Genomic DNA, 72,089 nt, shown 5'->3' on the forward strand with positions numbered 1-72,089 from the left:
AACTCAAGAAAAATCTCATGAGGTTCTTAGTGAACCAACAAAACAAGAACATACTCTTCCCCTACAACTTCAAGTGAGTGTTAAATAATTAATGTCGATCATATGAAGATTTGTTCAATTATTTGCTTACTAGCTAATGTCGATCATATGTGTATAAAAACATATGCAGCAATCACTGGATATTGATGGTCATCGATATGGTCAATAGTCGCTTGAGCATCTTAGACTCGTTAAGAAAAGAGCAAACAGAGTACCAAGACATGATAGATATTATTCAAGGGTAATTTGATCTCTCTAGCAACTATATATGTCCCGATCTCTTAACTGCAACAATTATTAAAGGCTAAATTAATTTTTTATTTTATTGGGCGTAGTGTTTGGAAAAGTTTCATTGAGGAACACCACATGAAACATTGCAAAGCGCCACTGGATGTAATCGCACACAAAGTAAGTACTAGCTATATATATATATATATATATATATATATATATATATATATATATATATATATATATATATATATATATATATATATAATTCAATTAACACCATGCATGCTTTCAATTCACCGGATCTTTTTTCTCGTAAAATGGGTTCTGAGGCAAGAACAGGGGAACAACTACTGCGGATACTATGTTTGCAAGTTCATCATGGCGTACGCAAAAAGAACTCCTGAAGAGATCCTCAAAGTATATAAATATATTCATATATTCACAATTTCTTTTATTGCTCATATATATAAGTAATCACGTGACCAACACACACACACACATATATATATATATATATATATTAATACTTTTTCTTTAACTTTTATTGAAGACTCTATGGTTGAAGGAAAAAGTCATACGACGTGACCAACTGAAAGCAATTCAAGAGACCATAGCAGGATTTCTTAATGACCAGGTCCTCAACCCCGTCGGCGAGTTCTACAATGACGTCAACGAAACATGGAAGCCAAACCAGATGGAGTGAATTTGTTATCCCAGGATATAATAGAATATACAATGCAAGCTTTATTTGTAATATATATATATATATATATATATATATATATATATATATATATATATATATATATATATATATATATATTATATGTACATAAAATAACGTACAATATATGTATATGCATGTAATATATACGTTAGTTTCATACTTTAGTTTGTACAAAATGTTTAAACGTGTAGAATACGTATATTACTAGCAGCGTAGAATGCGTATTCGAAAACCTATTCGAAAACAAAAAAGAATCATCAATTGAAAATAGAAACAAAAAGAAAAAAAAAGGAAACCTTTAGTCCCGGTTGGTATCTTTAGTCCCGGTTGGTCTTACCAACCGCCTTTAGTCCCGGGCGAGAAGCCGGGACTAAAGGAGGGGCCCTTTAGTCCCGGATTTGTGCTTCCGTTGGGAAACCGGGACTGAAGGGGTTTTTCAACCAGGAATAAAGCCCGTTTCTGTACTAGTGTATATAACAATAATTGAAAGTACTCGTGCTACATTGTGGACCAAATCTTGTAATCAGATGCATAATGCCTGACAGGTACGGTCGCGAGATATATATCTATTGCACGCCTCAAAGTGTTTCTCTTCTCTTAATAACATGATCATGCATGTAAATATGCTATCACACACCCACATATTTGGAGGTAGCATTCATTACATTTTAGTTGACACTCAATGTGAGCTGAACCTTGAAGTATTTATTACAATGGTCTTTCCTCAACATATATAGAACAATATTGAAGTTTCTAAACGATCAAAGCATTTCTTATGGTATTCTGATAGATGAAAAGCAAAGCTACAAGTTATGGCTCTAGAAGTTGTATATATATGCCTGTGATTTGTAAATTTTACTACTTGAGATTGCCAAAAATATATTTATGGCTTATATTTTGTAGAGAAAGTTATATATAGATCTTCGCTTTAAGTTGGTTATTATGTACACGTTCTTGTCTTGGGGAAGATCTTGGTATATTCTAAATTGATGCTTGAACTTAATCTGTCCTATAATTATTAATCAGTTCCTGGCCAATAGGGAGGGACACAAGGGCAGTGATATGGTCCTTCACTGTCGGTTTTAGCCCAGCCCCAATCATTTTTTTCATTTTCAAGCTCATAACCGACAGTGAAGGTACATCACTGCCGGTTCTCACAAATCCGACAGTAATGATGCCGGCAGTGATGTGCAAATCTGGCGTAGTGAAGTACTCCACGTCTACAACTTAATTAACTACTCTTTCTAAAAGAATAGAGTGCATGTACAGTCAATACACAGAGTGTACATTTTCAAAAAGAATACAGAATGTACAGTCCACTTGCACCGTTGCACAGCTAGCTAGCTAACTGAGAAATATTACGCGCATGCACGTGACTATCTATCCTTGCTTATACACGCTAATTTGATTTGTGAAGTGCAACATCTATTGTATATTCCCTTTTTTTGGCAAAAAAAAACATATGATCATTAATCTTCCTCTAGTTGAAAATAAACCGAGCTGCTATTATAGCACGCAAACTACGACAACATGAATGATGCTAGCATAAATATAGTTAAACCAAGTTTCCGCAAAAAAAAAAAAGATAGTTAAACCAAGATCAAGGAACTGTGGATTAACTAATATCTAACACCTCCTGAACGCATCACCGTGCATGAAAGGGTTAAACAATAGAAACAACACTGTAGCATGAAAAGGACATTGCAGATATACTGAATACTGAAAGTCTGAAACCAAAGATATGCATGAGAGCAGCCGCAGTGTGAGACATGTATTCACTTCAACGCTTTCGAGTTTTTCTGCAGCGTACAAGCCTTCATGTAGATCCCATAAAACCGATAGAAGGGCCACGTTTAGTTCCAAAAAGTTTTTTTAAAAAGTGTTATAGTATCTATCACATCGAATCTTGCGATACGTGTATGGAGCATTAAATATAGACGAAAAAAAACTAATTGCACAGTTTGGTTGAAAATCGCGAGACGAACATTTTAAACCTAATTAGTCCATGATTGAATACTAATTGCCAAATAAAAACGAAAGTGCTACAGTAGCCAAATTTCTAAATTTCGTCCAACTAAACATGGCCTAGAAAGGACACAACTATTGCACAACTGGTCGCACTTCCACGTGAGCGCATGACTCCACCCGCCGCCGTCTCCCTCCACCACCTGCGGTCGTCGGCGACACGCCTCCTCGCTGCACCACCTACCATCCGCCCCTGCCCTCCTCGTCAATCAGTCGCTCTCCACTCAAACCGCCGCTTCCACCACTGCGGCCACCGACGCTCCGCCGTCTTGCTGCTCCACCCACCCACCGCCGGGCCAGCCTGCTGGCAGGGATCTAGAGTCCAGGAGAAGCAACGAACCCTAACCCACCCCTGACACGGTGTCGCGCGGTCATGCGAGTTCGTGACAGTCGCCTTTAGAGTGGCATATGCTTCAAGCATCGATGCATCTGCAAACATTGGGGCTGGAATATTTTCTTCGAGCATCGCACCATGCAATGCAAAAATCGATGCCTGGTGCGGTTGCTCTGATGCTATACTGGGGCTGCTACTGAATTGTAAAGAAATCAATCAAAGCTACACATAAGAGATTAATATTCACAGGCAAATAATAATTGCTTTACTGTAGCATGGAATGATATTTCCTATAAATTGAATCCGCGCTAAGCTGCCACTGTGAAACAAACTGCACATTCCAATCCTTGGAAAACTGACTTCAGCTGCATTACTGTACTGCCGAACAGCTGTCGGTGTTGTTGTCCTAGAACAGAGAAGAAACAGTACGTGCAAAAGAACGGAGTAAACACCAGTCAAGCTACTGCCCATGCTCAAAAAAAAAAGCTACTGCCGATCTGAAAGCAAAAACAACGGGTGGACTCATAAATTAGGATTCAGGGGCAGACAAGCCAGGCTTCACTGATGAAACACCAAGCTGTTGTGCTACTGGTGCAGATCAGAGTCAAAAGCACTAGCTACTGCACTTATGTAGGCTGCATTAATTCAATCTCAAATACAATTGTGTTAGAGTGCGCAGCGGATTTTGGCCCAGCTCGCTATACCCACGAGCCGGTGCCCTACGGGCTTAGGTCCACCGGAGCCCACAACGTACTAAGGTATTGGGCATAACTCAACTAAAAAGACAGCCTTATAGGTGAGGGCTGCCCCGCATAATATGTTGTGCTCCCCCACTATCCAATTCCAATGTGGGACTAAATGTAACAAATTATACAAATGACAAAAAAACATGACTGAACATGTAAAACGATTTCAGACAGACAATGAATTCTGGGGCAAAACAAACGGCAACGAAACACACTTTCTGCTCCACTGCAATGCAGTTGTCAACTTGCAGAGAACCGAAGAACGGAGCAGCAAGACAAAAAAATCATAACTTCTCCATATGAAGTTGGATGAAGACAACCTTTATATAAAAATTTTAGAGCTTAACAAGATCTTACAACTTTGTAGTTAACAAGTTTTTTATTTGAAATTATTTAGAGTAGAGTGAAAAGCATATTGTGGGTCCTTAAACTTTTCTTGGATTCTCATCTAGGTCCATGAATTCTCAAATAAAGTGATCATATGTACTCCTACTTTTCGAGTGGTTCATTCGAAGAGTGAATTGAGGTCCATGATTGAGCTTAGAGTGGATTTAGAATGAACAACTCAGAAAAGTTGAAGGACCCACATAATCACTTTGAGGGATCATGGACCTAAATAAGAATGAAAATTTAAAGGACCCACGGGTATCTCACTTAGTATAAAACTTTTATTTAAGTTGCCAAATTTTGAAATTAAAAAATTAGAATTTAAGAATGACCTAGATGTTGACATGGTCTAGACTAAAGTTGTAGCTTCCAGTGCAATCTACAAATTTATAGTTGACAAGTTTTTGATTTGAAGTCATTTAAAGTCCCAAATATGTATTTTAATTTCTTAGTTAAAACTGAAATTTTATATTTTCGAACGACCTTGGATGTTGACATAATCAATACCGAAGTTGCAGTGATCGACCTGATCTACAACTTTGTATTTGACAAAATTTTGATTTGAAATTGTTTAGAATATTAAATATTTATTTTAAGTTCTCATATTAGGAGATTTAGATTTCCAAACAATCTTGGATGGAGACATGCCCTATACCAAGTTGCATTGCTTGACAAGATCTAAAACTTTTAGTTAAAACTTTATTAATTTAGATTATTTACCGGAGAAAATATTCAATATAATATTACTAAATGTTAATACAAAATGCTCACAAGTGTGTAATATAGTGGTAGGGATAGGCCACATGAGGCTAGAGGTCTTGGGTTTAAATCCTACGAATTGTTGTTTTTAGTTTTCTAAAAATCAATCAACAAAGACTGGTTGCCCCGTTGGCATTGCCAAAAAGGTTAAGAATAAAAATAAGGTTCGGTTGGGTTATTTTTAAAATCGTGTGTATATATACATACTCCCTCCGTCCATAAAAGAATACAATTCTCGCTTTTTGAGAAGTCAAACGGTTTAAACTTTGAATAAATTTATATAAAGAATTACTAACATTTAGGATACAAAAGAAGGATCATTAGATTAGTTATAGAATATATTTTTATAATAAACTTATTTTAAGACATAAATGCTAAAAATATTTAATATAAAATTGGTCAAACTTGAGTCAATTTGACTGACACGTATCCCATAATTACATTCTTTTGTAGACGGAGGGAGTACATAGAGAATGTCCATATTCCATGCATGAATCGCGAAAAAGAATCTTGCTATGAAACACATGGAATCTCTTCCCAAGTTGGAGGCTTAATTAAGGGGAATCTTGGAGATTCTCTTTAGTTTACGAGGACAGGCAGTTGTACTTTTTCTGACAATTAATTTTTATAGGATCTTTATATATAATAACAGACCTATGCGTCTAAAGTTCTGTCAGCCTTCGTGTTCACCAAGTGCCACTATTGTAGTATTATTTAGGGCTCAATTAAGAAAGGTAATGGGCTATTGGCGGCTAAAGTGGCTCTTCAATTGTACTTTGGGCCATCATTTGGAGCAGACAAGGCTGCAAGGCAAAATGGCAGAGATGGTGGCTCGATGCATGCTGTCGTTAGAGCTGAATGCCTGCGTCCACAACTACAAAGGGAATATACGTACAGATCAAATGGCTGCGCCAGTCAAATTGTTAGTACTAGTACACAAGCAAGTGTGGCGGCTGATTCCTTACATGTGAAAAAGCTTTTGTCATCATGCTAGCTACTCTCTTCGGTTCTAAATTATAAGTTACTTTGAGTTTTCTGTTTTATCCATTTTGTTATGTATCTAGATATATTATTATTTTTAGATGTATAGCAAAACGGATGTACCAAAAAAGTCAAAACAACTTATAATTTGGAATGGATGGAGTACTACTTAGGACTGTGTACTTTAACCGGTTAAATTAGATTAGTTTTGTGGCGGAGATGTCATTGCCATTTTAGTTTGATTAAAAAATATACTCTCTCCACTCCAAATTATATGATGTTTTGACTTTTTTAGATACATTGTTTTTAATACATATATAGAAACATTATATATTCAAGTGCATAACAAAAATTATGTATCTAAAAAGCCAAAACGTCTTATAATTTAGAATCGTGTATTTATCATCATATAATAATTAATGTTGATTCAACTGTGTGATAACCGATGAATACCTCTACTTTCAGCCTGTTCGCTTGGTCGTATTTGGCTTATAAGCCATGACTTATCAGCCAACGAACAGTACTTTTCTCTCACATCAAACCAGTCAATAGTACTTTCAGCCATATCTTATAAGCCAAACAAGCCCAAACGAACAGGGCGTTTATCAGTGACCATTGTATATTAGAATGTCATTGCTCTTCATCTAACTTGTGATGTGACTTTATGTCGTCACCGACCTCACCAATGGTGAGAGTTACCATGCTCAAACAGTAAGCAACAGAGAGAGAACAGGAAAATAAACGCAGAATATGCCATGGTAAGGTTGGTGATTGAACTTGGAATTGCATCTCTCTGCACACCAGTCACTTTGGAAAATTGCATGCATGCATGTGAGTGCATGGTCTTGTGGCACGATTCTCGAGATGAAATATTCCTACCTGCCTAGCTACCATGTGCTACATGCGCTTGTGCACTTATGCAAGGTAGATTCCTCATACAGGCAGCGGTGCTAGTGACGTTATGTCCCCCTCCTGATTCTCTCAACTTGCACCAGACAATGTCAAATGCATCCATATTTGTATTTTGTTGTGTCCAGCTAGCTATAGATGGCTTCTTCCTTGTACGATTTGTTAACTGTTGTTCTGTAATTTGGACGGTGAGGTTACAATATATAATTAAGTACAGAACTTGCATTGGCGTCAGTTTAAAAGGACCTCAAAGTAGTAGGGAATCAAACTTGGAATATTCAAGATAATTAGTATATGCAACGAACAACCTTTTCTACTTTGTGGTACAAATAATGTATAAATTAATGAGTTCAGTAAGGTACAGTAGTATGGTCAAATTGGTCAAGCATCTGTAGTGTACTACTTGACTCTACATGTACAACATGTAACCTATTGTCCTGCGCTGTTTTAATTTAATTTTGTGACGACCAATTTGGTTAGTATTTGGTTTCAGTTTCAGGCTTCAACAAATAGTTGGCATCCACATGTAGCCAAGATGCCCAATGGCACAACCTAAAGGTTAGAAAAGAGCAAAGCTGGCATATCAGCTTCCAAGAGTGTGCTACCAGGCCATTTGCCATGAGCAATGCTGCTGGCACGTACGAAGTGCGAATGGAGCACACACCTCAATCACGGCGAACAGCAAAGCTTAAGAGATTTGGTAATCCCTCCAAAAGACAAAAACCAAAGATTCATATCAAGAGAAGAAACTACAGAGTATGCAAGGAGAAGAGCGAAGGGAGCACACCCCCCTGCCCCCTGCCCTGAATCCACAAGAAAGACGATGATGAAGAGTGCCAGGCTACACAGAAGAGATTAACAACTTAACTTGCTCAAGTACATGCAGCACATTAGCCAAGAGATCATTGCAATGAAACGCACATTAATTAAGGTACAGCTGCAATGCTTGTAATCCATCTGGCCTTTTCTGGGACACATTAATATATCTACCAGGCGGGGGATCCCGCCGCCCCCCCCCCCCCCCCCCCCCCCCCCCCCCCCCAGCGTCGAATTATCAAAAAAAAACACTGAAAGCAAGAGATCCAGCATGCACGAAGCAGAATCAACAATAAAGAGACTTACAAGCGAAGTCCAAGACCAAAAGAAAACTAGAGACTAATGTCCATACGACAATACGTTGCTGCGAAACAATGATCTACGAGAATATTGTCCATGTGTTGTAAACAAATCCACTATAAATAATATGCCCATATGCAGTTAGAAGGAGCATGATTGAGTGAACATTATTTACGATCATTGTTTGTCCTCGCTACTTTATTTTCCACTCTTATTGCTGAAGTCCTCAGGCTCGGACAATATATTTTGTTTTGGTTAGAGTCAGATCAGCACACCTATAGATATGCATGAACCTCGAATACTTATATCTTCGTGATTGACGGTTAATTCAAACTGCACTATTCACTATGGGAATCAGTGGCTTTGCTGAGTGCCAGGGGCACTCGGCAAAGTCCAATTTGCACTCGGCAAAGAACACTCGGCAAAGAACCCGTCGGCAAAGGCGTCTTTGCCGAGTGTCTTTTGTCGGGCACTCGGCAAAGTTGAAACCGAAAAAAGCCCGAAAAAATGGGAATTTTTACCAAAAAAAATAAAATTTTTTTATCGATGGAGGCCCCCACCGGCCAGCGCCCACCCATCTCCGACATTTTTCGCGTGAATTTCATGGCTACGTGGCCGACGTGATTCGAACCCGAGACCTCCCGCTGTGCACGTACCTCCTCTACCACTACACCACACTCTCCCTTGTGTCTGGATTCCGTTTTAGTTTCTAATATATTATACTAAACCGAGTGTAAATTGCATGTTTGAGGCCCTAAACGAATTCAAATAAAAAAGTTATAAACTACAAAGTTTCATAACTTTTCGAGATCTACATTTTTAGTTTAGGAAGTTTTTCCATCCGAGGTCGTTTATAAAATTTGAATTTTAAAATTTTGAAATTCAAACACAGTTTTGCATGACAAGATGTTTTCAAATCAAAAAGTTGTCAACTACAATGTTTCATAACTTTTTGAGATCTACAGAGTTTATTTTGGTTGTTTTTTCATCCGAGGTCGTTTGAAAAGTTCGAATTTTAAAATTTTGAAATTCAAATGCAGTTTTGCATGACAAGATGTTTTCAAATCAAAAAGTTGCCAACTACAATGTTTCATAACTTTTCGATATCTACAGAGTTTATTTTAGTTGTTTTTTCATCCGAGGTCATTTGAAAAGTTCAAATTTTAAATTTTTAAAATTCAAACACAATTTTGCATGACAAGATGATTTCAAATCAAAAAGTTGCCAATTACAAAGTTTCATAACTTTTCGAGATCTACAAAGTTTATTTTGGTTGTTTGATCATCTGTTCATCCGACATGGTCGTTCTAATATTGTTCACAAATCTTATATATCTCTCTTGTAGTTTCATAAACTACAAGAGAGATATGTTAGATTTGTGAACAAATTTATTTTTACTTTGTCGTATGAAGAAAATACCAAAACAAACATTGTACATCTTGATGAGTTATACAACTTTGTAGTTGAAAACTTTTTCATTTGAATTAATTTACTGTTTCAAAATGTGCTTTGAAATTTTCTTTGCCGAGTGTCAAAAGAAAAACACTCGGCAAAGAAGCTCTTTGCCGAGTGTAAAAAAAACACTCGGCAAAGAAGCTTTTTTGCCAAGTGTAAATTGCATGTTTGAGGCCCTAAACGAATTCAAATAAAAAAGTTGTAAACTACAAAGTTTCATAACTTTTCGAGATCTACACTTTTAGTTTAGGATGTTTTCCCATCCGAGGTCGTTTACAAAATTTGAATTTTAAAATTTTGAAATTCAAACGCAGTTTTGCATGACAAGATGTTTTCAAATCAAAAAGTTACCAACTACAAAGTTTCATAACTTTTCGAGATCTACAGAGTTTATTTTGGTTGTTTGGTCATCTGTTCATCCGACATGGTCGTTCTAATATTGTTCACAAATCTTATATATCTCTCTTGTAGTTTCATAAACTACAAGAGAGAGATGTTAGATTTGTGAACAAATTTACTTTCACTTTGTCATATGAAGAAAAGACCAAAACAAACATTGTACATCTTGATGAGTTATACAACTTTGTAGTTGAAATTTTTTTCATTTGAATTAATTTACTGCTTCAAAATATGCTTTGAAATTTTCTTTGCCGAGTGTCAAAAAAAAATAACACTTGGCAAAGAAGCTCTTTGCCGAGTGTCAAAAAAAAACACTCGACAAAGAGCCTCTTTGCCGAGTGTCAAAAAAAACACTCGGCAAAGGCATCTTTGCCGAGTGCCCGAAAAACAACACTCGGCAAACCACCTGGCACTCGGCAAAGAGCCAGTCTCTGGTAGTGATTTCTGATCATGAACATGTCAATTTGATCTATTCAAATGTTTTATTAATATTAGCAGTTGATTATTTACTGAAAATTTTAGATATATGAAGACAATCTTGTAAACTCATCTTAAAGTATAAATAAAATGACTGATAATACTGTAATGATGATAGATGCATAATTTTGATGTTGGGTTCTAGTACTATTTCGGTGACACAAAACCATGCACATTGGAATAATTGTTCAGTGTTTCAAAAATTTAAAAGCATGTAATTTAGGAAAACAAAATGATTTTCATTAGAGAGTATTTTTCCTACCTAGCTATTTGAAAAATCTTTAGATACTACAAGACTCTACTCTAAGAAGCAGTACAGTTACTAACTTAATTACTGTACTAAGGTTGCATGAAGCAGAATGGCCCATGCATACATGTCCGTGTACTAAGGTTACTAACTTAATTACTGTACTAAGGTTATATTACAGGACTACAAAATGGTGGATCAATCTTTTATTCTCCTTCCATGTGCAAGACAAATCTGTAATGTAACTTTAATAATGTAATGCTCCATCGATGCTTGCCTTCAGTCTATAAATAGCTAGGAGCGTAGGAGGTTGTAGACATCGACCAAGCTAAGCTAGAGGCAAAGGTAACTTGAAGTAAAAACCCATATCTGATTAGTTCTTTATCGATTCTTGAGCTAGTTAGTTTCATCACCTCTCCTTCGAGCTAGCAATGGCCATAAAGCCATACAACAACAATATGAGCACAGTGGCTCTAATGGTAGTAGTCCTAGTTCTAGCCTGTCAAATCACTACTGGAAAACTGTACTTTGCCGAGTGCTTTTTATCGGAGCACTGGACAAAGCAATATTTTGCCGAGTGCCGCACTCGGCAAAATAAAGCACTCGGCAAAGGTGGTTTTGCCGAGTGCCAGGCACTCGGCAAAGCCTGGCTCTCAGCAAAGTTGGGCTTTGCCGAGTGCCGCGGCACTCGGCAAAAGTCCCACTCAGCAAAAGGTGGCCGGCCCGTGACGGCGGCCACCTGCCGTCAGATTTTGCCGAGTGCCTAATGGATGGCACTCGGCAATTTTTTTTATTTATAAAAACTTATTTTGCCGAGTGCCAGCGCTAGGCACTCGGCAAATTTTTTTTATTTTTTAAAAACTTATTTTGCCGAGTGCCAGCCTTGGGCACTCGGCAAATTTTTTTTTATTTTTTTAAAACTTATTTTGCCGAGTGCCAGCGCCAGGCACTCGGCAATTTTTTTTTTATTTTTGAAAATCAACTTTGCCGAGTGCCCCCTGGGCCGGCACTCGGCAAAGCCCACTTTGCCAAGTGCCCCCCATGGCACTCGGCAATTTTTTTTTTTGATTTTGGGCCCAAATGTTTTTCTGTGGCCTTGCGACAGTATTTCAAACTCTATTTTAAAATTTGGGGCAATTTTGACAATTTTTGATATATTTCATTAGTTTATTTCGTTTTGTCGAATTTTTTGGGATATTTCAAATTTGAACTGCAGATACATGGAATAATGGACTTTGGTCATCCAAAAATTGATACTCATGATATTTAGGGTATGTTTAGGCCGTATTCAGGAACTCACATGAAATCTCGAGTATCTTGTTGACGTAACATGTCGAGGTACTTGCTGGAAATGTGATTTTAAATTATATAAAATGCAAACGAAGTCCAAAAATCATAAAACTTGTCGAGGCGTCGTGTTATCGCATGTGGAGGCTGTGGTAAAAATTGTGAATGTTTCGAGCAAGTTGTGACGTCGGATGCCAAAAACCCAGACATCTGACATGTGGAGATGTCTGGGTTTTTGGTATCCGACGTCACAACTTGCTCGAAACCTTCACAAATTTTTACCACAGCCTCCACATGCGATAACACGATGCCTTGACAAGTTTCGTGATTTTTGGACTTCGTTTGCATTTTATATAATTTAAAATCATATTTTCGGCAAGTACCTCGACATTTTACGTCAACGAGATGCTCGAGATTTCATATGAGTTCCTGGATACGGCCTAAACATACCCTAAATATCATGAGTATCAATTTTTGGATGACCAAAGTTCATTATTCCATGTACCTGCAGTTCAAATTTGAAATATCCCAAAAAATTCGACGAAACAAAATAAACTAATGAAATATATCAAAAAATGTCAAAATTGCCCCAAATTTTAAAATAGAGTTTGAAATACTGTCACAAGGCCACAGAAAAAAATTTGGGCCCAAAATCAAAAAAAAATTGCCGAGTGCCATGGGGGGCACTCGGCAAAGTTGATTTTCAAAAATAAAAAAATTTTGCCGAGTGCCCAAGGCTGGCACTCGGCAAAATATGTTTTTAAAAAATATTTTTTTTTGCCGAGTGCCCATTTCTGGAGCACTCGGCAAAGGCCCAATAGAAGATGGGCCGCCGGCCCAAAATCCCCCGCCCCACCCACCCCAGAACCCTATCCGCCCGCCCGCTCTGCTCGGTCCCGACGCCCGCCGCGCCTCCCCGGCCCGCCGGCGCCACCACCCCCGCTCCGCCACGCCCACACCGGCGAGCCCCCACCACCGCGCGCCCCCGCCCCTGCATCACCCGCCCCCGAGCACCCCCAGCCCGCCCACGCCGCCCGGCCATGCGGCTCCCCGGCGTGCCCACGCCGGTGCGCCCCCGAGCACCCCCAGCCCGGCCGCGTGGCTCCCCGGCGTGCCCACGCCGGCGAGCCCCCGCCACCACGGGCCCCCAAGCACCCCTAGCCCGGCCGCGCCGCCCAGCCGCATGGCTCCCCGGCGCGCCCACACCGGAGAGTCCCCACCACCATGCGCCCCCGCCCCTACATCACCCGCCCCCGAGCACCCCCCCCCAGCCCAGCCGCGCGGCTCCCCGGCACGCCCACACCGGCGAGTCCCAGCCACCGCGTGCCCCTGCCCCTGCATCGCCCGCCCCCGCGCACCCCCCAGCCTGGCCACGCTACCCAGCCACACACGCGCCGCCACCGTCAGTGTGGCCTGCCGCCACCGTCCACGCGTGCTGCCACCACCGATGCGCTTGGCCGTCCTCCCCTACACGCGCTGGCCCCGCGTGCCCCCATGCTCCCCTGCTCTTGCCGCCGGCTTGGAAGAAGGAGGAGGAAGCAGCAGTAAGAAGAAGAAGGGAGGAGAAGAAGGAAGAAAAAAGAGGAGAAAGAAAGAGAAGGAAAAGGAAGAAGAAGGAGAAGGAAAAAAGAGAAGAAAAAGGAAGAAGGAGGAGGAGGAGAGGAAGGAGGAGGTGCCTCGGCTGTCTTCTTCGCGTGCCCATCCCATCGACGCCCCTACCGTCACTGAACCGCCTACAAGCATGGGCAAGGTATATCCACCCTTTCTCCGCTTGTCAGCCTTCGTGCCGCTGTGCTTATCGGCCTTCGTGCCATTTGTGATTGTCGACCTTCGTGCCGTTGTTTTTTGCAGGTTTTGGAAACCTCCCCATGTAGGAGAGGTGCTACCAAAATTTTGAACTTATAGTGTCGTGTTTCTTCTTTTGCAGAGCAGGACCTATCGGGGGTGACCCAGAGGTCCCCGATCATCTTTGTCGGCGTCGCGAGTCTGCCTGCACTGCGTCGCCTCGCCACTGCGTCGACTCGCCATTGTCTCGCTAGCCTAACTTCACCGACACCCTAGGTATAAATCATCTCTTTTTCTACTTGTCTATCATCGTAGATCGGTGTAGCCTAGTTAGGCATCTCCCGTCCAAAAGAGATATCTTTGGAGGTATGCAGATCTTTGCATATCTGCGAGCATTTCTATTTTAGATTGTCCACATTTTTTGGACAGCCCATGGATGCGTAGATGGGTTAGTTTCCATGGTCCGCTCTGGTCCGAGATGGTGTTTTGGCATCACCCCCTGTTGTTCTCCGGATACACACTCTCCCTTGCAGGATGTGTATCAGGAGAACAGCAGGGAGGTGCTGCCGAAATTCCATCTCGGATAGGAGCAGAGCATAGAAACTAACCTCATCTACGGATCCGTGGGTGGGATTAGGACCTATCCTCACCTATTAGAGAGTAGGGACACCGCGTAGATGCAATTGATGGTGACTCATATGTGCTGATATGTCTCTTAAAGGATGGAGGACCGTGAGTGGATGTAGACGCTCCAGAGAGACGAGCACGATTATGACTTGCTGTTTATAGTCAAGGTCGAAGAATTCTTACAGCATGCATTTGGTGAGAGTGCTAGAGGCCATTCTCTAGTGGTTTGTCCGTGCAGCGGTTGTGACAACAGAAGAAGGAAAGATAGGTTAACCATGGGTAAACATATTGTGAAGTTTGGATTTACTCTGGGCTACCACCGGTGGATCCACCATGGTGAAGCTGATCGTATCAGGGAGGAGGTGGTGAGACCACGGCTCAAGGCTTTCGATGATGATGCCGGGGTAGCAGACATGCTGGATGACACGTACCAAGCTCAGTTCGCTGAAGGACGTGATAAGGAGGAGATGGAGGCTGCCGTAGATGCCTTCTACCTGATGTTGGACTCAGCATAGAGACCCCTTCACGATCATACTAATGTTTCTCAGCTGGATGCCATTGGTCGCATAATGGGGTTGAAGGCTGAGTTAAACCTAAGTCGAGAAGGCTTCGACAAGATGGTGGCCGTGTGGAGCGATATGCTATCAAAGACACACATTATGCCGAAGAACTTGTATGAGTCAGAGAAGCTCCTTCTTGCACTTAAGATGTCGTATGACAAGATACATGTGTGTTCGAAGGGGTGCATCCTATTTAGGAAAGAACACGCGGATATAAAGTACTGCCCGAAGTGTAAATCCTCTAGGTACATGGAGGTAGACTCAGGTGATGGCTAGAAGAGGCGGCTTAAGATCCCCATGAGAGTCCTATGACACCTTTCGTTCCTACTAAGGCTCCAACGGCTATTCATGACCGAGGAATCCATGAAACAGATGACATGGCACAAAAACGGCACATGATACAATCCTGAAAAGATGGTACATCCATCCGATGCTGATGCATGGAAATACTTCAATTTGCGGCATCCTCTCAAAGCAGAGAAGGCTCATAATGTACGTGTCACGCTGGCAACAGATGGGTTCAATCCATATGGCATGATGGCTGCACCATACACAAGTTGGCCCATGTTCGTCATCCCCCTGAATCTCCCCCCCCCCCCTGGCATCTCCTTTCAACGACATACTGTGTTTCTATCATTGATAATCCCTAGACACCCGGGGAGTAATATGGGTGTCTTCATGGAGCCTGTGATAGATGAGTTGATCGATGCTTGGGTCAAAGGGGTGTGGACATATGACCGAGCTACAAAGATTAGCTTCAAAATGCACGTCTGGTACCACTACTCCCTGCACGACTTCCTGCCGTACGGGTTAATGTGCGCCTGGTGTGTTTAGGGGAAGTTCCCATGCCTAATATGCAAGGAAGCTGTGAGGTTCATATGGTTGAAGAAGGGTGGCAAGTATTCATCGTTCGACAAATATCGTCAATTCCTCCCACTTGACCATCCATTCAGAGAAGACGTCAAGAGCTTTACAAAAGGTGTCAAAGTGACGGACCCTAGACCGCACTTGAGGACTGGGGTAGAGGTTCATGCTCAGATAGATGCTCTCGTGCCCAACGAAGATGGTGGTTTCGTGGGATATGGTGAGCAACATATGTGGACTCATAAGTCTGGCTTGACAAGGCTCCCCTATTTCGATGACCTCCTACTGCCCCATACATTGATGTCATGCACACTAAAAAGAATATCGTTGAGGCACTTTGGGCAACGCTCATGGACACTAACAAGTCTAAGGACAACCCTAAGGCTAGAGTGGACCTAGCGACGTTGTGCGATAGGCCAAACCTAGAGATGCGGCCTCCTGCAACAGGAAAGCAGTGGAGAAGGCCTAGGGCCCCCTATGTCTTGAAAATCGATCAAAGGAGGGTAGTACTTCGATGGATCAAGAATTTAATATACCCTGATGGGTATGCAATGAATCTGAGCAGGGGAGTGGACTTAGAGACTATGCGAGTCAATAGGATGAAGAGTCATGACTACCACATATGGATTGAGCGCATACTTCCATCGATGGTTTGAGGCTATGTCCCTGAGCATGTCTGGCTAGTGCTGGCAAAGTTGAGCTACTTCTTTCGCCAGCTTTGTGCCAAGGAGCTATCTTCGATCATCATTACAGAATTGGAAACTATGGCACCTGAGTTGGTCTATGAGCTTGAGAAGATCTTTCCACCCGGCTTCTTCTTTCTAATGCAGCATCTGATTGTGCACCTCCCAACCGAGGCACGGTTGGGGGGCCCATGCAGGCCCGTTGGTGCTATCCAATCGAGCGATGTCTAAAGACTCTTCGCAAGAAATATACAAATAAATCCAGAATTGAGGCTTCCATTGTAGAGGTAAGCATTTGGGAGGAGGTTGCAAACTTCATGACATCCTACTACAAGCTAAACCTTCCTAGCAAGCATAATCAACCCCCTCATTACAATGCTGGCAAAGTTGAATCGACCCTCAGCCTTTTCAAATGCCAACTAGGCAGTGCAAGTGGATCAACCCCCAAGAGATTGGATTCAGAAGAGTGGCGCAGAATCACGCTATATGTGTTCACCAACCTTGTCGAGGTTGCGCCATTCATTAAGTAAGTTCTCAATGAACTTGTTTCAATACGACGTCACTATTTTGTATCGAACCCCATTGATTCTCTTTGGTATAGGGAATTTGTTCATCAAGAGTGGCATCAATTAAGGGATCCTACCCCGCACGAACATGATACCCTTCTTTCAGAGGGTGCAGGAGCTAGGAGGCCTGATTTCATTTCTTGGTTCAAACAAAAGGTCATATGTTCGTCGATATTCCTTATTAGCTCGTACGTTCCAATAGTATAACGATGTATCATGCTTGAGCTTGTAGGCGCAAACCAATGCGTCCATGAGTGACGAGTTGAGACCAGTTGCAAATGGCTTCAAGTTAAGGGTGATGTCATATACTGGTTATGACATGAATAGATATTGCTTCCACATGTCAAGACACGAGCAGACTCGGCCCGGTCGGAAAATCACCAACAGCCAAGTTTTTACGCCAGGCACTAATGGCGTCGAATACTACGAAATAATTGAGGAGATCTATGAACTTGAATATGAGGGCCGGGTACCTATTACTCCTGTCATATTCAAGTGCCACTGGTTTGATCCTGCGCAAACGAGACGTACCCCTCATCTTAGGCTAGTCGAGATTAGGCATGATTCTGTCTATAAAGGAAAAGATGTCTATATTGTGGCTCAATAGGGCGTGTAGGTGTATCATATGCCATACGCATGCCAAGACAAAGACCATCTTAAGGGTTGGTCTATTGTGCACCAGGTATCTTCGCACGGTAAACTACCTGTTCCAAACGATGAAGATTACATCTTTGACACAAACACATATGATGGAGAGTTCTATCAAGCAGATGGGCTACAAGGGAGCTTTGAGATAGTCTTACCTGGTGTGATGACCGCCATGGAAGTAGACAATGAAACGGTTGATGATGAGGACCTTAGAGATGTAGTGCTCAATCTGAAGGACATTCAAATGCTTGAGCGATTCTATTTATGCAAAGACAATGAAGAAGACACAGAACCTTCGAATAGTGTTGCCCATTTGGACAATTTTGACAGTGATGATGAGACCTATGACCCCAATCATGAAGATTATTCCTAAACCATGTAATACTATGTTTTTCATTAAATTTGTTATGTTTATTCATTTTGAAATATTTTACATGTATGTACTAACGCTTGTTGTTCATTCTTTGTACATTGCAGGTGACAGAACAAAGATGGTGGGCAACCATTCATCGAGGCAGGTGCTCTCGGTGTACCAGAGGCTACGCCCTCCTGATGGAGGCGAGGGGATGTTTTCGCCCCTAGCGGCGAGAGCAGGCCCGGGTTGCCCTAGCACGGGGAGGGGGAGGGGGAGGGGGAGGGGCTAGGGTCACCCTAGGAGGGACTTGCCTCCTCCCCCGGCTCTTGACTAGCCAGAGGACCTGTCTCCTACCCCGGAGGACCACGTGGTGGCCACGGGCACGACCACAGACACTCCATCGGGGGACGAGGGGACTCAGCAGATGGAGGATAGTTCTACTCAGTCGGCTCCCTACCTGCGAGGTCCCACAAGCCTTCCTCCGGTTCTGCTTCCTGACCGACGCCCACTGGTTCATCCTATGGGAAGAAGGTAAGTAACTATAGATGTTATCACTAGTACTTCATATGATACGTTGAAAATCAAAAGAGAAACTGATAATTTTTCATAATCACTTATGCAGGGGCTGGCTAGTTCTGTCGGGTGCTCTTGACCCCCCACGCACCCCCGCTACCTTCCTGGGATGTCTATGTAGGAAACACTTCCCTGGCCTTGTGGACTTGAAAGAGGGGAGGTGGGAGCGGGCCTGGTCATGGGACAGGTACAAGCTCGGCTCGAATGACGAGCAAGACAACAAGCAGGAGCGGGTTTTGGCGGACTTTTGGGTAAGTGTCTCACAACATAGCTCAATACATCTCCTCCATTGCTTAAGTCTTTTATTGAAATAATGAACAGATACATCGTGTTTGTATGCAGAGGTACTTCAAGGCCAAAGAAGGTAGAGAGACCCTGGTGGATCAGACGGCACACAGAGCCTATAAAAAGTACGTTGGTGACATGATTCACGAGGCACGACTCTAGGCCCACGTCGACTACTACAGGTCCATCAAGAAAGAGCCCCTCAACAAAACTGGCGCAAGAAATGTGGCGCTGACCAAGGAGCAGTACCTTCAGGTAGGTGAATAATATTGATTCGTTTTGAGATTTAGTAGGTCCAGAATTGATCTTCTTATATGTCAAACACTTGATGATGTGTAGGTGCCGGCCTCGTGGTGCATGTCGCATAGATCGGCATGGTCGAGGATCGTGGACAAGTACCTTGACCCAGCGTACATCGCAAAGCACGAGCAAGGCAAGCGGAAGTGGGCACTAAGGACCGCTCCAACTCACCATCAAGGCAGCCGCAACCTCCCCACATTCAAGCGGGCACTTGTACGAGATGTCATTTATCTATTCTAACGCTCAATTTTGCCTAATTTCTAATCATCTTGCCGTCTTTCTCGCAGGAGGTGGCACACCCGAACGTGCCAGTGTCGGAGTTTGGGGCATGGGCTGTGTCCCACATGGGCCCAGTGAAATCCGGTGTCGTCTTCAACCAGGATGCCCCTACCTAGGCTTACTCTGACTCGAGCGTCCACGCTAAGGTCAGAGACTACACGGAGGCGGTTAGGGCGCTCCGTGGCTCAGATCACAATCTGAGCACTGAACCCCTTGAGACAGAGGTGATCGTGAGGCTGGGGCAAGGTAGGAAGCACGGGCGGTTGTGGATTGCAGACGGCGCCGACTCCTCGAGCTCTGCACCCTCTCTCTCCGACATGAGGGCACGGAGCACGGCCAGAAGCCTTCCCATACGTGCACGGCCTACTCCAACACTGTCGCGGGTCAACGAACTTCAGGTAATTCCAGTTTCACTCATCGTACATTGAACGTTACACACATTGATTAGATTTGTAATACTGAAACATGTGATTGAAACACTGCAGCCCGAGCTAGCAGAGACAAGGGAGACGCAAGTGCACCTGACCGTAGAGCTGGAGGCCACGAAGAAGCAGATGGCGGACATGTATCAGATCATGCAAACCATCGGGCAAGCATCGGGTGTCCAAGTGCAGTTGCCAGCTCTAGCTCCGGTTCGACACTTCACTCCTGTGAGTATGAAAGTTTAATGCGTTCGTGCCGTTGGGATTGTCGGCCTTCGTGCCGTTGTGATTTTCGGCCTTCGTGCCGTTGGGATTGTCGGCCTTCGTGCCGTTGTGATTGTTGGCCTTCGTGCCGTTGTTTCTTGCAGGTTGGAAACTTCTCCGTGCAGGGGAGGTGCTGCCGAAATTTTCAATTTTGAGTCTAACATATGCAATCTCTTCTCTTTTGTGCAGCCTCCATCGGTGGGTTCAAACAATCCTGCTAGCGTGTCACCGGCGGCTGATCACGTCAACCCTTCGCTGCAGTCCGGTCCTTCACCGCTGTCCAGGGGGCCACACCTGCAGTTTCCATCGCCGCAGTAGGGATGTTGAACTTTGTGATGTTGAACTTGTAATAACAAACTTGTGATGTTGAACTTTGGTGCATTTGTGATGGATTTTCGATGGATTTATTAAATATGCGTGTGCTTGCAATATATAATGCATGTTGGTGATATAGATGTGATGATTGATCTATATATATATATATATATATATATATATATATATATATATATATATATATATATATATATATATATATATATATATATATATATATATATATATATATATATATATAGAACTACTACCCTATAGCTGGCTATAAAATAACTTATTCTGTAGCCACTTTGAGTTACGATAATTACTATGTTAATTTACAAGATTATAGTAACTCCTTACTAAGTGGTTTACTATAACGTTATGAAAAATATCCCCATATGTTATAGTAACCCAACTACGTAAATATATATTGACATTATCGTAAATTAGTATATAAAATTATCGTAAATGAAGGTGGCTACAGAATAACTTATTTTGTAGCTGGCTACTGAATATATATATATATATATATATATATATATATATATATTGTCTGTTACAATGGAATGTAAAAAAAATTGCAATTCTCAGGGTGTTTGCCGAGTGCCATGGGCAAGGCACTCGGTAAAGTTTTTTTCAAAAAAAAATTCTTTGCCGAGTGCCTCGCCGCGGCACTCGGCAAAGTATTTTTTCAAAAAAAATCTAGAAATTCTTTGCCGAGTGCCTAAACAGGGACACTCGGCAAAGAAATTATTTAAAGAAAATAAAAAAAACTTTGCCGAGTGCCTGGACGGGGGCACTCGGCAAAGTAATTTTTAAAACAAAAATAAAAAAAAACTTTGCCGAGTGCCTGGGCAGGGGCACTCGGCAAAGTACTTTTTAAAAAAATTAAAAAACTTTGCCGAATGCCTGGGCTGGGGCACTCGGCAAAGTAATTAAAAAAATTGCCGAGTGCTGGGTCGGGCACTCGGCAAAATAACCGTTAACGGCCGGCGCGCAACGGCCAAAAATATTTTGCCGAGTGCCACCCCAAGCACTCGGCAAAATTATTTTTTATTTTGTCGAGTGCACCGATAAAAAGCACTCGGCAAAGACCCTTTGCCGAGAAAAATTTTGCCAAGCGGACTTTGCCGAGTACTACACTCGGCAAAGCCTTTGCCAAGTGCAAAGGGCTCTTTGCCGAGTGTAAAAACACTCGGCAAAGCCGCGGCCTCCAGTAGTGAATCATGTCATCTCATTGCACTCCTACTATGATACTAGCAAGTACTCCTAGAAGATACCTGCAGTCGTCAGCTACCACTGCTTCCTCCACAAAAGCAGGGATGATGGAGGGCACAATCACTCCCACAGAAGGTGGTGTTCCTGGTGCCGCAGAGGACGTCCGCCCTACCAACCCAAACCACAGCCCGGGGATCGGTCATGCATTCACCCACAACAAGACTGGGAGGAAGCTGCTTACTACGATCAGTCAATGATCGATGATTCAACAAGCAGTCTGCAGTAGCAAGTAGCTTTATTTTGTTCGTTCCCCGGCCCTTTGGTCTTGTTGTACTACCTTAATTTTCTTTTTAGTTGCCCTTTGTAATGGTAATTTGGTATATCTATATGATTATATGAGTTTGTCATTTTCTGTCCTTCTCTTTGCAAATTCTCACTACTATAGAATGGACTTGTTGTCCCGGGCGGTAACGGCCTTTAGTCCCGGTTACCGCGCCGGGACAACGATCCCGGGACTAAAGGTGGAACCTTCAGTCCCGGATCATCGAGCCGGGACTAAAGAGGGACCTTTAGTCCCGATTGGTGTTACCAACCGGGACTAAAGTCCCTCGAGCCGAGCAAACCTGGCGCACCCTTTAGTCCCGGTTGGTAACCCCAACCGAGACTAAAGGTTCACCCTTTACTCCCAGTTGGTAACCCCAACCGGGACTAAAGGTTCCTTTTCTTTTTCTTTTTTTTTGTTTAATTTGTTTTCAGTTCAGTTACACATATTTGTTTAATATATAATATGTTTTTATGTACGTATTCTACGCTGCTAATATAAATACACGCACGCATATAATTACATCTAATTCTCATCTCGAGCATTATTATATTCGAATAAAGTATGAAACTATATATATTATAGATATATATATATGTATATATACAACACTTTCATAATCTTGTTCTCGAAAATAACGATATCAATAAACATTTAATTTACATCATTAGTTCCTTAGATCAAAGTAGAACTCGCCGTTGGGATTTAGCACTTTTTCTAGAAGATATCCTACTATTGACTCTTGAACTGCTTTCAGATGGTCTTTTTGCATGACCCTTCGTTTCAACCATTCAGTCTTGCATTTGAAATAAAAGGAAAAGTATTAATACATACATATATATATATATTCATTTAAAAATAAATAAAAAATTGATATATACGTACTCTGAGGACATCTTCAGGAGTTCTTCTTATGTATGCAGTGATAAATTCACAAACGTAGTATCTACACAAGTTATTACCTGGTTTCTGTCGCAAACACCACTGTACGAGAAGAAGATTATTCTCATCATCTCACACGTAAATTGAAGTACGATATAGTAATTAAACAAGTGGGGAAGTATATATAGTACTACTTACTGGTATTTCAACTACATTAAGTGGTGCCTTGCAATCCTTGCGGTGTTGCCGAATAAACTCTTTCCAAACCATGTGCGACCAATAATGTACGATCATTAATAAATTATGGCAAAGTCTATTCAATAATAGTTGTGCGCGAGAGATCGAAATTACCCCTGGATAATGTCTATCATATCTTGGTATTGTGCTCGCTCTTTTCTCAATGAGTCCAAGATTACTAACTGACTTGAGTTTAACTCAATGACAATGAGTATCCAGTGAAACCTGCATTGGTTTATACACACACGTACATGCATATAAGTTGTATTGATATTACATAAAATGTGTAGACTACATTATTATTAACACTTACTCAAAGTTGTACGGGAAAAGTATTGTTGTTTTGTCGTGCTGCTTCACGAAGAACTTCATGATATTCGTCTGTGCTTCAGATACCCAGTGGTCCTTGACAATAATATCGGTTTTGAATACGATATAAGGATCAATGAAGCCAACACTGGTGTCTTGTATTCTTTGGAGCTCTGACATCTGGAATCTGTATATAAATATAAGTTACATGTGAGGATAATTATATACACGTACGCATGGAAGTGAGTTTATTAAATAAAAGTAAGAATCACTTACAAACAAAAGGAGCTAATGATTGATTTGTCCAGAGCGTCCAAGTGGAATAGTTGATGCAATTCTTTGAAACTAATATGTAAGATGTCATCGCCATGGAAGTAATGATGATCTCTAAATCTGACAAAGATCCACTGCTCACCCCTGCCACACGCCTGCATGTACCACTTGTTGAGCAAGTACATTTGCGTACCCAATTCATTCAGAGCCGCAGGGTTATACAGACTTTTGCCATATTTATAAGTCTTCGAGGTATCAACTTCTAGGTTTTGGATTGGAGCTTTGCCCGTCAATTGATCCAAGGTTAAACCAGTATCTTTAAAAAAAGCATTAAGGGCTTGAACCGACACTTCTCCAAAGTTGTCTGGTCGATAGACTTCTATGTTGAAACCATATTCATTAGCAACAACAAGATTTTGCATTGGTTGCTTCTGTTGTCTGAGCTGTGGGACATCCTTCCCTGATGCTCTTTTTCTTTTCTTATCTGCATCATGTGACTTCATGAGGGAGCGGTCATAGTCTGATAGTGGCGAAGGCTTACGAAGTTCAATCATCTTTTTCTTGTGAGCATCGACCTTCTGCCTCAGCACATCTCATGGTATGTAAAAGTACAGCTTCTCCTTAAGCTTCGCTTGACTCTTGTTTTTGATATCTATAAAAAAATCTTTCACTTTTTTGTCTTCTTCAGCTGCTATTTGCTCATCAGTCTTTTCAGGAAGTATTTCTTGAGAAATAACTCTTTTTCTCGGGGTCTTCTTTGCCGCCGAGACCTTAGACATCTTTGTAGTGCGTCGTTGTGGAGGGGGTGGGGGCGGTGTTGGAGACCGGCATGGAGGCGATGAGACCGGTGTTGGTGGAGATTAGCGTGGAGGCATTGGAGATCGTTGTGGAGGCGGTGGGGCCGGTGTAGGAGTTGGAGATCGTTGTGGAGGCAATGGGGCCGGTGTAGGAGTTGGCGATCGCTGTGGGGATGAAGTCGTCTCGCCCCCCGCGATGCTGTGATGAGATGGGGAATGAATGATTAGGCTAGGCTAGGGGGAGACCCTGCTACAAAACAAGTTGTGTGTCAATTATTTTTGAAGCCAATAGAAAATTAATGGAAAATAATATTTCATTCACTTTCATTCATACCTAGGGTGAGGTAGGGGAAGCGGTGGCGCCCCAGGAATGACGATGAAGCATTTGCACCATTGAATAAATGTCTTCTCTACTTCTCCTAGTGTCTTCTCCCCATCACTGCCTTCAATGTCAAGAGGAACATTGTTGTAACCTTTGAGCACTCTATCGACCGAGATGCTAGCATATCTAGGTTGAATAACTGACCCATGGATTCTTAGTGTCTTCGTTCGGTCTATTAGAGATACAACCCCGACAGCCACCATAATTGATGCATTATTACCATTTGGAATGTGCAGCTCACAGGTTGTTAGAGGCTCGATAATGTCATCAACAGGGAAGCGCAACCCGGCGTCGTCTTGAATAACTGGCAGCTCCGTAGAAGCACAACTGCTTTTCATCTGACCAACGGGGCTAATGGTGACTCCCGGTGTTGATTGCGATTGCATTTGACTCATTGCTAGCTGCACTTGCCTCTTGATCTCCTCCTGCATTCTTGCCTCAAGAGATTTTTCTCGTTCACGTGATTCAAGCAATGCTTGTCGTGACTCATCAATAAATTGCTCCAATGCACGGATTCGTTCTGCCTCCTCATCCTTCTTTCTCTGGTGGCTTCTGTAGGTATCCTTGTCTACTGGGAATGCGTGTAGCCACGGAACCGCCCCATAGCCTCTTGTTCGACCACCATATTTGGGATTCTCTAGGGCATATATCAATTCATCCTTCTCTCTGTTGGGCTTGAAAACACCACTATCAGCTTCTTCCCTAGCACGAGCTAGTCTCTATGTTGCTCTCTCAATTTTTTGGCCAAAAATTAGCTTGCCAGTGTCTGGGTCTAGGCTTCCCCCATGAGCTTAGAACCAATTCTTCGCGCGTTGAGGCCAGTTCTTCTCTATTGTTTTAGGTATGATTCCCTTGGCAGTAATCTCTGCTTCTAGGTTCTGCCACTTGGGAATAGCACTCCTATAACCACCTGATCTCATGCGATGATGGTATTGCTTCTATCGGGCATTCTGCCAATTCCTCATCATACGTTCCTCACTATCTTGAGATGTCTTGTATTCTACGAAGACATCTCAATGGGACTCCAACTTGACAAACGCCTTAGCATTGAAATCCGGCGTAGCATTCTTCAAGATAAACTTTTTTATACAATGTCTTCTTCCAACTCTAGAATAATGTTGCCATCTTCTTCATTGTCCAATCCCTCACTAGCTCCTTCAAAGCATCATCTGCTTGTAATGTGAAATGCTGAGTGATATCTCTCCAAGCTAGGTTCTTATCACGATCAGATACAAAACTAACATTAGGAGCGGATATCTTCTGCTTCCATTCACGAGCACTAACTAGGATTCTATCCCTTACAATGAACCCATATTGATTGACATATGTCTGAGCATGTGGTCCCAATGGTTTACCAGTGTCGGTGTCGAATTCTGATATTATGAAACGGCCCTCTAATGGCTTTTTTGGCCCTTGGACTTTCCTACTTTTGTCGGTGGTTGATGTAGATCCAGAGACCGGCTACATGAGTAGAAACACAACGATTAACAACAAATATATGTACGCATGCATCTATAAGAGATGATAGATAATCGAATATATACCTCGCCAGTATTTTCTTGCGCGACAATTTGTTGATCTTCAACCACCGGCATATTTAGGATATCCTCATAATCAGCAAAGTACTGACTCGTGTCATCTACATCCACATTGGTGCCGGCGTTGATAATATCCGCCATTATGTCATCACTTAAGTTATCATCCGGAGCAGCCATTTGTATCTTCAAGATAACACATAGATAGAATTAATATGGTACATAACATAAGTACATGTGATAACACATATAGAATTACTAAATCCAATTAAATATAATAACACATAATATTTCATAAGGATAAACAATAATAAGGTATAGGCTTTAGAATCGAATCAAAAACACTTTTGATCCAAAAACATGGAAATAAGTACATGTATATATATACACATAGAATGATACAATATATTTTCTCTCCCTCTCAACACATTGAAATAAGTGCATATGTCTATATCTCTAGATATGCATGTGATAACACACATAGAATGTCTCTCTAGATACAATTTTCTCTCTCTCTCAACACATGAAAATAAGTACATGTATATATACATATAGAAATAATTAAGTACATATGTATACATATAGAATCTCTCTCTAGATATATATAGAGAAATAGAATATATAATTACTAAATCCAATTAAATAAATATAACATGAAATTAGATAAACTAGTAATAGATAATACATTTTAATCTAACATATATCAAAACCTATAATAAAAAACTATCTAAAAAACTATCTAAATAAAGTACTAATTAAATTTTAATACATTTAAATCTAACATATATAAAAAACTATCTAAAAAACTAACTAAAAACTAACAATAAACTACTAATTAAATTTTAATACATTTTAATCTAACATATATATCAAAAACTATCTAACATTTTAATACTGGCGAGGGCAGCTAACATTAAACTACTAATTAAATCTAACATTTTAATCTAACATATATATGGCCGAGAGCAGCTAGCTAGCTAGCAGGCTGGGGTGGCGGATGGCGCGGGCCGGGCAGGGCGTGTTGGCTGGCCACGAGGCCGAGCTGAGCACCTCGCGCGAGGACGACGTATGGCAGAGACGGTAGGGCTCGACGACGAGGCCGGGCGGGAAGCGGTCGGCGACGGAGGGCTTGGATGGGGCGGCAGAGACGGGATGCGGCGGAGAGACGACGCGCGATGCGGGCCGAGCGGATGGCGCGGCCTGGCGGGGGTAGAAGACGACGGCGGCGCGGCAGAGACGAGCTCGACGTATGGCCGGGTGGGGCTATGTGACGGAGGCGAGATCGAAGATGGCGGTGGCGATGGCAATGATCGACGTGTAGATCGAAAAGTAGAAGATGAAACCGTTCGATATATATAGGCCGGGACCCTTTAGTCCCGGCTGGTAACACCAGCCAGGACTAAAGGACATTTAGTCCCGGCTGGTAAGACCAACCGGGACTAAAGGTCCAACCCTTTAGTCCCGGATCGCCTTACAAGCCGGGACTAAAGGCTTTTTAGTCCCGGTTGGTGTTACCAGCTGGGACTAAAAGTATTTTTGGCGGGCACCGAAATTGTCGTCCACCCTTTAGTCCCGGTTCTTGGCCTGGGCCGGGACTGAAGGCCTGAAAATTTTGACAACCCGCCAGCGTAATTGGAAAGACCTGGGATTTTGATTTTGTTTAATACTAGGTTAATCAATTAATTCCATAGCAACTTCAATACTTTCCAATATTTATTTTAAAAAATACTATTGATTAACTCATTATTTATTGTAAATATAAAAATTTTGTAACCTAAAGTTTTTAATTTCTTTTATGAATATAGGATGTAAATGTTACTAATACTAAGTAATTTGTTAATGCAAAAATATATTTGTAACTTAAAATTAATAAAACTAATATTATTCGATAGGAAATTTATTATCACATTATTGTAACGTCAATGTTTCAATTTTTTCTCAGTTTTTGACCAAAATTGACAGGAAATTTTTGTTGAACCTATAAAAATAAAGAAAATGTAATATTTTTTTGTTCTACAACTTTTTCGAATGAAAAAATGGCCTATATAAGGATTGTAGATATTGATGAGATGAACAAACTTGGTATTCAAAACTTTTCAATTTGAGACAATATAGGGTTCCGAAAACTAGTTTGTAGGCGTCGAAATTTAAAAATCACAAATTTGAACCGTCCAAACTTTCTCAAATGGAAAGTTGACCAAAACACCAATTGTAGATATTTTTGATTTTAACAAACTTGGTATTCAAAACTTTTCAATTTGAAGTCATTTAGAGTTCATAATACTAGAGTCAAAGTGTTGTTTTTTCATTTGACTAAATTTGACTTGGTCAAACTTGCTCAAATGAGACACTAAATGACCTCAGATGAAAAAACTCTGAATACCAAGTTTGATCATCTCAGCAAGATCTACAACTGTTACATAGCTCATTTTCCCATTTGAGAAATTTTTATCAAACACTAGTCACAACTTCTTGAATCTCATATAGACTTTCTAAAACTATGTCACACACTTGTGAAATTTAAACTACATTTTATTCAAGCTTTCTCAAATGAAAAAATAGCCTACATAAGGATTGTAGATATTGATGAGATGAACAAACTTGATATTCAAAACTTTTCAATTTGAGACAATCTAGGGTTCCGAAAACTAGTTTATGGCGTCGAAATTTAAAAATCATAAATTTGACTTATCCAAACTTTCTCAAATGGAAAGTTGACCAAAACAACAATTGTAGATCTTTTTGAGTTTAACAAACTTGGTATTCAAAACTTTTCAATTTGAAGTCATTTGGAGTTCATAATACTAGAGTCAAAGTATTGTTTTTTCATTTGACCAAATTTGACTTGGTCAAACTTGCTCAAATGAGACAATAATTACCTCAGATGAAAAAACTCTGAATACCAAGTTTGATCATCTCAGCAAGATCTATAACTGTTACATAGCTCATTTTCCCATTTGAGAAATTTTTATCAAACACTAGTCACAACTTTTTGAATCACATATAGACTTTCTAAAACTATGTCACATACTTGTGAAATTTGAACTATATTTTATTCAAGATTTCTCAAATGAAAAAATGGCCTATATAAGGATTGTATATATTGATGAGATGAACAAACTTGGTATTCAAAACTTTTCAATTTGAGACAATCTAGGGTTCCGAAAACTAGTTTATGGCGTCAAAATTTAAAAATCACAAATTTGACTCGTCCAAACTTTCTCAAATGGAAAGTTGACCAAAACAACAATTGTATATCTTTTTGAGTTTAACAAACTTGGTATTCAAAACTTTTCAATTTGAAGTCATTTAGAGCTCATAATACTAGAGTCAAAGTGTTCTTTTTTCATTTGACCAAATTTAACTTGGTCAAACTTGCTCAAATGAGACACTAAATGACCTCAGATGAAAAAACTCTGAATACCAAGTTTGATCATCTTAGCAAGATCTATAATTGTTACATAGCTCATTTTCCCATTTGAGAAATTTTTTATCAAACACTAGTCACAATTTCTTGAATCTCATATAGACTTTCTAAAACTATGTCACACACTTGTGAAATTTGAACTATATTTTGTTCAAGCTTTCTCAAATAAAAATGGCCTATATAAGGATCATATATATTGGTGAGATGAACAAACTTGGTATTCAAAACTTTTCAATTTGAGACAATCTAGGGTTCCGAAAACTAGTTTATGGCGTCGAAATTTAAAAATCACAAATTTGACTCATCCAAACTTTCTCAAATGGAAAGTTGACCAAAACAACAATTGTAGATCGTTTTGAGTTTAACAAACTTGGTATTCAAAACTTTTCAATTTGAAGTCATTTAGAGTTCATAATACTAGAGTCAAAGTGTTGTTTTTTCATTTGACCAAATTTGACTTGGTCAAACTTGCTCAAATGAGACACTAAATGACCTCAGATGAAAAAACTCTGAATACCAAGTTTGATCATCTCAGCAAGATCTACAATTGTTACATAGCTTATTTTCCTATTTGAGAAATTTTTATCAAACACTAGTCATAATTTCTTGAATCTCATATAGACTTTCTAAAACTATGTCACACACTTGTGAAATTTGAACTATATTTTGTTCAAGCTTTCTCAAATGAAAAATGGCCTATATAAGGATCGTATATATTGATGAGATGAACAAACTTGGTATTCAAAACTTTTCAATTTGAGACAATCTAGGGTTCCGAAAACTAGTTTATGGCGTCGAAATTTAAAAATCACAAATTTGACTTATCCAAACTTTCTCAAATAGAAAGTTGACCATAACAACAATTGTAGATCTTTTTGAGTTTAACAAACTTTGTATTCAAAACTTTTCAATTTGAAGTCATTTAGAGTTCATAATACTAGAGTCAAAGTATTGTTTTTTTATTTGACCAAATTTGACTTGGTCAAACTTGCTCAAATGAGACACTAAATGACCTCAGATGAAAAAACTCTGAATACCAAGTTTGATCATCTCAGCAAGATCTACAATTGTTACATAGCTCATTTTCCCATTTGAGAAATTTTTATCAAACACTAGTCACAACTTCTTAAATCTCATATAGACTTTCTAAAACTATGTCACACACTTGTGAAATTTGAACTATATTTTGTTCAAGCTTTCTCAAATAAAAAAATGGCCTATATAAGGATCATATATATTGATGAGATGAACAAACTTGGTATTCAAAACTTTTCAATTTGAGACAATCTAGGGTTCCGAAAACTAGTTTATGGCGTCGAAATTTAAAAATCACAAATTTGACTTATCCAAACTTTCTCAAATAGAAAGTTGACCATAACAACAATTGTAGATCTTTTTTATTTTAACAAACTTGGTATTCAAAACTTTTCAATTTGAAGTCATTTAGAGTTCATAATACTAGAGTCAAAGTGTTGTTTTTTCATTTGACCAAATTTGACTTGGTCAAACTTGCTCAAATGAGACACTAAATGACCTCAGATGAAAAAACTCTGAATACCAAGTTTGATCATCTCAGCAAGATCTACAATTGTTACATAGCTCATTTTCCCATTTGAGAAATTTTTATCAAACACTAGTCACAACTTCTTGAATCTCATATAAACTTTCTAAAACTATGTCACACACTTATGAAATTTGAACTATATTTTGTTCAAGCTTTCTCAAATGAAAAAATGGCCTATATAAGTATTGTAGATATTGATGAGATGAACAAACTTGGTATTCAAAACTTTTCAATTTGAGACAATCTAGGGTTCCGAAAACTAGTTTATGGCATCGAAATTTAAAAATCACAAATTTGACTTGTCCAAACTTTCTCAAATGGAAAGTTTCCCAAAACAACAATTGTAGATATTTTTGAGTTTAACAAACTTGGTATTCAAAACTTTTCAATTTGAAGTCATTTAGAGTTCATAATACTAGAGTCAAAGTGTTGTTTTTTATTTGACCAAATTTGACTTGGTCAAACTTGCTCAAATGAGACAATAAATGACCTCAGATGAAAAAACTCTGAATACCAAGTTTGATCATCTCAGCAAGATCTACAATTGTTACATAGCTCATTTTCCCATTTGAGAAATTTTTATCAAACACTAGTCACAACTTCTTGAATCTCATATAGACTTTCTAAAACTATGTCACACACTTATAAAATTTGAACTACATTTTGTTCAAGCTTTCTCAAATGAAAAAATGACCTATATAAGGATTGTATATATTGATGAGATGAACAAACTTGGTATTCAAAACTTTTCAATTTAAGACAATTCTAGGGTTCCAAAAACTAGTTTATGGCGTTGAAATTTAAAAATCACAAATTTGACTCATCCAAACTTTCTCAAATGGAAAGTTGACCAAAACAACAATTGTAGATCTTTTTGAGTTTAACAAACTTGGTATTCAAAACTTTTCAATTTGAAGTAATTTAGAGTTCATAATACTAGAGTCAAAATGTTGTTTTTTCATTTGACCAAATTTGACTTGGTCAAACTTGCTCAAATGAGATACTAAATGACCTCAGATGAAAAAGCTCTGAATACCAAGTTTGATCATCTTAGCAAGATCTACAATTGTTACATAGCTCATTTTCCCATTTGAGAAATTTTTATCAAACATTAGTCACAACTTCTTGAATCTCATATAGACTTTCTAAAACTATGTCACACACTTGTAAAATTTGAACTATATTTTGTTCAAGCTTTCTCAAATGAAAAAATGGCCTATATAAGGATTGTAGATATTGATGAGATGAACAAACTTGATATTTAAAACTTTTCAATTTGAGACAATCTAGGGTTCCGAAAACTAGTTTATGGCGTCGAAATTTAAAAATCACAAATTTGACTCGTCCCAACTTTCTCAAATGGAAAGTTGACCAAAACAACAATTGTAGATATTTTTGAGTTTAACAAACTTGGTATTCAAAACTTTTCAATTTGAAGTCATTTAGAGTTCATAATACTAGAGTCAAAGTGTTGTTTTTTCATTTGACCAAATTTGACTTGGTCAAACTTGCTCAAATGAGACACTAAATGACCTCAGATGAAAAAACTCTGAATACCAAGTTTGATCATCTCAGCAAGATCTATAATTGTTACATAGCTCATTTTCCCATTTGAGAATTTTTTATCAAACACTAGTCACAACTTCTTGAATCTCATATAGACTTTCTAAAACTATGTCACACACTTGTGAAATTTGAACTACATTTTGTTCAAGCTTTCTCAAATGAAAAAATGGCCGATATAAGGATTGTATATATTGATGAGATGAACAAACTTGGTATTCAAAACTTTTCAATTTAAGACAATCTAGGGTTCCGAAAACTAGTTTGTAGGTGTCGAAATTTAAAAATCACAAATTTGACTCGTCCAAACTTTCTCAAATGGAAAGTTGACCAAAACAACAATTGTAGATCTTTTTGAGTTTAACAAACTTGGTATTCAAAACTTTTCAATTTGAAGTCATTTAGAGCTCATAAAACTAGAGTCAAAGTGTTGTTTTTTCATTTGACCAAATTTGACTTGGTCAAACTTGCATAACATATTACATAATATCTGTCCCTAAAACATAATATATTAAACATGCATCGTTGTATCATGCGGGTACAACAGTAAATTTTTTCTTGATGTATGTCCTTTGGTTATGATCTTGTCGTAACCATGGAGTGTCTTCATCATTTAACATGATGCTTGGATCTTTCTTCACTATGAAGGGTGAAATTCGGACATTTCTTTCGTAATCTTCTGACATGTCTGACTTGTCTTCAATTCCCACTATATTTATTTTCCCAGAAAGAATTATGTGGCGCTTTGGCTCATTGATCATTGAGTTGATGTCTTCGTTTTTTCCTCTCTTTGATTTTGTAGACATGTCTTTCACATAGAACACCTGACTCATATCGGCAGCAAGGACGAATGGTTCCTCTTTATACCCAATATTGTTGAGGTCCACTGCTGTCATTCCATACTCTTTGTTGACTGTTATCCCTCCTTCGGTCAGCTTCACCCATTGGCACCAGAACAAAGGGACTTTAAAATTAGGTGCGTAGTCTAGTTCCCATATCTCTTCTATGCGGCCATAATATGTTTATATATTCCCATTTGGATCTGTGCCATCTATGCGAACACCACTATTTTGATTGGTGCTCCTTTTATCTTGGTCAACTATGTAAAATGTATTCCCATTTATCTCATACCCTTGGTACGTGAGGATATGCCACGATAGCTGCCTAGCCAACAAATACAGTTGCTCATCAATATTGTCATCGCCTTGACATTCTTTTCGCAACCAACCACTGAAACTTTCCATGTGCTAATGCCTAATCCAAGCTTCAGTCTTTCCTGGAAACTTGGATCGTAAGAACTCCTTATGTATCTCGATGTACGGATGCACCAATGACGAGTTCTGAAGAACTGTGTAGTGTGCTTTATTGAAATAATCGTCTTCCATGCCGATATATGTTTTCTTCCCTAAAGTTCCTTTACCACTGAGTCTCCCCTCGTGTCGTGATTCGGAAACGCCAATCGGGGCAAGGTTAGGAATAAAGTCAACACAGAACTCAATGACCTCCTCTATTCCATAGCCCTGGGCAATACTTCCTTCAGGCTTAGAATGGACTTCCACATATTTCTTCAAGACTCCCATAAATCTCTCGAAGGGGAACATGTTATGTAAGAACACAGGTCCAAGAATACTAATCTCCTTCACCAAATGAACTAGGAGGTGTGTCATGATATTAAAGAAGGATGGAGGGAACACCAACTCAAAGCTGACAAGACATTGAACCACATCATTCTATAGAGTAGCTAGTTCCACTGGATTGATTGCTTTATGAGAAATTGCATTGAGGAATGCACATAGCTTCATGGTGGCTAGACGTACATGTGGAGGTAGAATTCCTCTTAAAGCAACTGGAAACAATTGCGTCATAAGCACGTGGCAGTCGTGGGACTTTAAGTTTAGGAATTTTTTATCTGGCACATTTATTATACCCTTTATATTAGAGGAGAATCCCGATGGGACCTTGATGCTGCTTAGACATTCGAACATGCTGTCCCTCTCTTCTTTGCTAAGCGTGTAGCTAGCAGGACTTAAGTAATGACGTCCATCATCTGTCTTCTCTGGATAAAGGTTGTCTCGTTCTTTCATGCCCTGCAAGTCCTGGCGTGCTTCAAGTAAATCCTTTGGTTTCCCATACACACCCATGAATCCTAACAGGTTCACACAAAGATTCTTTGTCAGGTGCATCACGTCGATTACGTTGCAGACCTCTAGGACTTGCCAATAGGGTAGCTCCCAAAAGATGGACTTCTTCTTCCACATGGGTGCGTGTCTCTTAGCATCTTTGGGAATAGATTCACTGCCTTGTCCCTTTCCAAATACTACTTTCATATCCTTGACCATTGCAAGTACATCTTCCCCGGTTCAGTTATGAGGCTTCTTCCGGTGGTCTAGCTTACCTTTAAAATGCTTCCTTTTCTTTCTTACTTGGTGATTCAAAGGAAGGAATCGACGATGGCAAGGTACACGACCTTTTGACATCTTTTCAAATATATACTGTCAAGGTCATCAAAACAATATGTGCATGCATTATATCCTTTGTTTGTCTGACCTGAAAGATTACTTAAAGCAGGACAATCATTGATGGTTATGAACAACATTGCTCGTAGGTCAAAGTGTTCTTATTTATACTCATCCTAGACACGTACACCTGGTTTGTTCCATAAAACTAGAAGTTCTTCAACTAATGGCTTCAGATAGACATCAATATCGTTGCTAGGTTGCCTCAGACCTTGGATGAGGATCGACATCATAATGAACTTCTGCTTCATGCATAACCATGGAGGAAGGTTGTAGATACATAGAGTAACTGGCCAAGTGCTATGACTAGTGCTCTGCTCTCCAAAAGGATTCATACCATCTGTATTTAAGGCGAACCTTAAGTTTCTAGTCTCATTTGCAAACTCTGGAAATTTCCTATCTATCGCTCTCCACTGGGACCCATCAGCTGGGTGTCTCAGCATATTGTCTACCTTACAGTCTTCTTTATACCACCGCAATAACTTTGCATGGTCTTTATTTCTGAACAAACGTTTTAAGCGTGGTATTATAGGAGTATACCACATAACCTTGGCAGGGATTTTCTTTCTAGGACGTTGTTCACCCTCGACGTCACCAGGATCATCGCGCCTGATCTTATACCGCAATGCTTTACATACCGGGCATTCATCCAAATTCTCGTATTCATTGCCATGGTAGAGGATGCAGTTATTAGGACATGCATGTATCTTCTGGATTTTTAATCCTAAAGGGCAGACAACCTTTTTTGCTTCGTACGTAGTGGTGGGCAATTTATTTGGCTTCAGAAGCATCTTCTTTATGAGGTTCAATAAATTCTCAAATGCCTTGTCGGATACACCATTCTTTACCTTCCACTGTAGCAATTCCAGTGTTGTACCCAGTTTTTTTTGCCCCTCTTCGGTCGTCGGGTATAGCAACTTCCTATGATCCTCAAGCATGCGCTCGAACTTAACTTTCTCTTTTTCACTTTCCCATTCTTGTTGTGCATCACGAATGGCATCGCCAAGAGCATCACCGAGATCATCTTCTACCGCTACCTCTTCTTCATCTCCCCCCATTGTAGTATCATCAAAGGCACCATACTGAGCAATAATGTCATCAATGTCTAAATCTTGTCCTTCACCTTCTTCCATCATGACCCCGCTTTCTCCATGCTTAGTCCAACATATATAGTTTGACATGAAACCTGACTTAAGCAAATGTGAATGAAGACTCATTGAGCTTGAATATTTCTTTAAATTCTTACATAGGGCACATGGACAGCACATGAAACCATCCCGCTTATTTGCCTCGGCCACACCTAAGAAATAGTGCAAGCCCTCAATAAAGTCTTGGGAGCGGCGATCGGCATTGTACATCCAATGGCGTGACATAATCTGTATTACACGACAAATTATGAAAACCTTGAACATAATTAAGTATTTTATTACACAACATAAATGATACACACGGTTGATTAATTAACTAAGCCTGGCTACAACGTAAGCAATCCCAACTATCACTAAACAAACTAAAACTACAATGCACTTCAGTAACATAATTATTTCATGATCGTACGCAACTAAAACAGACAAATCATTCTTCTGTTGAATATCAATAAGCTTCTCCTGCTGGCTCACTGCCTCATCATCAACAGCAGCCGCTACCTCAAGCGCACCCAAATTCTGCACGTATGTAGCATAATCTTCCTCCCAGTACCAACCATCGCATCCATTGCCCTCCCACTGAAATTAAAGCCAAAAAATATTTAGTCAAAAATATTCAAGAAAAGCAGGTCAATTAGCCATAATTATAAAATGCGTAAGAAACTCACATCACGATCCGGGCACTTGTAGAAAACACGACCCTTGTTGGGTCCCTATCTCTTAACTCGATACTCCATCACAATCTTCTGCTTACACTTGCCGCAGATAATGAGAGGGAGTTCTGGCCTCAGTCGTTTCGCAACCGAACGAGAGGCCGAGGATCCGGTACCAGTTGTTATCTATTTTCTATACTTATTTTTCCAAACTAGTGTAAATTTCATATTTTCTAAAATGATATATTTAAACAAAACTAGTACAGATTTCACATATTTCAATAAATAACCATCCGTACTAGTTGACTTTGCTTACGTGATCATCTCGGCCAGCATTTTTCCACCGGACGGCATCGTACTTGGCCAAGGAAGAGCTCTGATTCTACGAGAAAGGGAACACGGTCTTTCACGACCGTTGCCGCTCTCCCTCGTAGAATCAAAGTTCCTCCTTAACGTCCGTTACCGCTCGGCAGAGGACATGTTGGCCGAGTTGAACACGGTCCGCAAGTTCAACTAGTACGGATTTTCTATAATTTTCTAACTATTTACTAAGTTTTTCATTTCATGGAAAATTTAATTCTAAAAAAGGCATGATTTCTAAGTAGTTCATTTCATGGAAAAAATAATTCCCAGTGACTTGCTCGATATCGGTGAGCTCGCGGACGTTTAGGTTGCCGAGGATAGTAACATTTGTAGATGACATTTGTAGGTCTGAAGTTATCAAATATCCATCAAATTATAGCTCAAAAACATGTTTCAATAAATAACCATCCGTACTAGTTGACCTTGCTTACGTGATCAACTCGGCGAGCATTTCTCCACCGGACGGCACCGTACTTGGCCAAGGAAGAGCTCCGATTCTACGAGAAAGGGAACACGGTCTTCTACGACCATTGCCGCTCTCCCTCATAGAATCAAAGCTCCTCATTGACGTCCGTTACCGCTCGACAGAGAACATGCTCGCTGACCTGAACACGGTCCGCAAGTTCAACTAGTACGAATTTTCTACAATTTTCTAACCATTTTCTAAGTTTTTCATTTCATGGAAAATTTAATTCTAAAAAATAAAAGGCATGATTTCTAAGTATTTTATTTCATGGAAAAAATAATTCTAAGTGACCTGCTCGATATCGGCGAGCTCGTGGGCGTTTAGGTTGCCGAGGATAGTAACATTTGTAGATGACATTTGTAGGTCTGAAGTTATCAAATATCCATCAAATTATAGCTCAAAAACATGTTTCAATAAATAACCATCCGTACTAGTTGACCTTGCTTACGTGATCATCTTGCGAGTATTTCTCCACCGGACGGCACCGTACTTAGCCAAGGAAGAGCTCCGATTCTACGAGAAAGGGAACACGGTCTTCCACGACTGTTGCCGCTCTCCCTCGTAGAATCAAAGCTCTTCCTTGACGTCCGTTACCGCTCGGCAGAGAACATGCTCGCCGAGATGAATACGGTCAGCAAGTTCAACTAGTACGGATTTTCTACAATTTTCTAACAATTTTCTAAGTTTTTCATTTCATGGAAAAATTAATTCTAAGATCACGTAAGCCACCGGTGACGAGGATGGCGCGTGCTCCAGCGAGGACGAGTGAGGCGTGATTTTGATGAACTAATTTAACTTTTGTTTATCCAAACATATATGCAAATCATCATGTGATTTTGAGCTAAAAATGACATATAAAATCATAATAAAGTCCAACATATAAAGTTACACATGCATCTACATCACAAAATGAGATAAGCTACTGACAAAACATAAGAGGATTAAGTTTGTTACCTTCAAAATCGAAGAGCAACACCAATGGAGGGGGAGAGAGCAAGAACAACAGCAAGCTGAAGAACAGAGGCAGTGAGTTTGAATGGAATGGCTCGGGCTCGGGGAGAAAGAAATGAGCTGAATTATAGGCTGGGATAATTAGTCCCGGTTAGGGGTCCAAACCGGGACTAAAGATTAATCTTTATTCCCGGAGCGTCACCCAAACTGGGACTAAAAGCTTTAGTCCCGGTTGTTATTACCAACCGGGACTAAACCTTTAGTCCCGGTTGGTAATACCAGCCGGGACTAAAGATCCCTGCCCCGCGGACGACCATTGGGCAGGGACCTTTAGTCCCGGTTGGTATTACCAACCAGGACTAAAGGGTTCTTTAGTCCCGAGGGCAAAAAATGCCGAGGCTAATGCTAAATTGGGACATCGTTCTAAAGTCTGTTCTCTAGTAGTGTCTCCGCATACACCTAGATGAGGCTTGCTTTTATTATTTGCCATTGCAATGGTAGCTTGCCATTCTCCATGACCAGTAGGCTGTCGCACGGTTATTGAGTATGATACTCTCACAGCAGCTCGTCGTACATGTGTGAACTATGATTACGGTTTTTTTTATTCAAATTGAAACATGCATATATAGTGCTGATGACGATTCATTTACTTCCTTTGTTCTCCAAAATGAAAAAACATTTAACAGCTCCTTTGAAACTTGTACAAGTTTCTTGAGCCACTGTATGTTGCATACGTGCATGCATGGCCACGATGTATAGCAAAAGGGTAAATAACACATTTTGCAACTTCGAGCATTTTGTGTAAATATAGGCCATGTTAAACACTATTTGTTTCGCTGAAATAGTACGGCCCATAAGATAAGCGAACAACACCCTATCCCCCTGCCAACGTCCGTAATATGCAGCTGTAGGCGTAACGGCATCATATATTAAGTCCCAAATGAAAACCGCATGTATGCCAAGTTGCCAACGTCCAAATATAGCCACCCTCTAGGGCGCCCGCCGGCCATTTATATTAGGAGACTATCCTGCTGCTGTTGTTGTTTTTTTTTTGGTGAAGAAAAGAGAGAGTCACTCAATAAGACAAGGTAGCATTACAATCTTTGAGCACAAGGTGCTCGATTCCTCATGAGGGTACTCTTGCTAACCACACACAGCCGTCTTATTCACACACGCCAGGCAAATTGACTCTACCCATCAGGTATATATTGAGTTCGGGAGTCTTTTAACCTTTACTACTCTTTTCTTTCGCGAGATATGTCGCGTAAGCTCTTGTAAATAAAGTTTGAAAAATCTTTACTACTCTAACATCTATACTGAGTTCTGGAGTCTTAACCTTTACTACTCTTTTCATAAAATTTTACTACTCTAACATCTATATAAGTCGCCTCATTGACGTCTCCATGTCTGCAATCAGCAAATCTTTATACTACTCAACATCTATATAACTCCATGTCTGCAATCAGTAAATCTTTACTACTCTAAAATCTATACAAGTCGCCTCATTGACGACTCCATGTCTGTAATCAGCGGTTTCATCAGGGACCTCTGTAACGCCTTTGAGGCGAGTACGTCCTAAAACACAGGCTGTGTAGTTAGTTTCTAGAATTGTCGGTTTATCATCAAACCATTGCTCAGCCATAGGAAATCTGCCCGCTCCGCCGGAGAGCAGTCAAACAACACTCTGCAAGCTGAGATAAAAAACTAGGTCTTCCATTCTCGTATCACATTACAACACTGCTTGTTCAATTATATTAACCATGCATCCTGTTGGAGTGGACCATATATAGATCAGACGATGGTTCATTCATTTTTCTAGTCCGATGATTATATAATACTATTTCCTAAAGAAAGTTCAAAGTTCAATGCCAGCACCCTATATTTAATTCTTACATGATAAATTATTTAAGAACATAGCAGAGATAGAGGAAAAGCAGCTTTTTTTAAAAAAAAGAGAAAAAAACCAAGCTGCCTGAAAAGCAGTTGTGTCCAACTAACCGTCCTGTACCGGCCGACATATAGTACAATATGCATGCTTAATTAATCCACAGGAAACAACAACCGCCCAACACTACCACAACTACAGAACTGAATACTACTAATACTGCTGTGGAGCTGCATGCAACCGAATCGAGGCACCTAACCGCACGTAGTGGAGAAGCGCATGCGTGCACGTACATGAGCTTTTGCATCTGTTGTCGCCGGATCGATCGTCCTCTCCTCTTCTTCGACTTGGGAACTCGCTAGAAAAAGGAACCGATCCAGTCTCGAGATGCGCTTGATTAGGATTAATTAATTATTTGAAGCAGTACGTACTCACATCCTACCACTTTACCGGAGTCCAAGCCAGCAGGCCTACTACCTGCTGCACTCTCTACGATAATGGACAATAGCTTTTGATGTTGTGAAATACAAGTGCATAAGAGAGAATAGTAAGGGTATCTTGGACTTTTCTCATTGGTCTGGATACATGTGCTGAATCTAGAACGTGGTGTACTTGTATATGATGAGTTCGATCGTTGTACTCGCATAGATACTCACGTATACTCCAGTCTGGTAAAAAAGGCCACACATGCTGCATGTTGGCTACTGGCTTATGCATGTTACTACATTACTGCTTAGGACCACCCTAGCTGTCTTGAAGAGCGGCCCCGGTGTAAATAAAGACATCGACATACACTACAGGAAAACGCCTCTTTGCCGACTGCTTGCCCCGGTCGGCAAAGGCATAAACCCAGTCGGCAAAGGCTTTGCCGACCGCAAAGCCACGTGGCAGTCGGCAAAGAGCAGTCGGCAAAGCCTGGGTCGGCAAAGGCGGATTTGCCGACTGCCACGTGGCACACAGTCGGCAAATCCTTTGCCAACTGCCACGCCAGCAGTCGGCATAGCCACGTGGCGCCGTCAGCACTGACGGCAGGCTTTGCCGACTGCTGTTTCCTCGGCAGTCGGCAACGATTTTTTTTTTCAGAAATTGTTTGCCGACTGGCCGCCAGCTCGGCAGTCGGCAAAGAAAGAAATTTTTTTTTTGAAATGTTCTTTGCCGACTGCTTTCGGAGTTGCAGTCGGCAAAGGTTTGACCTCTTTGCCGACTGCCTCCCATTGCAGTCGGCAAAGACTCTGTCCTGGGGTTTTTTTGCCCAGCTTTGCCGACTGTAAACAGTCGGCAAAGCTGGAATTTTTTTTTTTTGCTTTTGTTTTCTGTTTTCCTCGCATCAAAACCCTGCAAAATCACAAATTATAATCCAATTTCACCAGAAGCACCGGTAGCACCATTTATATCACAATTTCATCATATTTGTCGCCAACATCACCACATATATCACAATAACGCACAACATCACATATATCTCACATATATGTCACAATAACAACCACACAAGTGCATTACAACCATCACATGAAGTCCAACACGTCGAACACCACAAGTCGACGTCCATCACACGAAGTTCAACATAACAAGTCTAGGTCCATAACGAAGTTCAACATAATAAGCCAACGTCCATGAGTGTTGCCCAGAGTGCCTCGGCCACATTCTTTTCTATGTGCATTACATCGATGTTGTGTGGAAGAAGAAGGTCCTTGAAGTAGGGGAGCCTAGTCAAGCCCGATATATGAGTCCACATGTGGTCCCGAGCATATCCCTTAAACCCACCTGTTTCCTCAGGTTCGAGAGCCTGTATGTCGGCAAGGACGGCGGCAGGGCTCTTAACCTGCGGAATGGGGCCGGTGACTTGAACGCCTTTCGTGAAGTGCTTTACATCTAGCCTGAATTCATGGTTCTCAGGCAGGAATTGGCGATGCTTGTCGAAAGAAGAAAACTTGCCGCCCTTGGCCAGCCAGGTGAACATCACATCTGCCTTGCATGTCGGGCAAGGGAACTTCCCGTGAACACACCACCCGCTGAATAAGCCATACGCCAGGAAGTCATGCATTGAATACTGGTACCACACATGCATTCTAAAGTTCCTCTTCGTAGCCCGGTCGTACGTGAGTACCCCCTCTTCCCAAGCAAGTTCCAATTCATCCCACACCGGCTGCATGAACACACCCATATTGTCGCCCGGGTGTCCAGGTATTATCAGCGTCAAGAGCACGTTCTTAGGTTCAAACATGACGCCGGGGGGGAGATTGAGGGGGATCACAAACACGGGCCAGCAAGTGTACGGGGCCGCCATCATTCCAAACGGGTTGAACCCATCTGTTGCCAGCGCTACGCGTACATTCCGAGCCTCCATAGCCTTGACAGGATTCATGTTATCGAAGTGCTTCCATGCATCACCGTCCGCCAGGTGTACCATCTTGTCAGGATGGTATCTTTTGCCATTCTTGTGCCACGTCATCTGTTTCGCGGACTCCTCCGTCATATACAGCCGTTGCAGCCTCGGTACGAAAGGAAGGTGCCGTACGACCTTCTCGGGGACCTTTGACTGTTTCATGCTGCCATCAGAGCCTTCTACCAACACGAACCTAGAGGCATCGCACTTCGGACAGGTTTTTGCTTCCTCGAGGTCTCCCCTGAACAGGACGCACCCCTTCGGACAAGCATGGATCCCCTCATACGACATCTTAAGTGCACGAAGGAGCTTCTGTGTAGCGTAGGTGTTCGTCGGCAGGACATGATCTGCCGGAAGCAGTCCCCCAACAATGCTCAACACGAGATCGAAGCCGTTTCGACTAATGCCCAGCTGTGACTTCAACCCTATCAGGCGTGAGACGGCATCCAGTTGCGTAAGCTTTGTCTTCTCGTGAAGGGGCTTCTGTGCCGACTCCATCATGTCGTAGAAGGCCTTCGCGGTTTCCTCCGGATCTTCCTCCACATCCATTCCTTCGCCAAACCGTGCTTCGTGGAAGTCTGTCATCATGTCTGCCATCCCGGCATCGCCATCATACTCCTCGAGGACGGGTCGCACCACCTCGTCCCTAATAGGATGGTATTCACCATGGTGGCGCCAACGGGTATAGTTTGGAACGAACCCGTGCTTGAACAGATCTCTCAACACCTGAGCCTTTACTTTCTTCTTCTTGTTCCTGCACTCGCTGCAGGGACACGGCATCCGAATCGACCCTTTAGCAGCTGGGCCGAATCGACCCTTTAGCAGCTGGGCCAAATGCATGCTCCAGGAACTCAGTCGTCCCCCTGATCCATTCGTGGCTCTTACTTGCGAAGCCCGAGTACATCCACTCACGGTCACCCATGCTCTGTCATGCGGCAATGTTAACATGTGATAAAACCAGCAAGTGCATCTACAACGCGCTCCTACCATCTAATAGGTGAAGGATAGGTCCTAATCCCACCCGAGCATGCGCAGACGAGGTTAGCTTCCATGCTCCGCTCCCGTCCGAGACAGAATTTCGGCAGCACCTCCCCGCTGTTCTCCCGATACACGTCCCGGCGGGGAGAGTGTGTATCCAGAGAACAACGGGGAGGTCCTGCCGAAACTCCGACTCGGACGGGAGCGGAACATGGGAGCTAACCTCGTCTGCGCATCCTCGGGCTGTCCAAATAACGTGGACAATCCGAAACGGATACGGTTATACATATGCGAAGAACGCATACTTCCAACCGTATCCGTTTCGGACGGGAGACGCCTAACTGGGTAACGCGACCTATGACTACATGTGGCGGAAAGAGGGGTCATACCGCAGGTGCCGGTGAAGAAAGGCTAGCGGGGCAGTGCCGAGTCGTGCTCCTCCGGCTAGCCTCCAATGGGAGCCCTCCTGAAAAAGAAAAACAATTAGTGAGAACGAAAAATTTCGGCAGCACCTCCCCTGTACGGGAAGGTTACCAAACCTGCAAGAAAAGACGGCACGATGGCCGACAAACACATATACATGTCAGGCACGATGGCCGACAACCACAAATGTATTTCCAATCCATGCAGAAGAATATAAGCAGGTATTAATAAAGTAAACTACTACTACTAGTAGTACTACTACCTCGTCGTCACGGACGGCGTCACCCGGCGCGTGGAGCAGAGGCGCGCGCGAGGACGGCGAGGCGGGGACGGCGCGGCGAGGCGAGGACGGTGAGGCGAGGACAGCGCGGCGAGGACCGGCGACGCAGGGCCGGCGGACGGCGAACGGCGCGCGGACGGCGGACGGCGGACGGAGCGGGGCACGCCGGATCGGGGCGGGGCAGCGACGGCGCCGGGGCGGGTCGGGGCGAGGCCGCGGCCGCTGCGGGGCCGCTCCGAGCTTCACGTCTGATGCCTCGCCCTGGCCGGGGCCGGATCGGGGCGGGCAGAAGGGCGCGGTGAGGGTCGGGCTGGCGTGCCCGGCACCGGGGGGGCCAAGCGGGGGGCCCGGCGGGGGGGCCAGGTGGGGGGACGCGCCGGGGGGGCCCGCGCGGGGGGGGGGGGTAGCGCGGGCGAGGGGCGGAGCCAGGGGGATGGGGACCACGATGGGGGGGGGGGCGCCGCTTGGGGCACGCCGGGGGGAGGGCTCCATCCGCCTGGGGTCGTCTCTGCACGGGGGCGCGGGGGGCCGCCCGGCCGCTCGGGGAGGGGGCGTCCGCTTTTAGGGGGCGCTCGGGCCCGGGGGGGGCGGCGTGCCCGTGCGCGCGGGGGGGGGCGCGCGCTGGTCTTCCGGGTGGAGGCGCGCCGCTTTGGCCGCTGGGGAGGGCGCGCGTGCCCCGGGAGGGAGGCGTGCACGGCCGCCGGGAGGGCCGGGGAGGGGATGTTTTTCTTTATTTTCTTTTCGTGTGGGTGGGGCGCGATTTCGTCACGGCGCTCCGGCCTCTGGTTGGCGGCGCGGGCGAGCGGGTTTTTGGGGAGGGGAGGCGGGCGAGCGGGATAAGGCGATGATTTCCTTTTTTTATTATTTTTTTCCCTTTGCCGACTGCCAGCATGTGACGCAGTCGGCAAAGGTCTATTATTTTTTTTTTCAAAATTTTTTTTTTAATTTTTTTAAAAAATACTTTGCCGAGTGCTCTGCTCCCTGGCAGTCGGCAAAGGTTATTTTTGATTTTTTTCTCAGAAATTCTTTGCCAACTGCCATCCTCCCTGGCAGTCGGCAAAGGCTCTTTGCCAACTGCCACTGATGGCAGTCGGCAAAGAATTAATTTTTTTTTCGATTTTCGATCCCAGTTTTTTTGTGTTGCCTTGCTACAGTAAGTACATGATATATTCCAAGTTTGGGGTCATTTTGATTTATTTTGCTATATTCCATAGATTTTTTCTGTTTCTTTGATTTTTTCCGACAGCTCCAGATTTGAACTGCAGGTACATGAAATAATGGAATCCGGCCATTCAGAAAATGATATTCATGATGTTTGGAGCATGTTGAGGCCGTGTGCGGGGCCTCACGTGAAATTTCCACCGTGTTGGTGTCGGAACACGCCGAGCCACGCGCGTGAAAAGTGTTTTTAAATTTTATAAAATCGAAACGGAGTCCGAAAATGACGAAACTTGACGACGTGTCTTGTCATCGCATGCGGAGGCTGTGATAAAAATTTGAGAAAGTTTCGAGCAAGTGGCGACGTCGGGTGGCTAAAACCTGGACATCTCCACATGTGATAACTGTTATCACATGTGGAGATGTCCAGGTTTTAGCCACCCGACGTCGCCACTTGCTCAAAACTTTCTCAAATTTTTATCACAGCCTCCGCATGCGATGACAAGACACGTCGTCAAGTTTCGTCATTTTCGGACTCCGTTTCGATTTTATAAAATTTAAAAACACTTTTCACGCGCGTGGCTCGGCGTGTTCCGACACCAACACGGTGGAAATTTCACGCGAGGCCCCGCACACGGCCTCAACATGCTCCAAACATCATGAATATCATTTTCTGAATGGCCAGATTCCATTATTTCATGTACCTGCAGTTCAAATCTGGAGCTGTCGGAAAAAATCAAAGAAACAGAAAAAATCTACGGAATATAGCAAAATAAATCAAAATGACCCCAAACTTGGAATATATCATGTACTTACTGTAGCAAGGCAACACAAAAAAACTGGGATCGAAAATCGAAAAAAAAAATTAATTCTTTGCCGACTGCCATCAGTGGCAGTTGGCAAAGAGCCTTTGCCGACTGCCAGGGAGGATGGCAGTTGGCAAAGCCTGCGCCTTTGCCGACTGCTGACGGAGTGGCAGTCGGCAAAGGTGACGGCGTGTATGGCGTCAACCGTGGCCTGCCTTTGCCGACTGCAATTCTTTGCCAACTGCCTGGCAGTCGGCAAAGCCATGGCTTTGCCCACTGCCTGGCAGTCGGCAAATCCAGGCAGTCGGCAAATCCTGCTTTGCCGACTGCAGGAAATTCCAGTTGGCAAAGGGACCTCTTTGCCGAGTGTCGAAAAAAAACAGTTGGCAAATAAAATTGCAGTCGGCAAAGAGCCAGTTTTCTGTAGTGTAACTCATTTTCTCTTACAAAATAATTGACAAAATACAATCGTATTTGTACTTGTATGCAGACCTATAAAAAGTACTGAGCTTAAATTCATTGTCCCGTTCCATCTTTGGCTCCGTGCAACGTGGGCATATATCTAGTATACTAAAAAAACAGAGTAGGAGTACTACGTTGTAGTCATAGGTGATCGAGATGGAGGAAATAATTATAAGGTAACGAACACTAGAAAAAAAAAACATCTCTAGTGCACTAAAAATTACTATACTTATATTAATACCTATATATATACTCCCTCCGCTCTTTTTTTTAAATGTCTTAGCTTTGTCCTAAGTCAAATACTTTTAAATTTGACCAACTATTTTGTAAGATAACTATACACATCAACAACATAAAATTTATGTTTTTACATTCACTATGATAAATACTTTCATAATATATGATTTACATGTTGTGAAACACTACATGGATTTGTTAAAATTGATAGTCAAAGATAGAAATTTTTTATTTAGGACAAAGGTAATATGATATGTAAAAAATAACAGATGGAATATAACGAACTCTAGCTAGTACTGTTAGCTTTAGTTTCCTTAGTGTTTAATTTAGTCGCACACTATATGCCAGCGAGTCAGCTAACCTTTTGTGTCCATATCCGTACTTCAAATCATATATAGTACCACCAAGCTAAGAAAACCTATCTAGAGCTAGCTATATTCTCGATCAAAGAGGACAACTACCCTTTACAGCAACTAGCTTTTGTTCAATTCCATCTTCCAACGATACCAGACTTTGGTTAGTCCTACACTGACGACTGAACGACATATGAATGTTACCGTGCAAGCAGAAAGAGGGTTTCATCAGATTATTAGTCGCAAACACAGTCTACATATTTTTAAGAAACTAACCAATTTTTTGAGTGCAGCATGATGATGGCCATTGTTAGTTTGTTCACTTCCATTATATTCACACAAAACTAGTGATGATACATGTTGATCTTATTTTAAGTTTTTTCTAAGACTCTAACAATTACAACTTCAATCCAAACTCTTCTTGAACGTTCTACATTTATCCATGAACTTCTAATACTTTTGTGTCTCTTTTCAAATAGTTGTATGTCTCTTAAAACGCTAGACTGCGCTATGAGTATGGGTTGATGGAGTCGTTTTAAATTTATTAATGAGTTATAAACCAATGGCAAAAAGAATAGAAAGGACACAATTTTGTCTAGAAGTGACAATCATCTATGGTACTACACCGTTAATTAATAACTACTCTTATATATGCTAGCATCATATCCAACTATGACATATAACACCTAATTCAAACTCAAAACAAAAATAAATTAGTAAGCAGTTAGATGAGTAAAGACATAGAAAACATGAAGTTTCATTTTGGCAGCAGGGGGAATGCATGCCTTGGTCTCCCTTTTGCTATCACATAATAAATATCTTAAGGCATATAGTTGTAAAGATGTGTATGTGGCTGGAAAGATGCAAAATTAATATTCAACGAACAGTGGTGAAAAGAATAATCTTGCGATACAGTTGGAATCTCTTCCTAAGGTGCAGGGTCAAGGTGAATCTCGTAGCTTGATTCTCCATACACTGGCCCAGAGAGCCATTGGAGTTAACAATAAATATAGTACATGACAGGCAGTTCGTGCTTTCTTTACGTCCACTTCACAGACCAAACGCAAGATCACATGGCAGCTAGCATTGAGCCCTATTGTTCACTTACCCTTGTTTAGTTCCACCCCAACTTCTAAAAAGCTGCTACAGTACCTGTCACATCGAATGTTTACGGCCCGTGCATAGAGTATTAAATATAGACGAAAAGAAAAACTAATTGCATAGTTTGGTGGGAAATTGCGAGACGAACGTTTTGAGCCTAATTAGTCCATGTTTGAACACGTACTATTTGCCAAATAAAAACGAACGTGCTACAGTAGCCCCAAAATCCAAATTCCAGGAACTAAACAAGGGCTTACAAATTTTCTTGAGCTCCTCAAGTACCACTTTTGAGGGCTAGGTAGAATATATATATAAGGCAATGGCGGCTGCCTCTGGTGGCTTTTAGAGTGTACTTAGGGCTAGTGCCGTCATTAATTTGGAGCAGACAAGGTCTGCAGGCTAAATGGCGAAACTAAAGCCGGTGGCCTGGCTTGATGTTGTCATTGGAGTGGAGTGCGTCCAGCCGCATGCTAAGAGAATATACGCGCCTATAAAGCGAGATGCATGCATGGCTGCGCCAGCCTTCGGTCAGATTGTTTGTACACAAGTTAGTGGCGGCTAATCACGCCAGGCATAGCCGCAATAGTTTTCATAAGAAGTGTACTTTGATCGGCCTAAAAATTAGCTTCGTGGCAGAGATTCGATCTGACAGTACATGAACTTGACATGCTTAACTGTTTAGATTGACTAAAAAACCTTAGTACAACCATTGCATAAGATCTCTAGTTGAGTCCCAGCCACTGCATGCCACTGCATGGGATCGGTGTTCTCTCAAACCGCGGATATTCTAACACCCCCGTCAATCAAAACGCACCTGTCAAGTCGAGATTGTTTCTAAACATCGTTGTCTGCTTCACAGGGAGTGCCTTGGTAACGGCTGGGCTTATACGATTGTATACGATTATGGATTATAAGCTGCAATAGCATCTTTCTCTCACACCAAACCAGTCAAACCAGCCAGCGATCGTTTACGACGAAACGAACATGCTGCTTATCTGATATGCATGAACCTTGAAAACTTATCTTCCAGATCGACGATCAATATTTTATTAATACTAGCGAACTGAGTCTAGCTCAGTTGGTTAGGTTCCTTGTGGTGGAACCTGTCCACATGAGTTCAAGTTTTTAACTTGGCACGGGTGCTCGTATTTTTCTGGATTTATTCCAGGATTTAACGGTGTTATGCTTTCAATGCACTACTGGAAACAGTAGTTTTGCCGTGTGCCACAGGCACTCGGCAAAGCCCGAAAAACACACGGCAAAGGATTTGCCGAGTGTAACACTCGGCAAAAAGCACATGACATTTACAGTACCGGTAAACAGTAGCTTTGCCGAGTGTTTTCTGTCGGGCACTCGGCAAAGACTTTGCCGAGAGCTGAAAATGATACTCGGCGAAAAAAAGTACGTGACGGAGTGGAAACGGTCACGACATGTTTGCTGAGTGTCAAATATTAGGCACTCGGCAAAGCTTACCTTTTTGCCGTGTGTCAAAGTTTGGGCCCTTGGCAAATTTGGCCTATTTGCCGTGTGTCAAAGTGTGAACACTCGGCAAAGATTGCTTTTTTGCCGTGTGCCAAAGAGTGGGCACTCGGCAAAATGACTCATTTTGTCATGTGTCAAAGTATGGACACTCGGCAAAGACTATTCTAAAATCCACAAAATTTGGCTACTTTGCCAAGTGTCATAGGGCAGACACTCGACAAAGATGCCATTTTAGTTCCAGAATACATAGAATTTTGCCATGTGTCCACTTGCCACGTGTTTTACACCTGGCACTCGGCAAAAGGCCTCTTTGCCGAGTGTTACACTTGGCAAAGCTGCCACAAATAATTAGTTTATTAGGTTCGGTCACAACCACGTACCACATTGAAATAAACATCACATCCATCACAGATAGTTCACAATAGGCATCACAGGCAGTTCATATAGATATATCGACAACACATAGATGCAAATAAACTTCAGAATCCACAAATAGTAGTCACAGATAATCCACAAGTAGTCACAGGTAATCCACAACCACAAGTAGTCACAGCTCATTCACAACCATAAGTAGTCACAGGTAATCCACAAATACAAATACAAATAAAATCACAAGTACTTAGGCCACGAGCTCACTGCGACAGGGCTTCACTTAGGCCACGAGTTCCACTGCGACGGGCTAGGTCATGAGGCTCATTCGATGCCGCCGATTGATGCTGCACAAAGGAGAAGAGATTGGCATGTGTGAGACAAGATTAAACAACACTAGTAGTCTTTTTTTCCCCAACTGTGAAGGCTAACAGCAGCTAATCAAATGAAACTTTACATGATAATCCAGACACAGAAAAATTTAAACATGGCAACCAGCACACACGTAGACCACTGACAAAAAATCATTGAACCGATTACTGAAAAAAATCATGCGAGCAATAAAATAAATATTGATAGAATTAAATTTTTTAATAATTTATGGCTATCGAGCACCAATTTCTGAACCAGAGAATTGCAGTGTAATTGAAAGCTTGGGTATATGCAGGCTACTGAATCTGAATAACTTTGCAGTCAGAGATGGTTCCTTTCTTTTTCAGTCAAAAGGCACCAGAAACATAGTAGCCAACAGATACAGTGCTGGAAAATGATTTTTGAAGTACAATTGAACTGTCTATATTGCTATTATGGATTCTTGTTCACTGACAGATACAGTGCTGGAAAATGATGGCGCCAATATATGAAATAAAGTGAACATTTAGTGTGCTAATACATATACATAAACTGAGATTCCAAATTCAGAGAAGACAACAAACAATTAACGGGAATCAATAGAATAGCATACTGAAAACCATGGAAATAACAGGATACTCACAATACAAAAAAACTGAAACACACTAATACGAGGAACAAACTAAAAAAAGACATTTTAAATAACTGACAATCTCTAGATGACACTTTGAATAACTTTACTCTCTTTCAAATGATGCAAAGTAAGATTGATTCGGCATAAACTAGATTATAAGGTTGTAAAGCGACTCACAGTGCCCTAAAACAGTATTTGGAGCAGGAGGAGGAGGGGCTGGAAATGGTGGTGGAGGTTGACCAATTGCAGCATAAACACTCCTCATATATTCAAACATCTGTAGCTCCATCCTCTGCCGCTCTGCCACCATCTCTGCCTCCATCCTCTGCCGCTCTGCCTCCATCTTCGCCTCTAGCTCCTCCTAGCGCCTCGTTTCCTGTTCTAGCTGAGCCTACAATATTTCATCCCAATGTTACAATGCAATGCAAAAGTATGTAAAAATCAATGAACTATGAATAAAATAGAAATAACCTGGAGTGCGTTCATCTAGAACCGTGTAGAGTTCGGCCATGGGCGTATCGCCGGACTGGAACCCATGCTCCGTGCTCGAATCTGAGAGAGAGTGGGAGTACTGGCCGTGTCGATGGTACCGTCGCCAATCCAAAACCGGCCATGCTTCTTGCCTCCTCCCGCCCTCATGACTACTTCTCCATCAAGGTCATAGGCGCTCGGATTGTACTCTGGGCCATGGACCTGCCTTGCCATCAATGTGTATCCTTCGAGACGGTTGTGGACGGACTCATTGTTGTATGCCGAGGGCGGGTCCTCCGGGTTGTAGGCGACATTGGACGTCGCCTTCCCCTTGTGGGCCAAAGCATATGCCACGAACTGGGTGCAGGGCTGGCCACCATGTGACGCCGACTGCAAAAAAACAATATGATTAGAAATTATGCAGAGTTGAACCTTAGAATAAAGAAATAAATTCGTGTACCCATCTAGCCGTGTATTCTAAGAGGTTGAGGTTGCCTTGATGGTGTGTTGGACCCGGCATCAGTAAACGCCGCTCCTGGCAAGCGTTGTGATTCCCCTACCACGCGGGGTCGCACCACCTTTCCACCATCCGGGCCCAGCACTGCATATCGTAGGCACACCAACACGGAGGCACATACGTCATCAAGTATATGGCATATAAGAAGATGAGTACAGGAAGACCTTGTCTACTACTTGGACGTGTGCCCTTTCTATATGCTTATTATGCTGACAGCTGCTATTCTGTCCAAATAAAACCCTGAAACTGATCATATTGCAATGCTAAAAATTCCACATTGAAATGATCAACAAAGTTTGGACAAGTCAACTCTCATATGTCTAAGTACTACCTCATTCACTAACTCATTCAGTTCATCACTAACTCATTCAGTTCACTGGGAATTGAAATAGCTTAGGAGTGATTACTAAGTACTACCTCTCAGTGCCATTAGCTAGGATGGTCAAACAACACTACTGAAGTGTCAAGGGTAATAAGTTGCTCACGTTGAAACGATATGATACAACAGGAAAGGCGACTAAAATAGTGCTTGTGCGTCGACAAACTAATAATCCATGGTGAACAAGGGATTTGAACAAGGGATGAACATGAAAGAGATGAACAAGGGATTACCTAGGTACTGCATGGGAGGCCAGGCGCCGGAGCCTGCGTCGTCGGCGCGCGGGAGCGGGCATCGGGTGCGGGACGCCGGGGGCCAGCCGCGGGAGCCTGCATCGTCGGCACGCGGGGACAAGCACCGGGTGCGGGACACCGGGGGGCGGCGTACCGTGCGAGAGGCGGTGCTAGAGCCGGTGCCTCTGGATGGCAGCGGGGTCGCTCCACGAGGAAGGGGCGGCGGTAGGGTCACTCGACGAGGGACGGACATCGTCAGGGTCCGTCAGCAAGAGGGTGGACGGTGGCAGGGTTGCTCGGCGAGGGGCGGACGGCGGCGGGGTCGCCCGGCGAGGGGCGGATGGAGGCGGGGTCGCCTAGCGAGGGGCGGACGGCGGCTGGGTCGCCCGGCAAGGGGCGGACGGTGGATGGCATGGGCGGCCGGGAGTCTATGTGAGTGTGTGCATGTGTGTGCGGCCGGAGGGGGTGGATATGCGCAAGCTTTGCCGAGTGCCCGAGATCTAGCACTCGGCAAAGCATCGGTTTGCCGAGTGTCCCAGGTAGCACTCGGCAAAAGCCTCGGTTTTAGTTTTTCCCCATTGTTTGAGACACTACAGCGCGTGGGTGGGCCGTGAAGGGGTTTGCCGAGTGTCCCAGGCCTGACACTCGACAAAACAGAGATTTGCCAAGTGCCATATATCGGGCACTCGACAAACTGTATAGTAAAAATGTATATACTACGATAGAAGTTTCGTCATCTCTGGATCTATACTACTCTTATCATTGGCTTGATCAATGCTGAAAGATACTCTTTTACTCAAGACCTCGTCCATGGCGAAGGATGCTAGCTTGTCTTGTAATTCTTTGATCTCCAAGTCTAATAGATTTTGGGGTTTTAAGTTTCTCACGCTATCGTTGAAGCAAGATGACATCAACATGCACAAGTGTTAGACAAAACAGTAGTGTGTTTTATTGAATTAACCAATATACATAAAATGAGAAACATGCACACCATTTTATTTCCTTCCATTGCGCTCTCGTTGAGGTACTAATGCATTGTCCACATCATGTAGAACCCGCATTTGTTATTGGTTATTGACTATTCTAGGGGTATGTGTTTCCATATAATGAGGCTCAAAATGGTTCTTCCTATGCCCGTCTATATTTTTCTTGACTTAGTGTGACACAATAAAGTGTGAAATGTGATGAAATTAGAATTTGCTATGTGATTAGAAAATTATATGTTACTAGCTTCACTTACTTACTTAGAACCATGAGTAGGTCATTGATGTGAGAAAGTTCTCTTCGAGTCACACACCTCGACATGTAATTGTGCAAGTTTGATATCTACAAGGACGTATTGGAAACTGCACTCACAAACTTCCAATGCTAATCAGGCCTAGTTAATAAATAACCTTAAAAAAAAGAAGCACCTAGCTAGGCCCATATATTGGGCACTCGGCAAACTTATTATTTCATGCAATACCACATCTTAACATGTTGTATGTACCACATGTTAATACCAAACGGATCTAGAAATATATCAATTCTTAATATGGAGTATCACATGTTGTATGTGGAGAGTAGAAAAAGTTTCAAGGTCAGGAGTGAAAAAAACTTATTATTTCATGTGGTTGTAGTTCAAATTCGATGTATATCAATTAAAATTCTATAATTGCACTTAACAAATTAAAATTATCGAACGGATCAAAAAATTTACCAAAATTACACATGAATCAATCTATGTTCTCTATTGCCTATACAAAAAGTTCTGAAGTCAAACCCCAATTCGACTGTCATTTTGAATCCAAATCTTACCAGATCCTTCTCTACGCTACAATCATTCTTCTGAGATACTTTGGTTTGTAAACATCGTACGTGACAGATTGTTCGAAACCTTCTCAATTTTTTACCATAGCCTCCATGTATGATGTCATGAGATTTTGATAAATCTTATGATTTTCAGACTTCGTTTGCTTTTTTTAGAATTTAAAAATCATTCGGCCACACATTCATGGTCGGGTTTCGTGAACAAGATGTTCAAAAATTCTTTTCATTTCTCGGGCAAGGCCTCAAAATGGACTCAATAACATGAATATCATTTTTCAACTCATTTTATTCCATTATTTGAATCACTTGCAGTTCAAATTTGACTTATACCAAAAAATTCCTCTAAATGCAATAAATTAATTAAATATATCAAACGGATCTAGAAATATATCAAACGTCGTCTTTTTTGAGTTTCAGGAGGGACCTGTATATAGGATAGGTCAAAGTGTTAGCAGAGGTAACATAGTCAAAGCTTTAGCAAAATTTACATGCTAAGGCTTGTTCCCTACCTCCTTGTTCGGGTCAAAATCCTTGTCCAAATCTTCCTTCGTTGGCCTCCTTCTTGCTTCAGGTGGGAAAGGATCCTCGGGACTTTCATATCCCTCTTCTGACTCATCATCCTCTTCTTCTTCGCCTTCAGCAGCCTCTCCTTCAGGGCCTTCCTCCTCGTCACACTCCTCCTGAGTAAGCATCACTTCTAGATCCTTTTCTACCTCGTTATCGAACTGTTCCTGAGTAAGCTGGTCCTCTAGTGCTTGCTCCTCAAGGGTTGGCTGCTCATCATGCTCGGGGCATCGAGCTACACTGTATGTTGTCCGCGACATTATTTCACGCTTTGTTCTAAAAGATGCAAGAAATTGTGCTTTAGGTACGCGAGAAGGTATAAGAAATCAAAAAGGTCTATAAACCAAAGTAGTCCTATAAAATAACAATATAAAAAATGAGAAGTAGCAGTGGTAGAGGCCTCAGAAACATGTCAATCATCATCTGATCTTGAACTTGGAGCATCAAGGCATCATAACAGAGAAGAGAGGAGAAGGTAATGTAGGGGCGGCTGCTAATGATGCCAAGTTCCTCACAAGTTCTTGATCATCAGCTCATATTCCATAATATATATGGACTTGGATAATTTCATCATCGGCAAAACAAAGGAGAGGAGAGGAGAGGGGAGATTTGGCAAAAAAAAAGCAATAGCTGCTTAACAAACATAGAGAGGAAAGGTGTAAAAAAAGCAGCTGCTGCTTCCCAAACATAGAGGATAGGAAAGGCAGGAAAAATAGAGGAGAGGGGAGATTTGGCAAAAAAAAAGCAGGTGCTGCTTTCCAAAAAAGCAACAGCTGCTATACTGACTTTGCTCAATCACACATGAACATCATATGCTTAATATCTTCTGAACCTAATAGGCAGATTGGACAATCAGAAGTAGAAGACAGTAGTAGTAGGGAAGTAGTAGAATTAGTTGATAGAAGTACAAGTAGTTGATAGAAGACAGAAGTAGAAGTAGTAAACAGTAGTATTAGGGAAGTAGTAGAGTAGTAGTAGAAGTAGCAAAAGCTGCTTAGGAGAGGAGAGGAGTAGAGTGGAGTAGAGGAGAGTATAGTAGTAAAGTAGTAGTAGTAGGAGTAGCAAGTAGTAGTAATAGGAGTTGTAGGAGACCAGCCAGCAGCCAGCAGCCAGCAGCCAGTAGTTGATAGAAGATAGAAGTAGAAGTAGTAAACAGTAGTATTAGGGAAGTAGTAGAGTAGTAGTAGAAGTAGCAAAAGCTGCTTAGGAGAGGAGAGGAGTAGAGTGGAGTAGAGGAGAGTATAGTAGTAGAGTAGTAGTAGGAGTAGCAAATAGTAGTAATAGGAGTTGTAGGAGACCAACCAGCAGCCAGCAGCCACTGGTACCAGCCAGCAGCCAGCAAGCACATTACAACCAACACAATTAATTTCTTATAGTGGCCGATCTCAGCCCGACACTACCTAATAAGTAGAGTAGTAGTAGGAGCCAGCAGCCAGTAGCCAGCAAGCCCGATTACAACCAGCCAGCAGCATTCAGGTACTAGGTAGATCACAACATTAGGTAGATCATAGCATCAAGTAGTTCACATTCAGAAAATAGCACTGAAATTGAAACTGAAATGAGCACTAAAACTGAACTGAAATGAGCACTAAAACTGAACTAAAATGAGCACTAAAACTGAACTAAAATGAGCACTGAAAATTAACTAAAATGAGCACTGAAACTTAACTGAAATGAGCACTGACACTTAGCTGAAATGACCACTATCCAGTTTTTAGAAATTTAATAGTACTGACACAACACTATAGACACTTAGCTCTTTTTTTTACTGTGATGTTGCTTTTGCTTTCACTGTTGTAACTCTTCTAGTTATGAGTGAAGTGGTACTAAGAAGTCCTGCTATCCATGACGGGCCGAAAACTCTAGGTCTCTTTCTACAGTACTTGTCATGTTGGGCCTGATGCCCAACATGAATATACTGATGAGGTTTACTAACAGTAGCAGGTTCACAACCATACTCAGTTCGTCAGTTGTTCAGTACAGGCCTACAGGGGGAGAAAAGGCTTCTTTTCAAGCTCTAACATCCACTACTCAGTTAGATAGGCTAATTATTTCTATTTTCAAAAAACAAAAAGAAGACGCAAAAGGGACATGAAACAAATGCAATGCAACTTTAAGCTTTCAGTTACGGCGGTGGAAGCAGCAGTTACAGCGGCGCTAGAGGCGACGGCGAGCTTCCAGCAGCCGGCGCCGGCACTGGCACCGCCCGTGGTAGCGGAAAGGGGAAGGTCGGTGGCCGTGCTGGTGCCGCGTTCTACGACGGTGGCGACGGCGAGCTTCGAGCAGCTGGTGCCGACACCACCCATTGCAGCGGAGCTAGAGGAGAAGCTCGATCGCCATGCTGGTGCCGCCTTCTTCGACGGCGGCGACGACGATGGCAGATAGGAAAGCTCGATCGCCGTGCTGGCGGCGACGGCAAGAAGGGAGCCACTTCCCAAACTGATGGCGGGCATGGGCGCTAACAGGGCAGCCGCAGTAGGTCCCGTCAATGCAAAAACAATGAATCTAGTTTTGGTCACGCCGGCGATGAAGGATGCAACTGTCTTGCCGGTTGGTAGCTTGCAAAGTTCGCCAGCAACGAGGAATCTAGAAGATTTAGAGCCAATCCATCAAGCGATGGAACGAAGTTCAGCGACTGTCGGCCACCTTGGAAGCCAAGAAATGCAATGGGGTGAAGAGGCGAGGGTAGCAGCGCGCACGAATCAACGGAATCATTCGGGCAACAGGGAATCAGCAGGAGCAAGTATTTGCAAATCTAACCAGCGGCATCAAGAGGTAAGTAACAATATCAGTTAATACCTAACCCTGCTATTTCATCTTGATTTATTCCACTAGTAAATCAGCAGAATTGATCTTATCTCCTGTGGCGATGGAGAAGTAAAGGGACTATTGGGTTGTGGCAAGAAAGTCACGACCTATACTTTAGCTAACGAACATTATTTGACACACTGCAGGAAGAGGGGGAAACATGCACCTGACTCACGCTTAGCTCCACTAGAAGAGAGCGCCATCAACCGAGCGCTAAAAACTGTCCAGGGCCGTCGAAGGGAGCCAATTTTCCAACCTTACGAGGGAGGCGAAAGAATTCTACAACCTATACTCATGGGAGGTTGGCTTTGGAATTAGGATCGGAAGAAGCAGAATAAACGACAACAAGTATAGGACTAGGCAAGACCTTGTGTTTCATGTGAGGTAGGTACGTGTGCTAAGCTAGATAAATAGTAACAGTAAGTATTCCTCACAAAAAGGAGCAATCAATGACAAAACTTGAATTATAGGGGTGGTGCAGGAATAAGAGTTCGAGTTGCGACATGCAGAACAGGGTGCAGGGCAATGGTGAGGCTTCTCCGAACTAGCAACCATGGGTGGTACATAAGCCGTGTCAACAACCACCACAACCATCCGTGCTCGCAAACATATGGGGGAGAACAAGCAATGGCCATCACACAGTGAAATAGATCCAATGACAAAAGAATTCATCTGGAAATTATGAGAAAACAATGTACCGATAGGGCGTGTGTGCAGCATCCTCGGTGTGCACGGTAACAATGTACCGATAGGAACTGAAGACAAGAAGAAGGTTCAAGGGATGGAATAAACCTGAGCCGAGGGCCAAGCACGGGTCATCGGCGTGCGGGGGCGGGCGTCGGGGGCCGGGAGCGGGTCGCCGGGGGTCGGCACGCGGGGGGGGGGGGACATCGGGAGCCGGGCACGGAACGCCGGGGGTCGGCGCGCGAGGGCGGGCGCCGGGGACCGGGTGCGGGTGTCGGCGTGCGGGGGCGGGCGCCGGGGTTCGGGCGCGGAACGCCGGGGGTTGGCGCGCGGGGGAGGGCGCCGGGGGCCGGGCGCGGGATGCCGGGGGTCGGCGCGTGGGGGAGGGCGCCGGGGGCCAAGCGCGGGATGCTGGGGGTCGGCGCGCGGGGGAGGGCGCCGAGGGCCGGGCGCGGGACGCCGGGGGTCGGCGCACGGGGGAGGGCGCCGGGCGCCGGGCGTGGGACGCCGGGGGTCGGCACGCGGGGGCGGGCGCCGGGGACCGGGTGCGGGTGTCGGCGGGCACGGGACCGGCGGCGGAAACCCTAGGCAGCCTGACGGCATCGGAGGAAGAAGACAGCGCCCAGACGATGACTCCCGTGCGCTTCCCTCATATTTATACTAGGTACCATTTGTAGGGGCAGTTCCTGATCCAGCCGCCCCTACAAATGCATTTGTAGGGGCGGTTCCTGATCTAGCCGCCCCTACAAATGAATTTTTAGGGGCGGTTCCTGATCCAACCGCCCCTACAAATATTTTTTTTAAAATTATAAATTCTATATTTTTATATCATAAAAACACAAAGTAATATAAAAAAATTATGTATATACACAAATATAATATTTTTTATTATTCTATATATGAAGATATATATATATATAAACAATTGTAGTCAAAACAATATAGAAAACAAAAAAAACAAAAATTAAAAATTTGAATTTTAAAACTTCGAATACAATTTTATGACGTTAAATGAAATAAAATGAAAATGTTGTAAACATAAAAGTTGTATAACTCATCAACATGTACAACTTTTATTTTGGTCATCTTGTCATGTGACTTTGTTTGAACGATTCAAATTTTGAAATTTAAATAATTTCAACTTGAAACAATATTTTGAAAGAGTAAATGATTTCACATGAAAAACTCATGAATACCAAAGTTGTAGAACTCATCAATATGTACAACTTTTATTTTGATCATATTTTCATTTGACAAAATTTGAACAGTTCAAATTTTGAATTTCACTAAATGGCAACTTCAAACAAGATTTTGAAACCTTAAATGATTTCAACAATAAAAGTCGTGAACAAAAAAGTTGTTGAACTCCTCACTATCTACAACTTTTATTTTGGTTACTTTTTCATGTGACAAAGTATTAGTAAACATTATTAATAAATTCACATGACTCATAGTTTCATGAACTATACGAGAAACATGTTGATTTGTGAACAATGTTTACTATCACTTTGTTAGATAAAGAAATGATCAAAATAAAAGTTATAGATCTTGATGAGTTATACAACTTTGGTATTCATCACTTTTTCAGCTCAAAAACATTTAGTGGTTGAAAATCTCGTTTGAACTTGTCATTTTTTTAAATTTGAAAATTTGAAGTGCTCAAACTTTGACAAATAAAATTTTGTAGTAATAAAGTGGATGTTCAAATAGAGTCATCTGGATATTGCAAATGGTAGTCTCACACACATGCATAAAATGTAGTCTCATACACATACAAAAATATGTAGTCTTACACACGTACATAAATATATAGTCTCACACGCATGCATAAATGAAGTCTTACAAACACACACTTACACAAACACTCCATGTTCAACAACTAGCTAGCCCGCTGTAACGACTTTCCCTTTGACACATTTTCATTCCCATGACATTATGTCTTTGGGGAGGTTCTTTTCCACAACACTGATCTTCTTAGGAAAGTCTATGAATAGCGGCATCTCATCATACTTATTGTATGCTTCAACATCATCCATGCCATCGACTCCAATAATGTGTTGTTTTCCAGAGGCAACCACGTGCTTTGTCTTCTTCTTCGGGGGGAGGTTACTTTGTGGGTCAGACATATAGAAAACCTATGTGACATGTGAAGCGAGCACCCAAGGGTCATCTTGGTAGCCTAGATTCTCGAGGTCTAGGACTCTCAATCCGATCTCATTCAGTTGGTGTTGTTTGATCCAGCGGCATCGAAACAGGGCCACCATTATATCCCTTCCATAGTCAAGTTCCCATATCTCTTTAATGATGCCAAAGTATTGGATCTTTCGCCCTAATCCATCGAGAGCCTCTATTCGAACGCCGCTGTTTTGGTTCACATATTTACTATCCTTTGCGTGGGTATAGTACGTGTACCCATTGATGTCATAAGCATTCCAAGATGTCACTTGTCTCGATGGCCCCTTCGCCAACCTACTGATGGTAATAGAGTCTATGGTTTCTTCAGGCGGTATGTTTTAGTCCTTCAACCATGTAGTTAGTCGTTGCTTGTGTTGTTTTATGACCCAATCATCCAAACGGCCATTTCTCTCTACCATAATGATAGCCAAGTGTTCATCAATATACGGTTGCATCAGTTATGTACTCTACAAGACACTGTAATGCGCCCGACTCACCTCTTTGTAATCATGATCGATGAACACTTTTCTACCACTAGTGCCCTTCCTAGCCAGCCTACCCTTGTGACGAGAATTAGGTTTACCAATCCCTTTCTATACTTTTAGGTACTCTTGATAGCACTCGACGACTTCTTCAGTACTGTAACCCTCTATCATGGAGCCCTCTGGGTATGCTCGATTATGCACGTATCGACTTAAAACTGACATGAACCGCTCATATGACCACATTTCATGCAAGTAGCAAGGGCCAAGCGCCTGTATCTGATGAACCATGTGAATCATGAGATATGGCATTATATCAAAAAAAGCAGGAGGTAAACACATCTCCAGTTTGTTTTGTGTCTCCACCACAAATTCATGTAGGTCACTCAGCTCTTCCTTGCCAATCGTCTTCTGTGAGATCTTCGAAAAGAAGTAGCACATGCGGGTGATGGCCATTTTCAAGAACTCTGGCTTTATAGCCCTGATTGCAATAGGTAGAAACACTGTCAGCATCACTTGGCAATCGTGAGCCTTGTAGTGTGTTATTGACAAGTCCTTCATCGACACTAGCTTCTTCACATTTGCTAAAAACCTAGTCGGCACTTTGACCTCCCTCAGGAAAGTGCATATAGCTCTCTTCTCGTCTGGAGTTAGATTGAAGCACGCCGCGGGCAGAGTGTATTTTCCATTAGCCTCAGGTACCGGGTGAAGCTGTGGCATCATGTTTAGCTGCACCATGTCTTTCCGTGCTTTCAGACCATCCTTTGACTTGCCTGTGTCCATCAAGGTAGCAATGAGACTCTCAAAGACATTCTTCTGCACGTGCATAGCATCAATGGCATGGGGGACCTCCAAGTCTAGCCAATAAGGAAGATACTGAAAGAAGATCGATTGTTTCTTGAAAGGTACACCTTCGACAGGAGGTGTGCTTCTATCTCTATTGGTCCCATCCGGATTCTTCTTTCCATAGACGACGCGTATGTTTTTCACCATTCTGTACACATGTTCTCCATTATGACGTCTCTCCGGTGGGGGTTCAATCTCCGGGGCGTTGTCATAAAATCTAAAGAATAATTTGTTGCGGTACTTATGACTTGTCTTTAAGAAGCGTTGGTTCCTTAGGTAAACTATCTTCTTGGATGCATCCAGGTACACCCATGTAGTACCATCCAAGCAAACCAAGCATCCCGTCTTCCCTTTGATCTGTCTAGACAAAGCAAACAGCGTGGGGTAATCATTGGTAGTAACAAATATTATTGCTCTACATATGAAGTCCTCCTTTCGGAATGCATCATACATCTGCTCCCCATGCCTCCATAGCCTCTCCATTTCTTGCATCAAGGGCTCGAGGAACACGTCTATATCAATGCCTGGTTGTTTAGGGCCAGAAATAAGAATAGTGAGGAGAAGGTACTTTCTCTTCTAATACAACCATGTTGGAATATTGTACATGGTCAAGATCACTGGCCATGTGCTGTGGTTGCTCATCCTCTCATTAAAGGGATTCATTCCATCGGTGCTCAGGCCAAACCGTACATTCCTTGGGTCATCGCTGAATTCTTTGTGCTTCTCATCAAACCTTTGCCACTGACTACAATCAGCTGGGTGTGCAATCTTATCATCATCCACCTTGCGCTCATCATCCCACCATGTCATGAGTGTGGCTTTTTTAGGGTTTAGGAACATACGTCTCAAGCGGTCGGTCACTAGCAGGTACCACATTACCAGGGCAGGAATTCTTCTCTGCTTTGCATCGTTGCCTAATGGAGTGTCCTCTAGGGGTTGAGATTCTTGTACCACCTTTTTTGTACCCTTCTTATTCCTCTTTTTCCCCATGGATGGTTCGTCCCCACCGTAAAGGTCATTGTTCTTGTACCGACTGGCCCCACACCGGGGACATTTATCCAATGACTTGAACATTTTGCCACAAAAAAGTATACAGTGGTTGGGGCATGCATGTATTTTTTTCAACCTCCATTGTCAATGGACTTATGACCTTCTTCGCTTGGTACGTGTTGGCGGGAACTGAGTTTGGTTGTGGCAGCACCCATGACAGGAGATGCAATAGATCATTGAAACTACAGTCTCACAAGTCGTACTTAGCCTTCAGGATGAGCAGCTCAAGCACAAAACGTAGTAATGTCCAATGTGTCGGACAACCCTTTTCAACACTATACATAGTCTCCTTCGATGCTTTTGTCACTCTTTCCAAATTTTCTAGACCTTTCGGGCTATTTAGTAAAATCTCTTGTCCAAGGGTTCGAATCATGTCATCTAAATCATCTTCAACTCCGACACGTGCTCCACCATCATTATAGGCACCACATTCGTCGTTACCATCCCAACCACTAGCATCACAACCTTGTTCATTGCCAAACTCAAAATCCATTCATGCATCAAGCTCTGCTAAATATTGGGACAGGGATTCTATGGTTTCGTCGTCGTATTCCTCCTCATCCTCGTCGTTAACAATAACCGTTTCACCATGATGAATCCACACTGTGTAGTCCTCAACAAATCCTCGTATAATCAAATGTGATCTGATGATAGTCACATCTGTCCATGCCATATAGTTCTTGCAATCTTTACAGGGGCAAATAATTGTATCCTTATTCTCTTTCAATGTCGTTGCATGCTTCGTTGCGGCTTCAATAAATTTATCCACCTCTTCACGGAAACCTGCCTTGAACCTTAACGAACCATACATCCAAGAGTTCCTATACTCTATCTTTTACAACAACAACAAAACAAACATTAAAGGACTACTTATTCAGATATATATAAAAATGAATCAAAGTAATAATTATTTGAGAATAATTGTATATACCTCAGATATATATGAATATAAATCTAATATAATTACATGAAGCATACAAACACACCATGGTAGAGAAAAATTAATTAATGGCCTATTTATCCATAAATAATTAAAATATATATTTATTGATTACAATAAACAATTTCAAAGACAACAATTAGCAATAATTATACTTTACCCAATATCTTTCATACAAACCCTAGTCCAATTTTATCAAACATAAATTTACAAAAACAAAATTAATAAAAAAACCAAACCCTAGATCTAGATCACATGCACATGAAACATCCATAAAACTAACTAATGGTTCACTAAAATCAAGAAACATGGACCAAATAAGGATATGATCTTGTTTCCATCCCTAATTTACCCTAGTACATTTAAAAGTTGGGTCTAATTTGCTCATAAATAGCTCAAACATCATAGAAGAGAGAGAAAAACAAAACTCTAATTACTCACGAACCAACCATTAAAACTTCAAAAAAAATTTGGAATAGCATTTTCTTACCTTCTACAACCTCTCCATCAAAGGATTTGAGACCAAAACCTTCCCCCTTAGTGGAGCAATTTTTGGGAGGTGCCCAAGGCCTCCCTAGCTTTTTTTACGGGTTGGAGTGAGTGACCCGAGGAGGAAGAAGGAGCTGCATTTATTTTATATGGGGGCATTTGTAGGGGCGGCTGGTGATTGAGCCGCCCCTACAAATCGGTGCTATAAATACGGGGCCATTTGTAGGGGCGGCTCAATCACCAGCCGCCCCTACAAATACCATTTTCAGGGGCGGCTAGTAATTGAGCAGCTCCTACAAATCAGACCCCATTTGTAGGGGCGGCTCGTAACACTAGCCGCCCCTGCTGTTCCGTTTGTAGGGGCGGCTGGTGTCTGGGAACCCTAACACGTCACTATAGGGACGGCTCCATCACCAGCCGCCCCTACAAAAAATTTGAACCGTTGCTAAAAATCGTTTTCTACGTAGTGAGGACAACTACCCTTTACATCAACTAGCTTTTGTTCAATTCCATCTTCCAACGATACCAGACTTTGGTTAGTCCTACACTGACGACTGAACGACATATGAATGTTACCGTGCAAGCAGAAAGAGGGTTTCATCAGATTATTAGTCGAAAACACAGTCTACATATTTTTAAGAAACTAACCAATTTTTTTGAGTGCAGCATGATGATGGCCATTGTTAGTTTGTTCACTTCCATTATATTCACACAAAACTAGTGATGATACATGTTGATCTTATTTTAAGTTTTTTCTAAGACTACAATTACAACTACAATCCAAACTCTTCTTGAATGTTCTACATTTATCCATGAACTTCTAATACTTCTCACTAGTACAAAAACGAGCTGTACTCCTGGTTGGTAAACCACTTCAGTCCCGGTTTTCCGACCGGGAGCACGAATGCGGGACTAAAGGGCCCCTCCTTTAGTCCCGGTTGGTAATATCAACCAGGGCTAAGGAGGCCTCCCGGCTTGGCCACGTGGGCCGGCCCTTTAGTCCCGGTTGGTATTACCAACCGGGACTAAAGGTTTTTTTTCTTTATTTTTTGTTTCTATTTTCAATTGATGATTCATTTTGATTTTTGAATAGGTTTTCGAATACGCATTCTATGCTGTTAATAATATACGTATTCTATACGCTTATAATGTTCGAACATTTTGTACAAACTAAAGTATGAAACTAACATATATATTACATGCATATACATATATTGTACGTTATTTTATGTACATATAATATGTATATATATATTACAAATAAAGCTTGCATTGTATATTCTATCATATCCTTGGGATAACAAATTCACTCCATCTGGTTTGGCTTCCATGTTTTGTTCACATCATTGTAGAACTCGCCGGCGGGGTTTAAGACCTAGTCATTAAGAAATCCTGCTATGGTCTCTTGAATTGCTTTCAGTTGGTCACGTCGTATGACTTTTTCCTTCAACCATAGAGTCTTCAATAAAAGTTAAAGGAAAAGTATATATATATATATATATATATATATATATATATATATATATATATATATATATATATATATATATATATATATATATGTGTGTGTGTGTGTGTGTGTGTGTGTGTGTTGGTCACGTGATTACTTATATATTTAAGCAATAAAAGAAATTGCGAATATATGAATATATTTATATGACGTACTTTGAGGATCTCTTCAGGAGTTCTTTTTGCGTACGCCATGATGAACTCGCAAACATAGTATCCATAGTAGTTGTTCCACTGTTCTTGCCTCAGAACCCACTTTTACGAGAAAAAAGATCCAGTGAATTGAAAGCATGTATGGTGTTAATTGAATTATATATATATAAATGTAGCTAGTACCCAGTGACGCTTTGCAATGTTTCATGTGGTGTTCCTCAATGAAACTTTTTCAAACACTGCGCCCAATAAAATAAAAATTAATTTGGCCTTTAATAATTATTGTAGTTACGAGATCAGGGTATATATAGTTGCTATAGAGACCAAATTACCCTTGGATAATATCTATCATGTCTTGGTACTCTATTTGCTCTTTTCTTAACGAGTCATAAGATGCTCAACTGACTATTGGCCATATCGATGACCATCAATATCCAGTGATTGCTGCATATGTTTTTATACACAAATATGATCGACATTAACTAGAGTCAACATATATATATATGGGAGATAGCTTAGCTAGTAAGCAAATAATTGAACAAATGTCCATATGATCGACATTAATTATTTAACACTCACTTGAAGTTGTAGGGGAAGAGTATGTCCTTGTTTTGTTGGTTCACTAAGAACCTCATGAGATTTTTCTCGAGTTCAGCTTTCCATTGAGGCGCGGGATTAGGGTGTTTGAATACGATATTTGGATCAACGAAACCAACATCAATATCCTTTCTCTTTCTGAGTTCAGTCATCTCATATCTACATATATAAAAATATAGTGTGAGGATATATAATTTATATATATACATGTAGCTTTATATATATACACTCTAATAGTAGAAAATAATCACACTTACAGACAATAGCAGCTAATGAGACTTTTGTCAAGAGAGTCCAGGTGGCATAGTTGGTGTAATTCTGAAAACTCGACATATATAACATCATCGCCATGGAAGTAATGTTGGTTTCTAACTCTGACAGAAGCAAAAGTCTCTCCCCATTCACACGCCGCCATGTACCACTTGTTTAGCAGGTACATTTATGTACCCAGTTCACCTAAGGCCTCAGGGTTGTATAGACTCTTTCCATGTTCAAATTTCTTCCAAGGATCCACTTTCAGAGCAGATGGTCCTTCAGCGAGCACTTGAGTAAGGTCCAAACCGGTATCCTCGTAAAATCGAGCCAGGTCCTCAAAATCTACGTCCAGTAAGTCTAAGTTTGAACCATATTCATTACGAATGACAAGAGGGGGGACTGATTGTTGCGATTGTTGTTCGAGTTGTGCAACACCTTTCCTTGCTCTAGTCTTTTTCTGCGCCGCCTCAAATGACTTGGTGAGAGAGCGGTCATAGTCCGATTTTGGTAGGGTCTTTTGAGTTTCCCGCTTTTTCTGGTCCATCTTCTTTCTTAGAAGATCTAGAGGTAGGTATAAGTATAGTTTCTCCGGGTTCTCCCTCGCTTCTCGTTGCTTTCTTACTATTTTGAAGAACTATTCACATCTTTTTGTACTGCAGCATTTAATTCCTTTTCACTTTTCTCGTAAGACAGTTTTTGGGGAACAACTGGATTAGAGGAGGCTTTCTTCTTTGCCGACTGGTAGGCCAACGGCTTCGTTTGCGTGGCGGACCTCTTAGGAGCTGACTGCTTCTTGGTCATCAAGGGAGGCGGAGCAGTCGTTGGAGACCTCCTTGGAGACATTGGAGACCTCCTTAGAGGTGTTGGAGATCTCCTTGGAGGTGGTGGTGGTGGCAGCGTTGCCACCTGATTGCCCGGAGCACTATGATGATCTAGAGATTGAATAATTGGACTTAGGTTGGCGGAGGCCCTGCTGTGTGAGTACAAAAAAGAATAATTAGGTATAAGAAATTGTTATTATTAATCATGCATGTCAATAGAAAATTAGTGAAAAAATTATTTCGTTCACTTTTGTCCGCACCTATTGTCTGGCAGTTGAGGAAGCGGCGGTGGACTAGAGAACCCGGGAATAATGATGTAGCGCTTGCGCCGTAGTATGAATATCTTCTCTGCTTCTCCTAGAGTCTTCTCCCCATCACCTCCTGGAATGTCAAGAGCCAGATCACTAAAACCTTTGTTAACTCTATCCATTGAGATGCTAACATATCCAGGTGGTATTATTGCCCCATGGATTCTTGGTGTCTTGGTAGGATCTGGAGGAGAAAAAACACCGAGAGCCACCATGATTGTGGTATTCCCTTTTGGAATATGTAGCTCACATGATGTAAATGGTGCAGTGATGTCATCCACGGGGAAACGTAGCATTGCGTCATCATGATTTGGCAACTCTGTGAAAGCACAGCTGCTTTTCAACTGATCAGGGGGGCTAATATTAATGTTGATTCCTAGATCTGATGCCTGCCTTTGGGCACTCATTGCTATTTGCACTTGCTTTATGATTTCATCCTGCATTCTAGCTTGCATGTCTTTTTCGTGCTCCTATGCTTGAAGCAATGCCTCCTGTGACTCACAAACATATTCCTCCAACCTGCTGATCTACGCTGCTTCCTCATCCTTCCTTCTCTGCTAGCTTCTGTAGGTATCTCTGTCGTTAGGGAAACCATGCTCTCAAGAAATGTTCCGTCCTAAACCTCTCGTTTAGCCACTGTGTTCAGCAGTCTTGATGGCATACGTCAGTTCATCCTTCTCTCTATTGGACCTGAACACACCGATAGCTTTATCTTGTAGAGCATAAGAAAATCTTTGTGTTGCTCTTTCGAGTTTTTGGGCCATGAACCATCTTCCCGGTCTCTAGGTCTAGTCTTCCCCCATGAGCGAAAAACCAATTCTTCATGTGTTTCGGCCAATTGAGTGATTCTGGTGTGAAACCCTTGGCAAGAATGTTTGCTTCCATTTTTTCCCACTTGGGAATGGAAGTCGCGTAGCCACCTGATCCCATGCCATGGTGGTATACCTTCTGTCAAGCATTCTCTTGGTTCCTTCTCACCCGTTCCTCACCCTCTTCCAATGTCTTGTACTGTACAAAATCATTCCAATAGGGCCTCAACTTCGTGAGCGGGCCCCTAGTATTGAAATTGAGCATTAGGTTCTTCTTGATGTATTTCGTGTATAGGGATTTCTTTCAAGTCTGGAATTGTGTGGCCATCTTCTTCATAGCCCACTTTTGAACTAGCTCCTTCAATTCATCATCATTGATATCATCATAATCATCCGCTTGCAACGTGAAATGTTGAAGGATATCATCCCAAATTAAATTCTTATCAAGATCAGAGACAAAACTAACATGAGGCTCGTTGATCTTTTGCTTCCATTCATAGGCACTGATCGGAAGTCTGTCCCTTACAAAGCACCTACAGTGTTGCATGAATTTCCTTACATGTGGACCAAGTGGTTCGCCTGTCTCGATATTGAATTCCGATATTATATAGCACCCCTCCAATGGCTTTTTTGGGCCTCGAATATTTTTGCTTTTCACCATTGTGGTCGTCGATCCAGAGGGCTACGTATAAAAAAATAATAAATAAATATCATGTTTACACATAATAGATGATAGATATTCAAAAATATATATATATAATATTCAAATATATATATAAATATATATACCTCGCCAGTATTTTCTTGCACAATATTTTCTTGGTTATTTTCAAGAGCCAGGTATTGACTCCCGTCATCTACATTGTGCTGGTCACCATCGGCAAATTGAGTGCCGATGTTGATAATATCCATCATTTATTCGTCCATGTTGTCTCTCGGGACAGCCATCTAGCTTTTACACCACTAGATATATCTATAAAAAATAAAAACCATATATATAAAATGGATCAAGTCATGTGCTTAAAATTAATTAAATAACTACACTCGAAATTCAAGTCTGCAAATCATAACTCACTCTGAGTCATGTGCTCTATCTATTTTTCTATTTTTTCTATGCCAAAAAAATATGCACATCACACACACACACTCACTCACTCTGACTCACTCACTTACACATATAATTTACTGATCATCACTTACATACATGTACAATATGATCATCATTATATCACACACATATATACACTATATACTCATCAACTCTGGTGAGGACGAGGAAGGAGAGGATGCTGACATACGGCACGTGTGAACGACGATGGCATGTTGTTGAGTAACTGATAACGGAAGTTTATAATGCGACAAGGATGACATGTCATTTATAATGCGCAATTGTTGAGTAACTGATAACAGAAGTTTATTCATTACAAGCTCATTGAAACGGTAACTAGTTAGAAATATTCAATCTTAGCTAGGATATCTAGTTCGTCGGAAAATCCAATTTTCGCTAAGAAATCCAGTTTGTATCCAGTTTGTCAGAAACTGTAGTTTCTAGAACTAAGAACTATCCTTGTCAAGCCACGCGACAAGGATGCCATGTCATTTGTAACACACGATTGCTAGGTGATTCTCAAAACAAATTAGAACACTATATACACGAGTTCCACTGTTTACCATGATCAGACTGCAGCGACACACCATGAGATTTTGACAAAAAGTAATTTGGATCAAGCTCAGCAAACACAATGGCGTCAAATTCACATTTTGCCAAAGGCGACAATGGAATGCCAAAGAAGCGACGCCAGCAGTGAAAGCAGTTTCACAGACATATAATCGGATGAATTTGGCCCCCTAGAACTAGTCCAAATACCCACATGTAATCAGACAAATTAAGCACCTAAACCTAAACCTAAGCTTAGAGACTAGTCAATGTCTTGTCAACATCACTCTGCCATACCCAGCAATGCTCTAGGAACTAGAATTTAGAAGGGCATTTGTGTTAGCTACAAAACCTTCAGTTAAAGTAATCAT

General features: G+C 41.9%; 3 protein-coding genes across 3 annotated transcripts; all 3 read right to left on the reverse strand.

Annotated features, from left to right (window-relative positions):
• Positions 1-13,118: 13,118 nt before the first annotated feature.
• Positions 13,119-13,463, reverse strand: LOC136537073 (glycine-rich cell wall structural protein 1-like). The gene has a single exon (XM_066529162.1). The coding sequence runs from the start codon at positions 13,461-13,463 to the stop codon at positions 13,119-13,121; it is 345 nt and encodes a 114-aa protein (XP_066385259.1).
• A 29,270-nt stretch (positions 13,464-42,733) lies between these two features.
• LOC136537074 (uncharacterized) lies at positions 42,734-44,308 on the reverse strand. The gene has a single exon (XM_066529163.1). The coding sequence runs from the start codon at positions 44,306-44,308 to the stop codon at positions 42,734-42,736; it is 1,575 nt and encodes a 524-aa protein (XP_066385260.1).
• A 13-nt stretch (positions 44,309-44,321) lies between these two features.
• Positions 44,322-45,701, reverse strand: LOC136537076 (arabinogalactan protein 1-like). The gene is made up of 2 exons (XM_066529164.1): positions 45,192-45,701; positions 44,322-44,453 (listed from the first exon to the last, which is right to left on the reverse strand). The coding sequence occupies exons 1-2, from the start codon at positions 45,699-45,701 to the stop codon at positions 44,322-44,324; spliced, it is 642 nt and encodes a 213-aa protein (XP_066385261.1).
• Positions 45,702-72,089: the final 26,388 nt, after the last annotated feature.

The sequence above is a fragment of the Miscanthus floridulus genome, chromosome 2, assembly GCF_019320115.1.
Source record: "Miscanthus floridulus cultivar M001 chromosome 2, ASM1932011v1, whole genome shotgun sequence".
In the NCBI taxonomy this organism is placed as follows: domain Eukaryota; kingdom Viridiplantae; phylum Streptophyta; class Magnoliopsida; order Poales; family Poaceae; genus Miscanthus; species Miscanthus floridulus.

Excerpts from the sequence above, each read along its gene's own strand:
- LOC136537073 (XM_066529162.1), bottom strand. The coding sequence starts at position 13,463 with ATGCAGGGGCAGGGGCACGCGGTGGCTGGGACTCGCCGGTGTGGGCGT.
- LOC136537074 (XM_066529163.1), bottom strand. The coding sequence starts at position 44,308 with ATGCCGTGTCCCTGCAGCGAGTGCAGGAACAAGAAGAAGAAAGTAAAG.
- LOC136537076 (XM_066529164.1), bottom strand. The coding sequence starts at position 45,701 with ATGGAGCCCTCCCCCCGGCGTGCCCCAAGCGGCGCCCCCCCCCCCATC. Across the intron at positions 44,454-45,191 it reads ACGCCGTCCGTGACGACGAG|AGCATGGGTGACCGTGAGTG; the intron begins GTAGTAGTACTA and ends GCCGCATGACAG.